The sequence below is a fragment of the Dasypus novemcinctus genome, chromosome 8 (genome assembly GCF_030445035.2).
Source record: "Dasypus novemcinctus isolate mDasNov1 chromosome 8, mDasNov1.1.hap2, whole genome shotgun sequence".
Classification (NCBI taxonomy): domain Eukaryota; kingdom Metazoa; phylum Chordata; class Mammalia; order Cingulata; family Dasypodidae; genus Dasypus; species Dasypus novemcinctus.
In genome coordinates this window covers 114,628,404-114,689,351 of record NC_080680.1, presented here as the reverse complement: position 1 = coordinate 114,689,351, position 60,948 = coordinate 114,628,404, and the positions used below count along the sequence as shown (strand labels likewise).

The 60,948-nt window shown below is 39.6% G+C and overlaps 1 pseudogene; it reads left to right on the top strand.

Moving 5' to 3' along the window:
• The first annotated feature begins 23,569 nt into the window (after nt 1–23,569).
• On the top strand, nt 23,570–26,419 carry LOC139439389 (tigger transposable element-derived protein 1-like; annotated as a pseudogene).
• The last annotated feature ends 34,529 nt before the right edge of the window (nt 26,420–60,948 follow it).

Genomic DNA, 60,948 nt, shown 5'->3' with positions numbered 1-60,948 from the left:
CCTGCTGCCGGCCCAGGCCGAGCCGGGGCAGCCATTACCCACAGCAGCTCATCGCACTCCTGGTAGACATTTCAATTAAGAGGCCTTACCCTTCCTTCTTGCCTTGCTCTGTGGAGGCAGCTGCCAGCCCTGGGTTTTAGTCCCATTTCTGTCACTTAGCAAGCAACCTTGAGGGAGTCATTTAACCCCTCTAAACCTTAATCTCTTCACTTAAATATGAGGGTATTAATGATACCTGTATTATTTGCATGCAGGAATATTTCAAGGATTGTGTTAGATCAGGCAAGGAAAGGCGATTTTAAACTGCTAAGTATTATAAAAGTGTTTTGTAATTTTTGTTTTATGCCTGTCCATTCACACTTTAAATTAATTCTTCTAAGTTAATATTTTCATTGAAAATTTTGAGTAGCATGTTTGCCTTTCCTAAGTCTCCTATGACTATCTGAAATATGGAGTCAGCACTCTTACAAGATTTTTTTTCCTCTCCCCGCTGAGATGGCTCCTTCATTTGTCTGTTCGTTGTCCCCGCTCATTGTCTGCTTGCTCTGTCTGCTTGTAGTGTCTGCTCATTGTATCTGTTCGTTGTGCCTGCTCTCTGTGTCTGCTTTTTGTGTCCGTTCATTGTATCTACTTGTTGTCTGCATGTCTTCTTTTGTTTTTTTAGGGGGCACCAGGAACTGAATCTGGGACCTCCCATGTGGGAGGTGAGTTCCCAACCACTTGAGCCACACCCACTTCCTGCTCATTATGTCTGCTCATTGCGTCAGCTTGTCTTCTTTAGGAAGCCCTGGAAACCAAACTGAGGACCTCCCATGTGGGAGGTGGGCACCCAAATGCTTGAGCCACATCCACCCCCTTACAAAACTTTTAAGAAGTCTAATAAACATAAAATAATGTACATCCTCTATTTGAAGTGTTAAATCTGCAGATTCTAATAGACAAAATCGTGTACAAACTTATTAGGTAAAACCTATTTCCCTTCCCTACAACCCTTTTCCTGATATTCATGTGAGCCTTGGAGAAACTCATTCTTATCTACATGTAGTCTCCCAGCTTTCCAGGATTGCCCTGGATAAGTCTTGAAAATGTCTGGGAATTCTCTTCAAGTTCTGTCTCGTCTCCTGGCTGTGTTAACATAGCCTCTTTCTCCTCAATAGTGTGTCCAGTATGCTTCAGAACTGTTTCTCTTTGCAGCCCATTCATTCTGCCAATGGAAGAGAGCTCAATTTCTCCATCAATGGTTGCATTTTTGTTTCTCCTCTTTTCTGTCCCGTACTGTTAATATTGAAAAGGCATTTCTTCCATTGGTAGGGTCCTCCAAGAACCTCTGTGTCCACAGCATTCTCAGCACTCCTCTTCACGTTTTTAACAATAAAATAGTTATGCTAGAAATATGATTGGTAAGTTCTCTTCTCCTTGTCTTCTCAATATCTGCATGCTCCTGAACCTTGTCCTAGATGATCTCATCCTGTCCAAAGGCTTACTTATCATTCATAACTGAGAGAAGGGAATTCTGGGAATACAGTGACCTGGGCATAACTTTCTTCCCCTCCACTCCAATTCCAAGCAAATTTGCTTCTTCTGAGCCAAGTGGATGCCAAGATTGCCCAGTGACTGGGTCTGGATGAGGCCTCAGCCTCTGTGAGGTACCTGAGAGAGACTTGGGTGGAACTTCCTCTCTCGAGACTGGGTGATAACCCAGAGAGCAGCATCTGAGCACAAGGATGAGGAAAGGAGGTTATTGGGTCTGGGAAGAGATAGAGATCTTTGCACCTTGGGAGAAGCCAAGACCTACCTTTGAGACTGTGCCCATTTCTTAAAATACAAAGGGCCAGGAGAAGCCTCACCCTAGTCAAGGTGGCAGAGTGAGAAGCTTCAGGGCTCTGTCCCCTGACAAAAAACTTTGAACACTAAGAAGATCTGGCAGAAAAGTCTTTCTTAAAATTCCAGGAAACAGTTAAAGGATTGCTGTAGCAAGACATGGACCAGATCAAGAGAAAAGCAACTTGAAAGTGGTAGGATCTAGTGGTGCCCTGGCTGTCCCCCCCCCCATCACTTCACTGGCTCGGTCTGGAACCATCCCATGGTCCCAGTATAGGTCCTTGTCTTGGTTGTGGAGGGAGCAGAGTAATTTTTGTGCACATACTGGGAGCATATATGTCTGCCCAGTCTGTCTGGTGGTGGCCTGAGGGACTGAGCCAGGACATTCTTTGCAGGCTTTCCACCCCAGAAGTTGCCCTGCACATAGAAGACAGCTCACAGAGCTCTCCTGCAGAATATTATGGTAAGAGCAGTCAAGTCATGGCTACCTGGGACAAGGGACAGCTGACTGTAGGACATACAATGCAGTACCCCAGACCATGAGGAAACTGTTTCTTAGGGAAAAGGGGCCATTTATATCAGTGTAAATGGGGGAATTCCTAAGGCCATCTACACATGCCCATGACAAGATGCATGTGCAAAAAGGATCAAATAAACCCCTACACTTTGGCATTGAGCTATTCTCCAAATTCATTGTGTGGATAAGCTCTGAAGGAGAGCACTCACACAGATCAATCTATTTTTTTCCCTCTTTTTTTCTTTTTGGCTATCTCATAGCATTCAAGGAAAGTTCCATCATAATACTAACTGTATACAAATTTAAAGAAGAGATGCCTCAGAGTCTAAATGCCAACAATAACACATTAAAATATCAAAATATCCAGGTTTCAACAAAAGATTAAAAAACATACAAGGAAACAAGAAACAATGGCCTAGGCAAAGGAGAAGATTAAAGCATTAGAAACCATCAATGAGGAAGACAAGACCTGGGATATACCACAAAAAGGTTTTTAAAAAATGATCTTAAACATGCACAAAGAGCAAAAGAAGACATGGACAAAGAACTAAAGGAAATCAGGAAAATGTAGATGAACACAAATATCAATAGAGAGGTTGGAATTATGAAAAAGAACCCAAGAGAGCTGAAAACCACAGTAACAGAAAATAATTCCCTAGAGGGATTGAACAGCAGATTGGAGCTGACTGAAGAAACAATCAGATAAGACAAGATAAGACTATTGAAACCATCCAATCTGAGGAGTAGAAAGAAGAAAGAGTGAAGAAAATGAACAAAGCCTGAGGAATCTGTGAGACACCACCAACCACACCAATATATAGAATGTAGAAGTCCTGGGATAAGAAAGAGAGAATCAAAGAGAATATTCAAAGAAGTAATGGACAAAAACTTCCCAAATTTAATGAAAGACATGAGTACACACCTCCAAGACACTCAACAAACTCCAAATAGTATAAATCCAATAATAAACCCACACTGCAACTTATGGTATTCAACCTGAAAGTCACAAGAGAGAAGCTCTTTTGTCATGTACAAGGAAGCCTCAATAAGATTAAGTACCGATTTCTCATTGGAAACCATAAAGGCAAGAAAGCAGTGAGATGACATATTTAAAGTGCTGAAATTTTAAAAAGTTCCAACTAAGAATTCTCCCTCCAGCAAAACTGTCTTTCAGAAACGAGGGAGAGATTAAGACATTCCCAGACAAACAAGAGCGGAGGGAGCTCATCACCACCAACTCCAAACTATCATTATCTTTCACCTGGGTTAAAGCAATAGCTTTCATGGTCTCCCCATTTTCTTTTTCCCACATAATCTGTTCTTTATATGACATCGAAAGTAGTTTTTAAAGATATATATATATCAAGTGATTTTTGCTACTCCTCGGCCTCAAATTCTCCAATGAGTTTCCATGATATTTAGAAAAATATTCACATTCCTTTTTGTGTTGGTCAGTGTAATGTGTCAACTTAGCCCATTTTTAACCAAACACTGATCTAGATGTTGCTGTGAAGGTACTTTGTAGATGCAGTTAGCATCTACTATCAGTTGACTTTTGGTAATGTGAGTGGGACTCATCCAATTCACTGATAGCCTTAAGAGCAAAAACTAAGGAATCCCAGAGAAGAAGAAATTCTGCCTCAAGAATGCAATATCAAACCTTGCCTGAGCTTCTAGTTTGCCAGACTGTTGTATAGATTTCAGACTTGCCAATCCCCACAATCTTGTGAGCCAATTCTTTAAAGTAAATCTCTTTACCTCTCTCCATCCCCCCCACATTGGTTCATTTTCTCTGGATCACCCTGACTGATACACTTACTCTGACCCCTCAAAGCCCTACATGGTCTGCGCCTTCTTTTCCACCACTCTACTCTACCCACATCGATCTTTTAATTGTTTCTCAAATGCTTCAGTCTGATCCCACTCAGGGCCTTTACATTCACTGTTTCCTCTACCTTGAACTCACTTTCACTAGATTTTTAGGGTTATCTGGTATAATTTATTTCCTAACTGGTGTAATTGGTTTTCTAAACCTGGATAAGGCAGAGCATAACATGAATTGTCATTAATAATTATGTGAAGAAAATATATTTAAACTGAAATAAAACCTGGACATTAATGGTTGTCCTGAGATATTTGCATGGCCTAGTTTGTTATTTCTTTCAGGTCTCAGTTCAAATATCCTCTTAGAAAGGCCTTCATTTAACACCTTATTTAAAGTAGACATCCAGTCTATATCCCAATATCCCCTGACTGCTTTTTTCCTTCATAGCACCCAATATTTTCTGAAATTATATAAATGTGCTTTTTGTTTAATTATTCATTGTCTGTCCTTCTTTTTATAATTCCAAGGCAGGATCTTATCTGTCTTGTTCACCACCATATCTCTGATGTCTAGAGGATATAGTAGATGATCAATACATTTTTGTTGAATACGTGAGTATTAATTCTGGACAAAACCCTTGCATAGGTCAAGCCATGGAAACTCTTTTGGGATATTCAGTTTGTCTAAGTGAATCCTAAGGCCACTCCTCTTCCTGCCTCATCTTAGATGAACTCAGCAGCCTGGGTCTTATAGTCATGTCAATCAGAGAGGTGAAGGGGCCATCGAGGCTGAGCTCAGTATCCTAGGACTCCAATGGGGAGGGTGGGACAGCAGGAGTCTCCAGGATATGGTCAAATTATGTGACATTATTATGATTCTGCATGGTCTTTTTAGTCTGGAATAGGAGACAGCAGTGGTTGGTGGCCCAGAAGGCAGATTCCAGCTGCCTTTAAGAGAGGAGTTAAACTTGACAGAGTAATGCATGGTTTTAAGCCCCAGACTTTCTGGTTGAGGGTCAGGGATGGCTTCCACATCCAGTGTTGGGGGACCTGGATTGTAAGCCAGGAAGTCTCTGGTGAAGCAGGGTTTGCTAGATTAGTGTGATCCTAGGGACGATTGATTTTCAAGCTAGCATGTATTTTTTTTTTTTTATAAAGCTAAGGCTACGGGAAGGCCACGTCATAAGAGATGAATAAAGTAGTCAAACTAAAAAATAGCTTCAGTCAAGAAATTGGAAACTAGAAATAATTCCTAGTGGCCTGAAAATCAGAAAGTTTATGTTCTATGCCAGTCTGACACTAACTCTTTGGTCATTTCAGGGTATCATTTTCCTCATCAATGAAATGAGGGGGGTGGACATGGTAATCTTAAAGGATCCTATCAATTGTGAAAAAAAAATCCAGTCATTATTTAATGTTTCTTTTCAATCAGGTGTTGTGGACAGTGCTAGGTGCTGGATAAGCAGAGGTAAAAGAATTTAGACTCTGTCCTCAGGAAGCTTTTGGTCTAAGGAAGGCAGGCAGGTAAACCGGCAAGTAACCAGCATCTAAACATCTTGCTAAGGGTTCTTAGAAGGCATTATGGAAGCATAGCTGAAGGAGCAAGTTATTTTGCATATTAGAGCCAGGGAAAAATATGGGAAAAGGTGATATTTAAATTGAGATTTTTTTTTTTTTTTTTTTGTATCAAACACTTTTATTTTTTTTATTTTTATTTTTTGGGTCTTTTTTTTTTTATTGACTTTGTAATAATATTACATTAAAAATATATATGTGAGGTCCCATTCAACCCCCCCCACCCCCCCTCTCCCCCTCCAACAACACTCGTTCCCATCATCATGACACATCCATTGGATTTGGTAAGTACATCTTTGGGCACCTCTGCACCTCATAGACAATGGTCCACATCATGGCCCATACTCTCCTCCATTCCATCCAGTGGGCCCTGTGAGGATTTACAATGTCCGGTGATTACCTCTGAAGCACCATCCAAGGCAGCTCCATGTCCCAAAGACGCCTCCACCTCTCATCTCTTCCTGCCTTTCCCCATACCCATCGTCCACCATGTCCACTTTTCCCAATCCAATGCCACCTCTTCTATGTGGACATTGGATTGGTTGTGTCCATTGCACCTCTATGTCAAGAGGAGGCTCAGATTCCACCTGGATGCTGGATGCAATCCTCCCATTTTCAGTTGTAATCACTCTAGGCTCCATGGTGTGGTGGTTGTCCTTCTTCAACTCCATCTTATCTGAGTGTGGTAAGTCCAATAGATCAGATTGTAGGTGCTGGAGTCTGTTGAGGCTCAGGACCTGGCTATCACATTGTCAGTCCAGAGATTCAAATCCCCTAAATATATCTTAAACCCCAACATTAACTGCACCTCCAGCACATTAGCATGAAAGTCTTATGAAGGGAGATCCCATCTGAGTCCAGATTCATCACACATAAACACCATTTCCAAAGAGGGGCCATCTGCCCTGGTAGTTAACCCCATCGGCCATGACCATAACTCCCATGGGTCTCTTTAGCCCTCAAAGGAACCAATATCTGGGGGTTGTATCTGCTTTATCTGTCTCTCTGACTCTGCTCAGTTGTGCATGAGGGCAATCCTTCTGCCAGCCTCCAGACTCTTTTTTAGAAACTCGTAGCCATATAAACTCATTTCTCCTTTCCATTTCCCCCTTACTTTAGGTCAAACAGCATTTTAAAGTCATGTTATTTTATGTAGACATGGATATTCTGCTGATCCGCATTGAACCTTCCGTATAAGGTCATTTTCCAGTTGCATCATCAGTTGGTAGTTGATAGTGGTCCCTCGTTGCCAGGGAGGCTCATCCCCGGGTGTCATGTCCCACGCTGGGGGGAAGGCATTGCATTTACATGCTGAGTTTGGCTTCGAGACTGGCCACATTTGAGTAACATGAAGGCTGACAGGAGGAAATTCCCAGGCACAATGTTGCTCTAGGCCTTGTTCTTATTTTAGGTTTATCAGCTCACAAGCATAGTCATTAGCATCAGGGGCTCACTGTTGAACCCTCACTCCCTCCCGGTCCCCGCCGCTGTACCTGGGAGACTGTCGCTGCTCCCCTAGGGACCACGACAGAGCACCACTGGCCAGGAACCCAGTACCCCCCCTGCTGTGGTTTTTAATTGTTGCCACTATGAGTATATCCAAACATTACCATGCACCCTGGACATATGTTCTGTACAGCTCCCTGTCAGCCATATATCACCTGTCATTGGTATCCCATACCAGTATCCCTCCATTGCCATTGTTGAAACACTCTGTGATCCAGAACTCCCCGAAATTTGAAGCCCAATATAATGTCATGGTCCCTTACTAGGGAATGGCATATAGCGATGGGTTTAAAGGATAGATAAAGAACTTGGATAAAGTTAGATAAAGAACTTAGATAAAGAATGTTGACTTGAAAAAATTCCACATCCTATCTTTTCCTTTTTTTTTCTTTTTTTTTTTTTCCCCCCCCCCTAATTATTCAGCTTTTCTACACAGGAGTCCTAGACCACAGCAATGTATATATATAATATACAGCACTCCCACACATCCACCAGAAAACCTTTTCCCTTCCACAGTGATACTCTTACGCCCTATTCATATCATATTTACTTAAAGTGATGTACAGAGTCTGAGACATTAGCTTTCTAACAAGGTGACATCTGTGCTTACATTATGGTGCATACTTTAGGATACACAGTTCTTTACATTTTTAGTTATCCTATGTTTTACATTATGGTTTACATTATCAGTCTGTCATCTCCTATATGTTATGGTGTAATATTACATGTTTTATATCCATCCTTGTGTACTCTCAAGAAACTCCTCTCTTACCCCCCATTTACTTTGGTTCCACACATTTAACGTCCATTTTCCCTTCCACCTTGGTGCCCACAGTGACAGCCAACCTCCGTTTCCTGAGGAGCCACTTCCAGAGATAGATGGAATAGTGTTCAGGGCCTAACGTGCTCAACTGCCCCAATGCCCTGGGAGCCACCCTTTTATCTCGAGGGATACAGTTCCCTCTATTTGATGGCATTAGTCCTCCCCAGGATGTGGGTCCACCCCCACTCTCACTACTTGGGTTTCTACCCCATGGTGTCACCCACTCTGGCAGAATGAGCATTTAGACATTCCCCAGGAGCCCGTCCTGCATCAGACCCTCCCCTCCGAGCATTCTAAACAGGTAACCCTCTTTATTATATTTTGATATGATTTTCTCGGCATTTTACTCTCCACCAACACCTGACCCTCTCCTGTGTTCGTATGCTACCCCTCCCTCCCCCCACTTTTGGGCAACGTTACCCATCCGTCCCTCCCCAGCCACCCTCAAACCCTCAAAGCCCCAACTAAAGGCAACCCCTTGCCCCCCTTTTATCTCTTCTTTGTGTTCATACTTACCACCATCTCGTCTTAAATTCCACCCCTGCAGACATTGGCTCATATCCTTCCTCCACCCTCCGATTTCCTGTAAGCCTATCGTTCAGTCTCTTGCTATCTAGGGCAGCTTGTTTATTTCATATTATTGAGGTCATGTAGTATTTGTCCTTCAATGTCTGGGTTGCTTCACTCAACATAAGGTTCTCAAGATTCATCCATGTTATCACATGTGTTTGTAGTGTGTTTGTTCTTACAGCTGAGTAGTATTCCATTGTGTGTATATACCACATTTTATTGATCCACTCATTTGTTGATGGGCATTTGGGTTGATTCCAACTTTTGGCAATAGTGAACAATGCTGCTATGAACATTGGTGTACATATATCGGTTTGTGTCCTTGTTTTCAGTTCTGCTGGGTATATACCCAGCAGTGGTATTGCTGGGTCATATGGCAAATCTATGGCTAGTTTTTTGAGAAACCGCCATACTGTCCTCCAGAATGGTTGGATCCTTCTGTATTCCCACCAGCAGTGGATGAGTGTTCCCCTTCCTTCACATCCTCTCCAGCACTTGTATTCTTCTGTTTTTTTCATAGCTGCCAATCTTATGGGTGTAAGATGGTATCTCATTGTAGTTTTGATTTGCATTTCCCTGATAGCTAGAGTAAATTGAGATCTTTAAGGATAACTTCATTGAAGACAGGAGGAAGAACAATGCTGGCAAAGGATGAACACATGCAGTATCAATGAAACATGTTAGTCTATGGTGAATCCCAAAGCAAATTTTATTTCAGCTTGTGGTAAGGATATTTGAAATGAAGATAGTGGTTGAAGGTGAACCTGTAAGGTAGATTGAAATAACATCAATAAAGTCCTTCAAAGCCCCCCCTTTTCTTCTTTTTTTCTTTTTACTTTAGGCATTGTGTAGTTATCAATCAGGAATGCTTTAGACTGCAAGTAACAGACTATCCAGCTCATAATGGCTAAGCAATAAAGACATTTAATTTTCCCATGGGGCAAGATGTCTGGTAATAGCTCATTCCAGGTTTGGTACAGTATTTCAACAATGACATATATGATTCAGGATGTTTCTATTCTTTGTTTTGCATCCTCATCATGCCAATTTTTCGTTCTTAGGATTTTTGCCGTATGGTCATTATAGTCAAGGTAATGTTGGCTGAAGTATAGATAAGTCCCCCACTTCTAAGTTGGTTAACACAACAAATATTTATATCTTCCTTTTATAAAATCCCAAACTGATTTCTTGATAAACAGGTGACTCTTACTCAAGTGGTCTTTATCTTGGTCTTCACCAGCTTCAGCATATATCTTCTAAGAATAATTGTACTGATTTTCATTAAACTGAGAGGGGGAAACTGTAGAGAACTTTGCATCAGAATTTTTTTATATGCTAGCCTTGGAAGTGTTATGCAGTACTTTGTTCTATAGTCAACTGACTAGGATTGAATTATGCCCACCTTCAAGGGAAGATGGGATATCACCAACTCTAGAAAGAAGAGGAGATAGGTTTGCTGATCAACTAACCATCTCTGCCACATATGGGTAATGAAGATTTAAATATCACCTCCTACAAAACCACTTTTGAAGTAAGAAGAAAGGGGAAGGGGTAGTTCCAGCAATCTCTCCTCTTGAGTTTGTACCAATTTTCCTTGAAATTTTCTAAAAAGATTTCCCTTTATCTCTCCCTAACCAGAGTTGTGCCACATGCCCACACCTAGCTGTCTGCAGAGAGGATATAAAAGCAAGCATCTTAATGGGAATGATTGGCGTAGGGTATCTTGACACATATCCTGGGGTTTGGGAGGAATCTGCTTTTCCTGAAGCATCATTGTATGAGCAGTGCTTGAACAAAATCAGGGTCCTATTAGGCAGGAAGAAGGGGAAAAGAGTGGTAGTTAAGCAGACAACCAAAAGTGCCCAATAAAGAAGCCAAGAAAGATTTTAAGCAGAGGAGTGACATGGGTTAGCATGATCTTACTGGAAAATAGATTGTGGAGCCTTTCTTTTCTAAGGCATGGGCACCAATTTGTCTCTGGGGGTGTTAAATTCTTGTAAGGTCAGAGAAACTCTTACAGAGCCCTCAACAAAGTAGTTGTCTCAACACTTTTTACCTTGGGAAGAAAGATACACATCTTTAATTCCAGAAATAAAATTTCTTTTTGAATAATTAAAGCCTATGTCATTGTGATTGATGGACCAAGAAAATGTTTAATTTTTTTAAAACATGAAATAAATGTCTCCTTTCCTTAGAAATCTTGGATATTTTTATATCTCACACATACTGAGGTCTTTAGCTATGAATACTTTTCAGTCCATGAATGAATGGTACCATATTTAGATCATAATATGGCTTCCTTTGAGCTCATAAGAATGGTTTCTAACAATTGCATGTCTGAGTTTGGGTAAGAATGACATAACCTGTAGAGATGACTAGCATTTTGGTTTTCTGAAGAGTAGAGATTAGTGAAATAGAAAGAAGGTAATCCACATCAAAGAGAATTTGAGATATAAATAAGTTTAGAACATGGAAAATAATTTGGGTTAAAGTCATTTATTCCCTTATGATCTTGGATACATTGCTTAAAATCCCAGAACTTTAATGATGCTCCAAGGATTATACAGGATAACCGTGTCCTCCTATACATTCCTCCCACCCCCTGGCAGTTAGATTCTGATCACATGATGGATTCTGACCAATGAAATGTGAGAAGCAATGCTGGATCCTTTGGGTCAAAGCCATTATGAACCAATATACATCCTCTATCTTTGCTTTCCCTTGCTCTCCTGACCTTGGAGGCCACATGTTCCAGATGATATAATTACAAGATGGAGGAGAGATAATGACCAACTTTGTGTGAATGAGAAATAATCCTAAACAGATAAACCAGGCAAGAAAATGGTTTTTAAATGGTAGTTACTACTGTTGGTGTCATTGTGATTATAAAAACGGGATATTTTCACTGCTACCTCAGCTCATAAAAGTTATAATGTTTTGGTTAGGTTCCACTTTGTAAGGGAGTAAGGCTTTCCTTTCAAGCCCCCGCTCCTGCAAAAGATGTCCAAGGCCTCTAGCATCTATTTGGGGAGACTACAAGTTTCTTAAGTAATGGGCACTGGAGTTGTCTGCACTGGGAAACAAGTTGGTGCTGAGTCCTACCTGGCCCTCAAGAGGAGAGTTCCTCCTTTTCCCTGACACTTAGCTCCCTCCATTTCTTCTTTTCCAATCTCAGCCTCTCCTCTGGTTTTTCATTTCTCTTTCTCTAACTGCAGGTAAATGTAGTCTTTAGAAAATTAAATAAACACTCTGAAAGCATGCAAACTAATATTTTTGTCTTGGATTTAGATTAGTTGTTTCTTTGAGCCTTTATTTAGCCTTTATTTTTTATTTTGGGCAGGATAAGGTGGCAATGACACACAGCTAAAATGAGGGAGCAGAAGAATAGAGAAATACATCAAAACACATAGATGATTGAGTTATAGCTTATGTTATTTTTGTTGGCATGATTATTAATAATGAATTGATAAAAGGTGAACTGCTTAGACATGATGATCAAGTATCCAGAGGGGAATTCACAAAAAATATTCTTTGAGAAATTCATTACAGGACTTGCAATGATCCTGAACTTCCAAAACACTTTTTATCTACTTCTATCAGTAATAAACCATAAGCTATATTTGGGTGCACATCAGTGCTAATGCAAATGAAGAAGGAGAGCAAACAACAGTTTCTAGAAAGGATTTCTCAAGCTACCTATACTTTATTGCCTTCTTTCAACTTCATTTTTGGTTCGTTGTCCAATTATCCTTGCCTCCTAGTATCCTTGCCCTTGTGTAATCCCCTCTCCTTGAGTGTGGGCTAGTCCTGGTGACTTCCATCTAACCAACAGAATATGATAAAAATGATAGCATATCACTTACAACATTTGGTTATAAAAGTCTGAGACTTATGACTTGTCAACACTGTTAACTGGCCCTCTCTTTTGCCTTTTCTGATGAAGCCAAGTGCTATATGGTAAGGCCCATATGGCAAACCTCCTGTCAACAGCCCACACAGAATTGAATATTTCCTCCAACCACATGAGTAAGCTTGGAAGCAGATGTTTCCCCAGTCAAGCCTTCAGATGAGATCACAGACCCAGCTGACAGATCAGTTTAGCTCCCTGATCAACTTCAATGTGCCACCTGTGTTGGTGTTGTGAGTTGCATTTAATCAGATGTGCCACATGCTCCAGCAGTGCTCATAATGTTTTGGTCCAGAAGGTACAGGCCTTCATTTCTTAAAGCTGAGAAAGACCAGAAAAGGCAGTGTGGCAGTTTGACGCTGAATTCCTGTGGCTGTAAACCTATTGTGAGTATTTTGGTTAGGTTATTTCAGTTAGGGTGTGGACCAGGGTGGTCTGAATCCTCTTATTGGAGCCCTTTATAAATGGGATGAATGTGGGGGGTGGGGGAGAGAGAGAGAGCAAGAGAGAGAGAGAGAAAGGGAGAGATCAGCAGACCACCCTGTGGTCTTGCCATGTGACAGAGGAGTCCAGGATTGCCAACAGCCAGTCTATAGGGAGAAAGCATCACCTGATGATGCCTTGATTTGGACATTTTTCTCTGTCTCAGAACCATAAGCTTGTAAGTCAATAAATCCCCGTAGTAAAAGCCAACCCATTTTTGGTATATTGCTTTTGGCAGCTTAGCAGACTAAAACAGACACACAGGAGAGAGGGGACTGAACCAACACCAAATAAAAGGATTCTGGGTAATGGGGAAGGTTCTTCCAGACAATACTCATACTCTTCCCAAAGGCTGATAAATATAAAAATCCTGTGTTGTTGTTGCAGATAGAAGGCATTTAAAAAAACTTTCTGTAGAAGGCATTTTTGCATCAACAGAAACGATTTTCATCAGAAAAGTTACACCTATAATATTGTGAAAATTTTCCCGGATTGTGTAATGTAATTTAATTCAACATACCTGTTGTAAATTGTCCACTATGTACCTAACCCTTGTACTAGGTACTGTAAACACAGATAGGGTGCTTTTGGAGAATTCACATTCTGCAGAAACAATATAATGCATATTTTAATAGAGGCAAGTACAAAGGGCTATAGCAACACAGATGAAGCAATGAATAATGTCAATCCACTTGGAACAAATGGTGAACATTTTGTGAAGATGTAATGTAGGGCAAGGTAGACTGCATATACTGTAAAGATGGGAGTATTGTGAGGGTGCAGATTGAGAAATTGAGACCTATAAGTAATATATCAGCTCTGGTCAAAGGAAGTGACCAGCTGGACAGAACCAGCATGGTTCTTCTTGGGAAAGGCAAGTGACTCCCAGGATGACAGCAGAAGAAGAGGTCTGAGTGAGACCCAGCAAGGAACCCTGATCTAATGTCCTCTTGGCTGAGAATTTCTTCAATGGCTATTAAGTATTGTTTGGAATTTAATGACAGGCTCTTCTGTTGGAATTCCTGCATGTTATTTCCTGTTACCATATATTTTACAGCTTAATTCTCATCAAACGATGTTTATGAAGTCCTATTACCTCCTTTTAAACTTTTTACTAAAGGAAAACATAGAGGAAAGTTTGCAAATCATCTGGGAACAGCTTGAATTTGCACAAAGTGACCACACTCACGTTTCCAGCATCTAAAAAAAATAGACTATTACCAGCAGATAATAAAATAGAATATCACCAGCACTCCAGAAGTCATCCTCATACTCCCTTGCAGTTCTTTATAACTTCTTTAAAATTTTTTTGGAAATAATTTTAGATTTATAGAAGACTTACAAAAATAGTAGAGAGTTCCTATGTACCCTTCACTCCATTTCCTAATTTTAGTACAATTTTCAAAATGACACATGAGCCAACTTGAACTAGCTCCCAAAGGCCAAATCCAGGATGATTTGAGAGACAGAAGAAATAAATAGTTAAAGGATTTTAACTCATATAATAGACTAAATATCTGTGAGTCTACATTGCTATAAATAATTGAATAAATAAATAGGGGAGAAAGGCCAGCTCTTCCTTAAAGTAGGATTAGAATTCCAATAAATAAATGTAGTAGGAAGGATGGAAACAGAAAATCACTAATAGGCAAATGCCACAGCAATAACGGTGGAAGGCAAGAATCACCAGTGGATGCTAAAAGTAGTGGGCAAAAGCATGATGAGAAATAGGACATTTGCATAGTCTCAAAATCTTTCCCTACAAGATATTACTAGTTACAAAGGGAAAATAGTAGCTTTCCAAATGGAGAAGCCTGGAAGACACCATCTAAACTTAGTGATAAAAATTATTATCACCAATATTAAGATATCTGGAAGTCACATACCTCCCAATATGACTTACTGAGATGGACACAGCACCACTTCTAAGACATATAACCTTAATGCAAACACCAGAAAATATTGATCAAAAAAAAATTAAGGGACCGTCTAGAAAATAATTGGCCAAGGCTTTGAACAGCAAAGATTGAGGAACTGCCCCAGATTGGAGGAGGCTAAGGAGACAGGATGATTTATTGCAATGTGGGATCCTGGATTGGATCCTAGACCAGAAAAAAAGGAAGGTAGGGGGAAAACCCATGAAATTCAAATAAGGTCTGTAGATTAGTCAAAAGTATCATATTGATGTAAGTTTCCATTTTAATTTTTAAAAAATAAAATAATAACAGCTACTACATATATACTGCTTACTTTTTACCAGGTCCTCCAGTAAGTGCTTTGCATATATTCATCATCTTTCCATTGTACAGATGAAGAAACTGAGGCACAGGCAGATTAAGCTGTGTTCAGCTTGGCTGCACAGCTAGCAAGTAGCAGAGTGGGATCCAAACCACACTGTCTGGCTCCCAGAGTGCACATTTAACCTTCACACTTTCCTGAAAAAGCTCTAGCTTCTTCAGAGATTGCCAAGAGCACAGTTCTAGTCCCTGTAGCCTTCAGAGGGCAAACCAAAACAAGCAGCATTTCCCTACTGTCTTCAGCGTGGGTCCTGAGCCAGGGCTTTCCTTCCTGGCTAGGATGCCCCCTACAAAAGCATCTTTGCTGAGATCCTAAAATAAAAGCTCAGGGCTCTGTCTTCCCACAGAAAATATCGACGTCTATATTTATCCGTCTCCCAGAAGCTGAGGAGACACAGTTCATCCTAATTGCAGTTTACCAAACATGCTGATTCTTAACCCCACGAATATATATATATATATATATATACATTTTTGCCATTGAAAATGCCTGCAACTTGTGAAAATGAACAAATGGCAAACTGCTCTGTTCTTTTCGTTTCCCACACACGATTATATTTTGTTGCCTATTAACTCTGCGACTGCACTGTGGGCCACACAGAGGGCGACCTGGGATCCCAGCAGTCCCCTACTCTATAGTATGTGCTTTTCTACAAACTTCAGGCTTGAGCAAAGCAGACCAGACACTGCTGGAAATGAAGTGCACTGGTGGTTCTTAGGTCGCTAAGTCAGGGTTTAATCATTTACCATTGTTATAATTTTAAAACTTTATTTTTGAAACTTTTCATAATTACAAAGAGCAGAAGGAATAGAACAATGAAAACACATATACCCATCTCCTGGATCCAACAATTGTTGACATTTGACCAATATGTGTCACACATGCTCTCCTCATACACCATACACACACTATTTGTTTGCAGTACTATTTTGAAGGAGACTACAGATTCCTTCCCTTGATCTTCCCGGCCTCTCCCATTTTTGCCATCACTTTCCTCCTCTCTTCATGTACCAAAATATTACCCAGTATTCAAGACTTGCCCCAATGGCACCTTCTTCAAGAAGGTACCTTCCTGCTAGTATGACATATGTCTCCCCTCCTCCATTATATGGAAATATTATTCCCCTGCTCTAAATCCCCGTTCATTTTTTCTGGAGGGCTTTTTTTGGCCTTTTCCACTCTCGGTTGGGAGTAGCATTTCTTCCCATCTAGATCATAAGCTTCTTGAGAGTAGCAGCCATATCTTATTTATGTATAGATCTCTCCAAGTGTCTTGTCCCTACCAGGTATTTAATTAATGCTGGCTTCACGAATGCCTGAAGGCCCCATGATGATTGCCCAGCTGATTAATGCTCAGGAATCAGCGTGGTCCTTTGGGACAGGTTCACAGGTTACCACTGACCCTATCGCTGCGGAGGTCCTTGTGATGCTACTATTTGGTCCACTGAAGCAAGGATGAGAATATCAGCAGGCTTCTCTGAGGACCTGGAACGACTTGTGGTCCTCTCTGATAGGTTGGATTATCAATTCTATTGGAAATAAAAAAAGATCCAAGAAACCAGTTCATGAATACTTTATTCAGATGACACATTTTATACACTTTATGAGGCTAATGTCCCTTGCTCCTGATTACAAAAATCTGATTGGCATATTAATCAGGTTATAAAACTGAGAGAAGGAAGAACTGCAAAAGAGGCAGCAGCTGCTCCTTCACCACTGATTCCATTCAGAATATAAAATTTTTGCTGAGATATTTATTATAAACTAGCTTTTTTCCCTCTTGATTTTATTTTTAGCCAATATTACCCTGGCATCTGTTCCACCTCGTGTGAGAAATATGTTGGAATGGGAGGTGAGAGGAATGCACTTATAAAAATTGGGAAGGCTTCTGCAGAGAGTGGTAAGAGAGGCAGTGTATACTCCTCTCTAATCAAAGACCGAGACTCCGGGGAGGAGCTTGTTTCCCTCCTTGACACCTGAGAAAGATGCATATTTTGTCAGCAACATCCCCACCAAAAGTTGGCCGACTTTTGCTTGAGTACTTCCCATAGTGGGGAGCTCATTACCTTCCACCTCAGCTTAAAAGAGGGGGGGAAAGTAGAGTGGTTTCTGGGATTTTGTTGCAAAGAACAAAAAGCCTGCCTGGAAGCCAGTCTGTGTCCTGGGGAGTAGCAATTCACAGGCTTGAGGGGTTCTGTGACGCTTGTCTATGAGCAGATTCTTCCTTGTTCCTATATGAAGCTTCACTCACTTTTCCTCCTTTGGGCCATTGTGATCATGTATAACAAACTGATTACATCTTAAAACATTTAAAGACTGGAGTTTTTCTTCTGTGTCTTCTCTTCTCCAGGCTAAATGTCTCCTGCTGTTTCATTAGTTCCTTCTAAGGCATGATTTTAAGGATCTTGCCATCCCTCTGATTATCTGTGTCTACTCAAGGAATGAATTAACTGCTCTACCTGAGGCAATACCTTCTTCACAGGTGTAGGAATGGAAAGAGTTGCTGCTCTCCTGTTTGCCATGACCTCTCACCCTAAGTCAGCACATCATACATTGACAACCTGGGCACAGGTTTGCAGGTTTTCAAAATGTGTTACTAAGCTGAATTAATTTTTTTTTTTCACAATGAAAAACTGCATACATATATTAGGGTTCCCTAAGGAAACAGAACCAACAGGAGATATATGTATGCGTATATATCATATAAATATGAGATTTTAAAAATAGTAATTGGCTCACGTGACTGTGGGGATGGGCAAATCCAAATTCTGCATTAAGGTTTTCGATGAATTCCCCAGGAAAAGCTGGCTGGCTAGAATAGAGATGCAAATTCTCCCTTTTGACTGCCGAAATCATCACTTCTCCTTTTAAGGCCTTCAACTGATTGGATGAGACATTTCACATTGTTGAAGGCAATCTCCTCAGTTGATTGCTGATGTAATCAGCGATAGATGCAATCAACTTACTGATGATTTAAATCCATGAAATATCCTCACAGTAACAATTAGGTCAGTGCTTGCTTGACTGAACAACTGGGCACCCTCACCTGGCAAAGTTGACATGAACTTAGCTATCACAATACTACCTAGGGGAGAGAATTTCAGGGCTTAGATCAAACATTAACTTATTAGATGTGAATTCTGGCTCCTCTGCAAAATAAGTTATTAAACCAAATAAAAAAGGACAGTCCAGAAGAAAAAAAAAGAAACAATTTAAAAAGAATGAAGACATCTGGGAATGAATTAATGGAAGTGAATATTAGGTACAGTTCAAGCAGGGAGTTGTGTGGTTTTCCTCTGGTTGAAGAAAATGTGTCTATTTAGTGGACACATTTTGTTTACAAAGAATTTATCATATAAGCCACTAATTTATTCATCTTCTACCTCATTCCCATTGAAAGTAAGCTTGGTGGGGCCAGGGGCCATGCTTCTTCGTGCACTCTCCTGGTCCTCTTGCTGAATATAGCATTGGCATTATAGACTCTCAAGGTGATTTTTGACTGAATTCTACCAAAAATTTGAGTCAGTTGATTATAAGGTCACTTGCCATAGAACGTCAGAAAGTAGAAATGAATCAAAATGAAGAGAATGGAAAAGTGAAATAAAAAGAAGTAGGATATGAAGTTCGTTGACAGAAAGAGCACAAACTGAATTACAGTGAGAGTTGAAGGATTTTGACCATAGGTGAACTTTATATTGACACATGGCTTGTGGTGGCAAGAGTGAACAAAAAGACATAATCAACATCACGCCTCTTATGACCCGAAAAGAAAAGAATGTCAATCAGTTACAGCAAGCCAAACTTCCCAACACTGTGCTGGGGGACATTTCTCATGTAGAATCCTCTGTGACAGGCACCGAGGGGATGGTGGACAATGCTTTTTAGCAACATTGCTGTTGTAGACACTGTTAATGACTGTCCCCTGTAGAATTCTGAGATGATAGTGGAGAGATCATTGTGACATACGAAGGTAAAGAAGTGCATCCTACGGGTCCTCGCAGAGGGACCCTGGAGCTTGGCTTTTGCCGGTTCTTCCACCTGGTCAATCTGACTTTAAAAACAAAGTCCAGCTTGGCCCCTGGAAGATGGAAGGAGCACCACTAGATTTACCAGAGACCACTCTTGGGCCACTCATCCTCCTGAACTGAATTCTGTCATGCAGGTGAACTTGTTTTGATGGATCCTGAAGGGCCCACCAACATGAGTTAACTGTACATTACGTCCCCAGAGAATTGAATGAGTCACCTTGATAGGTATCGTCTTAGTTTGGGCTCCCCTGAAAACAGGCACTGAGACAAGCTCCTGAGTGCAGGTAGTTTATTTGGGAGGCAATAGTAGGAAACTCAAATGAGGGAAGGGACAAAGTGAGATGGGGAGGAGGGAAAACCAAGAAATGATGGTTAATGATTGGTTTACCACTGTGGGTAACTGGGTTCCATCTGCTGGGAACCTCTGAGGAACCACATGGAATACTCCTCAGAAAGGTTGCAGTGAGGAACAGGGACACTCGGGTATCTAGGTGCTGGCGCCCATCCCTCATTGAATGAGCATAATTGCACAGCCTGGGCTGTGTGAACTTCTGTGGTGCAGAGGGGGCAGGGGCGGTCCTCGGGCAAAGAAGCAGAGAGAGGCAGGTGCCTCAGGTGGGGACAGTCAGCATATAGGTGAGCTCAGAAGTGGGCTGAGGAGGGAAGCGGACTTGGCCCAGTGGTTAGGGCGTCCGTCTACCACATGGGAGGTCAGCAGTTCAAACCTCAGGCCTCCTTGACCAGTGTGGAGCTGGCCCATGTGCAGTGCTGATGTGCGCAAGGAGTGCCCAGTGGAAAGAAAGTGCAGCCTGCCCAGGAATGGTGCCACACACACAGAAAGCTGACACAACAAGATGATGCAACAAAAAGAAACACAGATTCCCGTGCCGCTGACAACAACAGAAGCAGACAAATAACACCCAGCAAAATAGACACAGAGAACAGATAACTGGGGCGGGGGGAGCGGACGGGGAAGGGGAGAAAAATAAATAAAAATAAAATCTTAAAAAAAAAAAAGAAGTGGGCTGAGATGTCGGCTGACCAACCATCCCACACTGCCACTGTCTGAGGGGGCCTCACTGGCCGTGAGACTTTCAGTGCTAAACTGGGGAAAGTCTCAAGCATAATGGGGCAGTTGACCTTCCTAGTGACAGAACAGGCAAACACGGAATGAATAGGGTTCATAGAACATTAGGAAAACAGGTAGATGGTCAGGACAATTGTACTTCCTGATAGTGTGTGATGTGTTTGTGCTTGGGCAAGTTTTCCTATGTACCTATGTTATCTCATTCCTTGTTCACAACACTGGGAGCAGTATTACCATCACCATTTTATGAATTCACCTGAGCAAACTCAGAGAGAGTAAATGACTTTCCCCAGGACACACAGCTAGTGAGTAGCCGGCTTGGGTCTCCGAGCCAGGCTGTCTTAACCCAGGCTGTGCTTCCTTTACTATGCTGTGGACCACTCTTGTATCTAAAAAACAGATCTGATCCCCTCACTCTCTTGAAAGAAAAACTCTCTAAAGTCTCTCGCACTGGTGTATGAATGAAGTCCCTAATCTGGAGTGCCATCACCCTGGCACTTGCTAAAATTCAGTTCCACATCCTGCTACTTTCTTGCTGAGTCCTAAGCTGTAGCCACACCCACTCTGCATTCACCTACTTTGCTTCCAGACTCTGCCATACTTTTTTATGCCACTTTTCTTGGGCTCATGCCATCCCCTCAGTCTGCAATGCACTCTTCTCCCCTATGCTCTGTCTGGAAATATCTACTACATTTTTTAACTCTTTCCAAAGTTTCCTTTGATTCTCCAGCCAATCATGCTCTTGCCGTCGCTTTGGTCCCCTTGCATTGTGTACACGCAACTGACATTCAGCACCCATCACATCACGTGGTATCTTGGCATGAGTAATGCATTTGTCTCTTCTACTGGACTGTGAGTTCCTTGAGAAAAGGAGTGACATTATTTTGATGTCCTTGGTTTAGCATGTAATAAGCATTCAAAAATGTTGGTTGATTGTATTAATGTAGAACGCTCACAGTCAAGCGGAGCAATCACGTCTTTGAGAATCCATTGCACAATTCTGTTCCGTGTGGCTAGACCTGTCCTGAGGAAACACATTCTTTGATAAAGGGTCAGCAGGAATGTCTTTCTTCTTTTGTAAGTAATACCACCAGAGGTGATTTTAGATTTTTGTTGCTATAGAAACCTCCAAATGTGCATTAACTTCAATGCAAAGGCATCTTATTCCTTAAAAATTTCATGTTTGAATGATTTCAATACAGATCCCAGCTGGGTGATTAAATGTGCTTCACATGCAGGAGGTGGTACATGTAGTGGTTAAACGTGGAGGCTTGTGATTCAGATTGTGAGGGTTCAACTCCAGGCCCCATCTAATACCTATGTGACCTTGAACAGGCATGATGAAGAAACTGAGCCATAGAGATATTATATATCTTTTCCAGGGAGTCACAGATTCACAACCCATAACTTTTTATGGTAATTAATATTCACTTTAGAAACTTGTTCAGGGTCACACTATTAGTAAATGGAGTCAGAATTTGAACCAGGAATCAGAAAGTAACTTCTCTTTCTTTTCCTTTCTCTTCTTTTCCTTAACTATCTTTTCTGTTCCTTTTCCTTGTCTCTTATCACTCTTTTAGGAGAGAAAAGTTCATTTTAACCCTTGCTGAAATGGATTTTAATTGCATTACCATCTGAACAAATAAACACTATATTTTTATTTAAGTACTACTGTAGCACCACCATAGCAGCAGGCAATAGCTTGTGATATCACTATCCTTTACAAATATTTTAATCCATCTTAAATGCAAATGTGTTGTTTATTTTAATAGCCACCATTTTACCTACATGGTTTCAAGCCACAAGATAATTTTTCAAGGTACATTTATTTATTTATAATTTATTTCTCTCCCATTCCTCATCCCTCTCCCCCCCCTCAGTTGTCTGCTCTCTGTGTGCATTCACTGTGTGTTCTTCTGTGTCTGCTTGTATCAGCGGCACCCAGAATCTGTGTCTCTTTTTGTTGCATCATCTTGCCGTGTCAGCTCTCCGTGTGTGCAGTGCCATTCCTGGGCAAGCTGCACTTTTTTCACGTGGGGCACTTCTCCTTTGGGGTGTACTCCTTGCATGTGTGGCTCCCTTATGTGGGGGAAACTCCTTGTGGCATGGCACTCCTTGTGTGCATTAGCACTGCGCGTGGGCCAGCTCGTCACATGGGTCAGGAGGCCCTGAGTTTGAACCTTGGACCTCTTATGTGGTAGGCAGATGCCCTATTCATTGGGTCAAATCCACTTCCCAACTAGTCACATTTTAATGATGAGGAAACAGAGGTTCAGAGGAGTGCACTGACTTGCCCCAAATCCCTTGTGTGTAAAATGTTGGCTCTGCCATTAGAATTCAGGTTGGTCTGACTCTAAAATCCTCCCTTCCCTCCTCAACCTAGGGAACAATGAGGACGTCTGGGTGAACTGGAACTAGTCTTAGGTTGTAAGTGATGTGAGGGCATGTGCTATTGGAAATGCTAGGGAGTTAGGAAAAAACTGTTCTGAGTAGTGCAGAAAGTCTGTTATCTACTCGCTGCTGGTTTTTACTTTAATAAAACTTTTACTGAAAGTAGTGATTTTACAAGAGGAGGGTTTGGTGCCAGCTTATGGAATTGCCTAAGCTGGGAGCTCAAGCTCTAGTGTGTGTGACTCTGTTTCAGGGTAATTTGGATCCCTCGAGCAATCAGTGCCTATGACACAAAGAATGTAGAGCAACAAGGTTTGGATAGAATTTTCTTATTTGGTACTTCTGAGCTCTACCCTGATCGATGAACCCAGCATTGCTTTTAGTTAAGGTAAAATAAACCGTATTTCATAGACAGGGTAACAGGAATATGGACTAGTGAAGTAAACACAGCTGAAGGCTCCCAGTCCCCATATCCGGCATCTGAAGCACTGTTTTGCAAGTTTCCTGCCTCTGGTCCCCCAGGATTCCATAAGCAGCATTGGCTTCTCTGCCTCACTGCCGGGACCAACAGGCCTGGGACAAAAGAAGAAGCTAAAAGAAGACTCATCCTAAGAAATTAGAGTACCCAGCCTTACACAGAGGAGAACTGAACACACACTCCATGGAGGAAGAGTAAGCAACTGGGATCCAGGTTGCAATCAGAGCACCCAGAGACAATGAATGAGGATAGCGGCGAACCATGGGTATAGAGAAGTATGCACAGTCCACTTTCTGCTTCTCTCATCTTGAAACAAAATACTTCAGTGTGACTTCTCTTCCCATCACCTTGTACTCTGACCTGGAGAATAACTTCAAGTTCTAATGAGTCTGATGTCAGAATATTGGGGTTGCTGTTTTGAACATGGCCCACCCATCAGCAGTAAGCCTTACGTGGGCCCCATGACTCACAGAGAGATTCTTAGCTTTGCATCCAGCTTTGCATCCTCTTTGGCTACTGTGTGGGAGCATGATTTAATGGAAAGAGTTCAAGTACAGCAGTCATTAGGTCTAGGTTTGAATGTTAGAACTACTTAAGGTTTATTTGCTCTGTTTTCTCAATATATTCATATCTGAAACACGTACATAAAATACCTATCCCACGGTGCAGAAGAAATGTTAAATTAGGGATAAGAAGAGAATCTATGCCATAGATAGCTCTTAAGAGGATTGTATACATTAACCATGAAAACTCTGTCTGGCATGCTCTAAGCACTCAATAACTACTAACTCTTCTTATTGTTATTGTTGTGGTTATCATTATTAAAAGAGGTCAGGTATACAAAATATCTGACATATTGTGAATGTGGGCTGCCGATTTGATCACTACCAATATGTTGTGAATTCAACAGAATACATACTCTTTAACAGTGCCCATATAAGTTCTTTTTTACAAGCGTACCTCATTTCTCATTGAGTTTTGCCTTATTGCATTTTGCAGATAGTGTGTGTTTTTTTGTTTGTTTGTTATTTTTACAAATTGATCCCCGCTTGTGGTAACTTTGTGTCAAGCAAGTTCATTGGTCCATTTTTCCAACAACATGTGTTCATTTAGTGTCTCTGTGTCACATTTTGGTATTTCTTACAATATTTCAAACTTTTTCATATTATTATATCTGTTGTGGTGGTCTGTGTTTAGTGATCTTTGATGTTACTATTGTAATTATTTTGGGGCACTACAACCTCACCCATCTGAGACAGCAAACTTAATCCTTAAATGTGTGTGTTCTGACTGCTCTACCAACTGGCTGTTCCCTGTCTCTCTCCCTCTCCTCAGGCTTCCCTATCCCCTGAGACACAACACTATTGAAATTAGGCCAATTTGTAACCCAGCAATGCCTCTAAGTGTTCAAGTGAAAGGAAGAGTCGCACATCTCACACTTTAAAGCAAAAGGTAGACTTGATTAAACTTAGTGAGGAAGGCATGTTGAAAGCCAATAGATTGAAATCTTGTCCTCTTGTATCAAGCAGTTAGCTGGGTTGTGAGTGCAAAGGAAAAGTTCTTTAAGGAAATTAAAAGTTCTACTACATGGAACACATGAATGACAAGAAAGCAAAACAATTACTGCAATCTGGAGAAGGTTCTGGTGGTCTGGACAGGAGATCAAACTAGCCAAAACATTCCCTTAAGACAAAACCTAACCCAGAGCAAGGTCCTAACTCTCTTCAATTCTTTGAAGGCTAAGATTGGTGAGGAAATGGTTGAAGAAAAGTTGGAAGCTAGCAGAGTTTGTTTCATGAGATTTAAAGAGAGAAGTCACCTTTACAACTTCACAAAAGTACAAGGTGAAGCAGAAAGTGCTGATGCAGAAGCTATAGTAAGTTATCCAGAAGACTTGGCTAAGATAGTTAATGAAAGTGCCACACTAAACAATAGATTTTCAATGTAGATGAAGCAACTTTCTATTAGAAGAAGATGCGATCTAGGACTTAGATAGTTAGAGAGGAGAAGTCAATACCTGACTTTAAAGCCTCAAAGGCCAGGTTGACTCTCTTGTTAGGGTCCAGTGCAGTTGGTGACTCTAAGTTGAAGCCAATGCTAGAAACAAAAATCCTAGGGCTCTTAGGAATTATGTTGAATCTACTCTGCCTGTGCTCTATAAATGGATCAAGAAAGCCTGGATGACAGCACATCTGTTTACAACATAGTTTATTGAATATTTTAAGCCCACTTCTCAGACAAAAAGATTCCTTTCAAAATATTACTGCTCATTGACAATTCATCTGGTCATTAAGAGCTCTGAGGGAGATGTAGAATGAGATGAATGTTGTTTTCGTGCACGCTAACACAACTTCCATTCTGCTGGCTTGGATCAAGGAGTCATTTCAACTTTCAAGTCTTATTTTCAGAAAAAACATTTCATAAGACTATAGCTGCCATAGATTGCAATTCCTCTGATGGATCTGGGCAAAGCAAGTTGAAAACATTCTGGAAAGGTTATGCCATTCTAGATGCCATTAAGCATATTTGTGATTGAGGGGAGGAGGTCAAAATATCAACACTAACTAAAGTTTGGAAGAAGTTGATTCTAACCCTCATGGATGACTTTGAGGGGTTCAAGACTTCAGTGGAGGAAGTAAGTACAGGTATGGTAGAAATAACAAGAGAACTGGAATTAGAAGTCAAGTCTGAAGATGTGACCAAAGTAGTGCCTTCTTGTGATAAAACTTTAATGGATGAGAATTTCCTTCTGATGGATGAGCAGAGAAAGCGGTTTCTTGAGCTGGAAACTACTCCTGGTGAAGATGCTGTGAACATTGTTGAAATGACAACAAAGGATTTAGAATATTACATAACTCAATTGATAAAGCATTGGCAGGATTTGAGAGGATTGACTTCAATTTTGAAAGGAGTTCTACTGTGCTACCAAACAGCATTGCATGTTTCACAGAAATCTTTCATAAAAGGAAAGGTGAATAGATAAGGCAAACTTCACTGTTGTCTTATTTTAAGAAATTGCCACAGCCACTCCAGTCTTCAGCAACCGCCGTCCTTACCAGTCAGCAGCCATTAACATCGAGGCAATACCCTCCACCAGAAGTAAGATTATGACATGTTGAAGGCTCTGATGATGATTAACATTTTTTTAAAGTAATAAAGTATTCTAAATTAAGGTATACACATTGTTTTTTAGATATAATGCTATTGCACACTTAATAGGCTATAGTACAGTGCAGACATAACTTTTATATGCACTGGAAACAACAAAAAAATTTGTTGATGTGCTATATTGCAATATTAGGTTTATGGCAGTGGTTCTGGACCTGAACCTACAATATGTCTGAGGTAGGCATGTATATAGGAATTTATGAATACAAGAGGAAGCTTGTTGCAGAAGACAGAAGTCATCCTTCTTAGTGATGGGTAATAATGTGCAGACTTCCCCATAGGGTGGTCTGGAGCTAACTCGCAATCCCTCCTCTTTATAATGGTGATGACTGTCCTACTCAGGTGTGGCTTTGATGTTGTCTATTCTAGTTATGGCCTAAATCATTGTTCCCCAAACTTTAATGAGCTCACCAATCACTAGGGAATTTTACCAAAATGCGAATTCAGATTCCTGGGTCTGGAGTGGAGCCTGAGGTTCTCCATTTCTAACAAGCTCCCAGGTGATGTCAATGCTGTTTGTAAGGGACCACTCTAGAGTAGCATAGCTCTGGATGCTCTTTTCATTGTACTCAATTGTTCTGTTGCATCTGCAGATCCTCTTCTGTGTGGGCCCCTGCCCCATGACTCTTGTCAGTTCACATCAGACTGATCTCTTTCTTGGCTCATTCATTCTTTCATTGAGCCATTACTATATGCCAGGCATTGTATTAAGCATTAAATGTCACAGGTGATATTCTTCATTAGATTTTAAGAATGCATTTCAATGTCTTTGAAATGGGTTCCTGCACTTTCCAGGTTTATGGTGTCTTCCTTCTGGTATCATCTTTCCACCTATCACAAATAGCATGGGATGGGTCAGGAACAAGGGACGGGGAGAGAAACAATTCTTTTCAAATGTAAGCCAGATGACCCTAGTCTTTAGCATTTGCATAGCCTGACTCTTTTTCAGCTCTATTCTCATTTTGACACAATATAGTACTCCATTTTCAGATTCAACTTGAAACAGAATCACACTGAACTTATCAAGAACACTAGATCACACTGAATAGTGCTCGGCAGGAGATTCAGTAAAGTCTCAGAAATATGTCTATTGTCCCAAGTCTCTCCATACTTATTATCAAAGAGGCCTCTTCCAGTCCACCCTTTCCTCAATCTCACTGGCTCCTTTATTCCCTTTCCCAGATTTCTCTTATCCTCAAATCTCTTATACTAAGCAATTTGGTTCTGTCCTAGATCTTTGATGTTTGGAAACCAGTTTTGTCAAAAAAAAGACTACACTCTTTAAGTGATAGTAGAATATTAAAAATAACAAACATTTCTTCCTTATAAAATGTCAAATCCCAGAAATAACCAATAAAAAAACTTAGTAACATCTAGCATCCTATAGAAAGAGAGAATCATTCTAAAGGAAATGACATAAATTATGAGGCAGAATGATACATCACCAATGCTTGCCACACTCATGCTATAGTTGGCCTAACCAATCTTACTATTGCATCAGTTTTTATCTGTTTTCTCTTGCAATGGAGAAACAGAAGCTGCTTGGCAGATTTTCAATACTGATTTCACAGTTTTTTAATCTTTATGAATGAAATTGCTTAAGTTCAATCTATATAGTAAAGATCTCTTCATGTATTTCTATTTCTCCAATGATTTCTGTTCTTATTTGGTATTGCACAAAATGAAAATGCCAGAGGCAGAATATTCTTTCAGGAAAACTTGCTTTGTAAAATTCTTATTACAAAATGTCTCTTTCTTTGCACTGTTGTGATGGGAGAGTCTTTATAGCTCTCCCTGGCTTTCGGCAGATGAAACAATTTCTAGATTGAGTGTTACCTAAAAGAATTTTTCCTTCACATTTCTTAAAAATCATTTACTCTGTGATTGCTTCACATGTCCCACTATCAAGTGTGCTTTCTTCAAGCACTCTCCTACCCACTATCCCTGCCTATAGTAGCTGGGGTTAAAAAACATGTACTTGCTTTATCATCTGGTTTTGTGCTTAACTGATTCATGTCCCCTTATGTGTGGGCCCATAGTCAAGGAAGGAAATCATTTCTCTGTTCTACATATTTACTGAGCTTTGTGTCTTTTTTTATTTGACCCAAACTCTGGATTGCTGGTGTGTGAGCTTGTTTACTCTGGGTAAAACACAACTTCCAATTTGAAAGTGATATGGCTTAACAAGTCTCATAAAAAGAACTGGAAAGATCTCCAGACATCAAAGAGCTCTTATATGCCAACATTTTGTAGAACGTAAAAGAATCTGGAACATATGGATCAAATTCCTCTTAAACTATACACATTCCTCCTTAAAAACTGCTTGAGGCAAGCTACAGTTTGGATTTCATCAGCCCTTCTTTTCTCTCCTCTTCTGCTTAATATGCTCTTCCACTTTTGGAACTCTATTTGAGAGGCCAAAGACAATGTCTTGATGAGCCTGTCATTATCCACCCTAAAGAGGTTTAATATACCCATTTTAAAATTTTCAATCATTTTCAGCCCTTCTGATGGACAGTTCTAATATTCCAAGTGGGCTGCTTCAGAGACATACTTTGGCATCATTACATCTTGGACATGTATGGTTTTATTTTTCTGAGTTCTTGGTAAGAAGGATGGGCTGTAACTTGATATGGTTGGCAACCAATTCCTTTTTGAAAGTTCTTTCTTGAATTCCTATAACAATTTATTAAATAATCCATCTTTTCCCATCAATTTGAAATGCCTTCTTTATCATAAATTAAGTTCCCATTTATATATCGAGGTCTATTTCATGAGGTTTCTATTTTGTTCTTTTGGTCTTTCTGTGAATTAGAATCAAATGGTAGGATGTGTGTGTACATATATATGCATGTAAATATATTCCAAATAAATGTCTGTTTGTTTAAATTTTTTTTTTGTACAACTGAGACATGAACACATATAAAATCCAAAGCACTAAAGGCTAATAATGAAAAAGAAGAGTCCTCCATGTACCCTCCTCGTTCTATGTCCCCACCCACCCAATTCTACTCCATTCCTCAGAGGTCACCACTCAGCTCCTTATTTCCAAATGAAATGATGTGCTCACACTACTACCTCTTTAGTCAGACATTTGGATGTTCTGCTGATTTAAAATTGTGGAAGACAAAGAGCGCGATTAAAACCTCTTCTCTTCTTCCCTTAATTCTGTCAATATAATCACATCCTGTGAGCAGCAGGAGGACTGGGACTTAGCTTACTGCAGTGTTTCCAGGATCCTGAACAGTGCCTGGCACATACTAATAGTTAACGCTCAAATTTATTTATTGACTGACTGCTTGAATCTTTTGAATGGAATTATGCTCAAAGGTTTCATCCTTGAGTCCTTTCTCTACTCTGACTTCCCCTCAAATCTCAGCCACTCTTGCTCTCTCAGTTGATCCCAGTTATTCATCTATCTTCCTACTTCCTATGCCATAACTCTAATTACTTGAGAATATTCCCATCATCTTAGGAAAAAGGAATAATTGAAATACAAGTCAATCTTTACTCCAGCCTTGGAGTTGCTCTTTGTTTCTTCTTTCACTTCTCTCCCACATTTTCTAGACATTTATAAATATGCTTTCCATTCACCCTTTTTAATTTTTCTGTTATTTCTGTTTCTACTACCAATTACTTAATCCTTGTCACAGCACAACATTTTCTTTAAGCAGATATACCTGCCTTCTTATTTATCTTTACACTGACATTAGATTTATATTTTCAAATCTCGCTAAGGATATATCATTTTTGTGCTCAACAACTTTTAATGCAATGGGACCATAAAGAATGGGAAGAGAATTTCTCAGCTGAATTCTTAAGTTCCTTCCCACTTTGCCCCAGTCTATCTTCCCAACTTTGCCAGTTAATAAAATGGTGTTTATTTGGATGAGTTTACATATTTAGAAGCAATGTGTAGAATGACATGGTGAGTAGAGGGCATGTGTGGCTTCAATTTAGGACAACTATCAAAGAGACCAATCTCAGAAATGAAGCACATATTTCTTCAAATGAAATATATGGGCTGGAGGCAAAGAGATAAGAGCAGAAGGTCTTCGAATGCTCTTTGTTCATGTTTTGGAACCAAATCATACATATCTACACAGAACTCCTTGAGCCAGAAACTATATGTCGTCAAGATAGAAGACATTCTTTTTTTTAAAAAGATCACTTCGTTTTTAGATTTCTTTTTTTTTAAAGATACATAGATCACACAAAATGTTACATTAAAAAATATAAGAGGTTCCCATATACCCACTCCCCAACCAACCCCCATTCCTCCCACATCAACAACTTCTTTCATTAGCGTGGTATATTCACTGCATTTGATGAGTACATTTTGGAGCACTGCTACACAGCATGGATTAGAGTTTATGTTGTAGTTTATACTCTCTCCCAGCCCTTTCAGTGGGTTATGGCAGGATATACAGTGTTCTACATCTGTCCCTGCATTATCATTCAGGACAACTCCAGGTCCCCATAATGCCCCGATATCACACCTCTTTTTCCTTCTTCCTGTCCCCAGCAACTCCAGGGGCTGCTGTCTCCATGTCAATGACATAATTTCTTCCATTGCTAGAGTCACAATAATTCCACAGCAGAATACCGGTAAATCCACTCTAATCCATATTTTATTCCTCCATCCTGTGGACCCTGAGATGGCGATGTCCACTCCACCTCTAAATCAAGAGGGGGCTTAGATCCCACAGGGCTGATGGATGGAATTCTCCTCCTTACAGCTGTAGACTTTCTTAGTTCCCTGTGTGGTGGTTGACCATCCTCACCTCCCTGTTAGCTGACCTGGGTTAAGTCCAATGAACTGGAGAGTAGGTTTTGCAATGCTGCTGAGGCTTAAAATTGGTGATATAGTAACATATACTGAAATCAGCCAGACTTGGATTCAGATCTTGACTTCCAGTTCCTAACTTGCAATTTCTCCAGAACTTGTTTTCTTCATCTGTAAATTGGAGATAAAATATCTACCATGCAGAATAACTGCATAATTTAAGTGAAGTAATTAATGCACTATGCTAGATATAGTCCTCATACATCAGTTATGCAGTAAATGGTAGATATTATTATTATTATTGCTATTCTTCTTTTATACTCTGCAGGCATTTTTTTGGTTTAGAAAATCTAATTAAATTTAACATCTTTTTATCTCTTTCACCCATCATAGAGATGAGTATTTTAGACTCTGAGTATGTATTTTTTAAAAATGTTGATACAATGATACTGACATTTATTAAAATGGCTATATTCCTTTCTGGAATATTTTACTATTATTTGAAAATATTTAAACCCCAAAAATCTATAGCATCTGACATCATTAGTACCTTCTGATTTTCATAGTTCTATCATTCAAAACTTCCTATGTAGACAATATGACCCTCCAAATATAAACTGAGACTAATACTTATCTACTAGGTGCTTGGTGTTTACTAGGTGCCTGGTCTCCCCCAGGTGCCAAAGTTACTGATCCAAGTCCTGCTTTGGAAAGCACCTATTCTAGAGACATGCCACCAGGTATAAAGTGTTAGGAGAATGACTGAATCTGCTTGGAAAGTTATAAGAGCCTTCTTAGAGGAGATGACAATTGATTTGAGTCTAGAAATGATAAATGGGGGAAAACATTCCAGAGAAAGGAAATCCCTAGGACAACTGATAGGGAGATCTGAAAGGAAATGACTTGTTATGAGTGGGCAGGCAATTAAGGATAGTGACCTCAGAATTTCCATATAGAAGAGGTTGGGGGACAGTGATTTGGTTGGAAGAAAGAGCTAAGAAACTTGCATTGAAGCTAAATTTACAGATCACCTTGATGTAAAATTGATAAACTATTTATTGTCCATATTAAAATGGGAGGTATCAAGGTCATTAGAGGGGATGGGTTAATCTCTCTCAAACCACCTACTTGCTCTGTAACCAAAATAGGCTTGCAGAGGAGCAGTCATAGAAGAAGGTGAAGCTAAATAATGAAAAGTTTTATAAAACCATGTTAAAGATCTATTGCATGTTTTTAAGATGATCAGCTGATGCATTAGAAAGTTGACTAGCAAGAGTACGGAGATTGCATTGGAGAATGCAATGGAGAATGGAGGCAGAGCAGTAAGATAGATTCAAACAATGAATATTTGAGTACATTCTTCACTACAACCTTTTTTTTTTTCTAAGAAAAATTAATTTATAAGATAGTCTCACTAAAATATTAGTAAACTGAGGCACAGGCAGGTTAAGTAACTTGCACAAGTTCACACAGTTACCAAGAATTAGAATTGGGATTTGAACCTCCACAGCCTGATTCCAGAACTATAGCTCTTAATCAGTTATACTTTATATTCATGACAACAATGATTTCATATACTATAAAAATTATTTAGATGAGTGTGTTGTTAGATCTATTTCAGTGTCTTGTACATGCTTAATTCGTGTTTGTTGAGTCATAAGTAAACTTTAATAATCATCATCATTCTCATTTATTGAGAAGTTGTCCTAGTCCCTGTGCTGTGTTTTACATAAATTATTTATTCCATTAAAATATTAATATTTAACATTTATACAATCAATTCAGCTTACAAAACAGGTTTTACATAGGCCATCTCTCTTGATCAACATAAAAATCATACAAGGTGGATAATATTTTGACTCCTCCTTTAAGGTTAAAATATTGACCCCAGGTCATACAGCTTAAATTGGGAAACTGATACTTGAACCCAAGTCTTCTGGTTCCAAATATTGTTAACTTTCCACCATACTACACTGCGTTTCAGAGATCTTTACGTACTCTGATTTATTATTCACTTGTAAGGGTTAAAATAACCAGAGAAGGTCATACAGAAATGGAGGTTTTGAGATTTCCCTGAAAGGCAGGAGCACAGATGTGGTGAGAGAATGTTCCAGATAATAGGAATGGTTGTCAGAGAAGAAAAGGAGGTTGGAAAGTGTGAGGCAGTTTTGATGATTAACAGTTCAGGTGTGTGAAATGTGCTTAGCAAACTGTAAAGGCATTATGTAAACATTACTAGTTATTATTATAGAGTTCATGATTATTTTCTATTGAAGTGTGCCAGTTTGGAGTCTCAACACATGTTGTACTTTATTTGGAGGAAAGGAGAAATCCCAAACCATTCGAGCAACTGGAACACACATTGCACACACGTATACATTTTGAAGACTGGACCCCTGCCATTCCTATTTTTATATGTTGAAATCTCTAACTGTCTAATCGTGGTGGTACAAAGTTCACTCCCTCAGCAGCCAAGATTGATTTTTCTTTTGAGTAGACATGCTTCACAGAAGTACCCTTTCCCGTTACGTTTTGAAAGTCATCAGACATGCTGTTATAAATGATCACGGAAGATTACTGGAGATGCTGCAAAATAATAGTGAACGAAGTAGCATCTGTAATTTCCAAGGATGGCTCGCAATCATCACTCAAAATGAACCCTCTGAGTGCAGGGCTGAACTTTTTCTTTTCCTCCCTCACTCTTCCTTTTACTACTTTATAACATAGCTGAAATGGATACTGCACCTCATGAATTTTTATGCAAAATATTAAGTTGCAAGCCACTGCTGTGCAGACAAACTCTCCTTGCAAAGATCAGAGTTAGCCTGCACAGTGCAATGCCTGACATCCTTAGATACAAAGACTCTATGTCTTTATATCTAGCTAACCAAGAGCAAAGTCCATGCTGGTTGCTGACCCAAAAGGGTTTGGGATGCCACCCGGCCCAGACTCTCACATAGGATGAAAGAAAGTGGTTGCATATTTGTTGACAGAATTGCCATCTGCTCAAGATATGTTTTCTTAAGGCCTTTTACGTATTTCAACCTCACATACAGATGAACCATGAGAAGATAAAGTTCCCTAAGCTGAACTACCCTTGCCAGTCCCTTCTTCCCATGGTTCAGATGCAACTTGTCCCCAAGGTCTATTGATCTTATTTCATTAATATCTCTGAAATCTACAGCATGTCTCTCTATCCACACTGCCACAGCCCAGCTCAGGCCCTCCTCTTCTCTGTCATACCATTGTGGCTGCCATTGACTTCATCCCCTTGCCTGCTGTCTCTTTCCTTTCTTCCATTTCCTTTTCAGCTGCCAGAGTGATTTCTCTACCTCCAGACTTTTTACAGTACATTCTCTGGTGGCTTCCACAGTGTCTTTGGGAGAAAATCCAAGCATCTTGACATGACGCTGATGGCCTTTCATAACCTCACCATAGCCAGACTTTACTGCTTAAGCTTCTAGTTATTTCAATGCCGAGCTGCTCCCTGAACTCCTAGTTTTTCCCCAAATATGGCAGGTAATTTTCTGTTTCTGTGCCTTTCTTTATCCACTCTCTGTAGCTTTTCCTGACTTCAATGCCACTTCCTTTCCCAGGAAAAAACAGTTTTTCCTTCTTCTGTGTCCCCAGAGTCCGAGAAATGCTTCCTTGAAAAAAATCTAATCCAGCAAAAAAATCCTGGGGGCCTAATGTGTACTAGACTCTGCATTATACTGGAGACTAAGATACATCATACTCCTAGCCCTCAGATATTACAAGTCTATTGGGGGTAGAGGTGGGGGAATGACTATTAACAGATAATCATAACCTAATGACTTAAAGATTATATGAGAGAAGCACTCAAATAAAGGCCAGAGGGAAGCCTTTTTTGGACAAACTAAAGTTACCCACCTCTGCACACAGTTTTGCATAACATTTATTATCTAAGCTTATCTTACTCATTTTGTTGTCTCCTTTTTTATTTTGTTCTCCCTCCTGGAATGTAAGCTCTGTAAGGGTAGATCCCTTGTGTCTTTCATTCACTGTTTAACCTACTGTCTACAAGAGTGCTTGGAATATTGTAGGTGCTTAATAAGTACTGATGACTGAAAACACGGGGTTGGAGAAGTCTTCTTGTGCCCTTTTCCCTATCCTTTTTTTTTTCCTCTAAGATTGGTGAAGAATGACCTAACCTCATTCTTACTGCTGCCTTTGAGTCATTATAATTGTGATGTGCTTGATGTGAAGTGTTATTTTATTTCACTTTTGGAGGGACTTTCTGACCATCTGTTACTCATATTTGTCTATTCATTTGTATGTCTCTACATCACCCAGTCCACAAATGTGCTAACCACCATGCTAGACATAGGGAAAGAAAGATGAATAAGATGAGGTCCTTAAGGAATGCATTGCACCAGATTAAACAGATATTCAGTGTACATTGAGATAAATGTTTTTAATTGCAATAAACAAAAATGTATACCATCTTTAGCCATTAGATAACTTTTTAAAGAATATATTCTTATCACAGAAGTTGTAAACTTAGAAAACAATCATGCACATGTGTAGAATTCCCATACAACCACCGTTCACCAACACACCACACCATGTGGAACAATTGTTATAGATTATGAGATAATATCAACAGCATAATACCACTAACTGTGGTGCATAGTATGCATTTGTATGAAATCTTTATACAGAGTGAAAATCAAACCTTTATCAGATATATGGTTTACAAATATTTTCTCCCATTGAGTGGGCTACCTTTTCACCTTCTTCATGAAGTTCTTTGAATCACAAAAGTGTTTAAGTTTGAGGAGGTTCCATTTATTTCATGTTTTCTTTCATTGTTTTGTGCTTTCCATGTAAGGTTTAAGAATTACCACCTACCACCAGGTCTTGAAGAGGTTTTCTTATATTTTCTCCTAGGAGCTTTATCGTTCTAGCTTTTATATTTAGGTCTTTGATCCATTTTGAGTTAATTTTTGTATAAGGTATGAGATAGCAATCCTCTTTCTTTCTTTTGGCCATGGATATCCAGTTCTCTCAGCACCATTTGTTGAATAGATTTCTTACCCAGCTGGGTGGGTTTGACAGGCTTCTCAAAAATCACTTGACCATAGATGTGAGGATATATTCTGAACTATCAATTTGGTTCCATTGGTTTTTGTGTCTATCTTTATCATGCTGTTTTTAACACTATCACTAGGTAATGTAGTTTAAAGTCCAGAAATGAGAGTCTTCAGATTCCACTTTTCTTTTTTAGGAGGTTTCTGGCTATTTGAGGTCCTTTACCCTTCCAAATAAATTTGATAGTTGTGAATTTTTATCGGATTTTCATTGAATCTGTATATCAGTTTGGGTAGAATTGACATCTTAATGATATTTAGTCACCCAATCCAATGAACATGGAATGTTCTTTTAGTTATTTAGTTCTTTCAAAAGTTTCCTTTAGCAATCCATTGTAGTTTTCTCAATACAATCGCCTTATATCCTTGGTTAAGTTTATTCTTATTTGATTCTTTTAGTCACTATTTTAAATGGGATTTTTTTTTCATGACTTCCTCCTCAAATTGCACATTACTAGTGTATAGGAACAGCACTGGTATTTACATATCAATCTTATGTCCTGACACTCTACTGAAATTGTTTATAAGTCCTAGCAGCTTTGTTGTAGTTTTTTGGGACTTTCTATGTATAGAATCATATCTGCAAATAGCGAAAGTTTTACTTCTTCCTTTCCAATTTCTTTTTCTTGCCTGATTGTTCTAGCTAGGACCTCTAGCACTATGTTGAACATCAGTGATGATAATGTGCATCCTTGTCTTGTCCCTGACCTCAATGGGGAGGCTTAGAGGAATTCACCACTGAGTACAATGTTAGCTGTGAGTTTTTCATATATGGCCTTTATCATGTTGAGAAAATTTCCTTCAAATTCGCTCTTTTGTAGTATTTTCATCTAAAAAGGATGCTGTATTTTGTCAAATGCCTTTTCTGCATCAATCAATAGGATCATGTGATTTTCTTCTTTGATTTATTAATATGAATTATGCTAATGGATTTTATTGTGTTGAACCACCCTTTCATGCCTGTTTAAAACCCACTTGATCATTACGAATAATTCTTTTAATGTGCTGCTGGATTCAATTAGCAAGTATTTTGTTGAGGATTTTTGCATCCATATTCATTAGGGAAATGGGTCTGTAATTTTCTTTTTTTGTATTATTTTTTACCTGACTTTGATATTAGGGTGATATTAGTTTCATAGAATGAATTTGGTAGTATTCCTTCTTGTTGAATTTTTTTTGAATAGTTTGATAAGATTGGTATTAAATCTTCTATGAATGCTTGATAGAACTCACTTGTGAAAACTTCTGGCCCTGGGCTTTTCATTTTGGGGAGTATTTCATGTCTGTTTCAATCTCTTTACTTGTGATTGGTTTGTTGAGGTATTATATTTCTTCTAGGGTCAGTGTAGGTTGTTCATACATTCCTAGGAAATTTTCCATTTCATCTACATTGTTTAGTTTGTTGGTGTACAGCTGTTCATAGTATCTTCTTATGGTCTTTTATTTCTGTGGGGTCAGTAATAATGTCCCCATTCTAATTTTTTATTTTATTTATTTCCATCTTCTCTCTCTTTTTTCTATGTCAGTCTAGCTAAGGTTTTGTCGGTTTTCTTAATCTTCTTGAAGAACCAACTTTTCTCTCTATTGTTTTTGTTCTCAAAACAATTTATTTCTGCTCTGATCTTTGTTATCTCATTCTTTCTACTTGCTTTGGGATTAGTTTGCTGTTCTTTTTCTAGTTCTTCCAGCTGTGTAGTTAGGTCATTGATTTTTGCTCTTTCTTCTTTTTATTTTATTTTATTTTTTTTATGACATTTTTCATTTTTATTTTATTTTATTTTTTTTATTATTTTTTTATTTTTTATTTTTTATTAATTTTTTTATTTTTTATTGACTTTGTAATAATATTACATTAAAATATATATGTGAGGTCCCATTCAACCCCACCCCCCCACCCCCCCCCTCTCCCCCCCCCCCCCAACAACACTCGTTCCCATCATCATGACACATCCATTGGATTTGGTAAGTACATCTTTGGGCACCTCTGCACCTCATATACATTGGTTCACATCATGGCCCATACTCTCCTCTATTCCATCAAGTGGGCCCTGTGAGGATTTACAATGTCCGGTGATTACCTCTGAAGCACCATCCAGGGCAGCTCCATGTCCCGAAGACGCCTCCACCTCTCATCTCTTCCTGCCTTTCCCCATACCCTTTGTCCATTATGTCCACTTTTCCCACTCCAATGCCACCTCTTCTATGTGGACATTGGATTGGTTGTGTCCATTGCACCTCTATGTCAAGAGGAGGCTCAGATTCCACCTGGATGCTGGATGCAATCCTCCCATTTTCAGTTGTAATCACTCTAGGCTCCATGGTGTGGTGGTTGTCCTTCTTCAACTCCATCTTAGCTGAGTGTGGTAAGTCCAATAAATCAGATTGTAGGTGCTGGAGTCTGTTGAGGCTCAGGATCTGGCTATCATATTGTCCGTCCAGAGATTCAAATCCCCTAAATATATCTTAAACCCCAACATTAACTGCACCTCCAGCACATTAGCATGAAAGTCTTATGAAGGGAGATCCCATCTGAGTCCAGATTCATCACACATAAACACCATTTCCAAAGAGGGGCTATCTGCCCTGGTAGTTAACCCCATCGGCCATGACCATAACTCCCATGGGTCTCTTTAGCCCTCAAAGGAACCAATATCTGGGGGTTGTATCTGCTTTATCTGTCTCTCTGACTCTGCTCAGTTGTGCATGAGGGCAAACCTTCTGCCAGCCTCCAGACTCTTTTTTAGAAACTCGTAGCCATATAAACTCATTTCTCCTTTCCATTTCCCCCTTACTTTAGGTCAAACAGCATTTTAAAGTCATGGTATTTTATGTAGACATGGATATTCTGCTGATCCGCATTGAACCTTCCGTATAAGGTCATTTTCCAGTTGCATCATCAGTTGGTAGTTGATAGTGGTCCCTCGTTGCAAGGGAGGCTCATCCCCGGGTGTCATGTCCCGCGCTGGGAGGAAGGCATTGCATTTACATGCTGAGTTTGGCTTCGAGACTGGCCACATTTGAGTAACATGAAGGCTGACAGAAGGAAATTCCCAGGCACAAAGTTGCTCTAGGCCTTGTTCTTATTTTGGGTTTATCAGCTCACAAGCATAGTCATTAGCATCTGGGGCTCACTGTTGAACCCTCACTCCCTCCCGGTCCCCACCACTGTACCTGGGAGACTGTCGCTGCTCCCCTAGGGACCACGACAGAGCACCACTGGCCAGGAACCCAGTACCCCCCCTACTGTGGTTTTTAATTGTTGCCACTATGAGTATATCCAAACATTACCATGCACCCTGGACATATGTTCTGTACAGCTCCCTGTCAGTCATATATCACCTGTCATTGGTATCCCATACCAGTATCCCTCCATTGCCATTATTGAAACACTCTGTGATCCAGAACTCCCCGAAATTTGAAGCCCAATATAATGTCATGATCCCTTACTAGGGAATGGCATATAGCGATGAGTTTAAAGGATAGATAAAGAACTTGGATAAAGTTAGATAAAGAACTTAGATAAAGAATGTTGACTTGAAAAAATTCCACATCCTATTTTTTTCTTTCCCCCCCCCCCCCCCCTAATTATTCAGCTTTTCTTCACAGGAGTCCTAGACCACAGCAATGTATATATATAATATACAGCACTCCCACACATCCACCAGAAAACCTTTTCCCTTCCACAGTGATACTCTTACGCCCTATTCATATCATATTTACTTAAAGTGATGTACAGAGTCTGAGACATTAGCTTTCTAACAAGGTGACATCTGTGCTTACATTATGGTGCATACTTTAGGATACACAGTTCTTTACATTTTTAGTTATCCTATGTTTTACATTATGGTTTACATTATCAGTCTGTCATCTCCTATATGTTATGGTGTAATATTACATGTTTTATATCCATCTTTGTGTACTCTCAAGAAACTCCTCTCTTACCCCCCATTTACTTTGGTTCCACACATTTAACGTCCATTTTCCCTTCCACCTTGGTGCCCTCAGTGATAGCCAACCTCCGTTTCCTGAGGAGCCACTTCCAGAGATAGATGGAATAGTGTTCAGGGCCTAACTTGCTCAACTGCCCCAATGCCCTGGGAGCCACCCTTTCTCTCGAGGGATACAGTTCCCTCTATTGGATTCTTTCTTCTTTTTAAATGTAAGCCTTGAGGCTATAAATTTCCCTCTTGGCACTGCCTTTGCTGCATCCCATAGGTTCTGATATGTTGTGTGTTTATTTTCATTCATCTTGAGCTATTTATTAAATTCTCTCACAATTTCTTTTTTGATCCACTGATCATTTAAGTGTGTTGTTTAATTTCCGTGTATTTCTGAATTTTCCCTTTTTCTGCTTCTTGTTGATTTCCAACTTTGTGCCATTATGATCAGAGAATGTGTTTTGTAATTTTGACCTTGTTGAATTTATTGAGATCTGCTTTGTGACCCAACATATGGTTTGTCCTGTAGAAAGATCCATGAGCACTTGAGAAAAATGTATATCCTGCTATTTTGGGGTGCAATGTTGTGTATATGTCTATTAGGCTTAGCCCATTTATCATATTATTCAAGCTCTCAGTTTCTTTATTGACCCTCTGCCCAGATGGTCTATCCAATGCTGAGAGTAATGTATTGAAGCCTCCAACATTATTGTAGAGATAGATGTTTCTCCCTTAAGTTTTGCCAGTGTTTGTCTCATGTAATTTTGGGAATCCTCATTAAGTATATATACATTTATGATTATTTCTTCCTGGTGAATTGCCTGTTTTATTAATATATAATGTCCTTCCTTGTCTTTAAAAACAGTTTTGCTTCTAAAATTAATTTCATCTTATATAAGTTTAGCTACTCCAGCTTTTTCTTGGTTACTTCATGTGTGGAATATCTTTTTCCAGCCTTTTGTTTTCAGTCATTGCTACCCTCAGGTCTAAGGTGAGTCTCTTGTAGATAGCATATATATAGATGGCTCATATTTTCTTATCCATTCCAACAATTTGTATCTTGATTGGACAGTTTAATCCATTAACATTGAATGTTTTACTGCAAAGCAGTTTTTATTTCACCTATTTTGACCTCTGGGTTTTATCTGTCATATTTTATTTACACCACTTTTTTTGCACTTTTAGTTACTTTTACAGTTGTAATCTTCATTTCTAGACTCTTTTCTAAGCCTCTCCTGTCTTTTTTTTTTTTTTTTTTAAGCTATATGTCTCCTTTTAGTATTTCCCACAAAGCTGGTCTTTTAGTTACAAACTCTCTCAGTTTCTGTTTATCTGTGAATATTCTAAACTCACTCTCATTTTTGGAAAATAATCTAGCCAGATATGATTCTTGGTTGGAAGTTTTTCTCTTGCAGTTTCTTAAATATATCATACCACTGCCTTCCTGCTTCCATGGTTTCTGATGAGAAATTGGCAATTAATCTTATTGGGTGTCCCTTATATGTTATGCATTGCTTATCTTTTTTCTTTTTTAAAGATTTTATTTATTTATTCCCCTCCCCCCCAAGTTGTCTGCTCTCTGTGTCCATTCACTGTGTGTTCTTCTGTGACTTCTTCTGTCTTTATCAGCGGCACTGGGAATCTGTGTTTCTTTTTTGTTGCATCATCTTGTTGTTGTGTCATCTCTCCACATGTGTGGTGTCATTCTTGGGCAGGCTGCACTTTCTTTCACCTTGGGTGGCTCTCCTTATGGGGCAGGGTGCACTCCTTTCACGTGGGGTTCCCCTATGTGGGGGACACCCTGCGTGGCATGATACTCCTTGTGCGCATCAGCACTGCACAGGGGCCAGCTCCACATGGGTCAAGCAGGAAGACACCCTGCCTATTGGGCCAAGTCTACTTCCCTGCATTGCTTTTCTATTGTTGCTTTCAGAGTTCTCTTTGTCTTTGGAAGTTGACATTCTGATTAATATGTGTCTTTGTGTTGATCTATTCAGATTTGTTCAGGTTGGAATATATTGTGCTTCTTGAATATGGATTTCTATGTCCTTAAATGGGGTTGGAAAATTTTATACCATTATTTCTTTAAATATTCTTTCTGCCCCTTTTCCTTTCTCTTCTTCTTCTGGAACACCCATGACATGTATGTTTGCTCATCTCTTGCTGTCATTTAGTTCTCTGAGACCATATCTTCCTGTTTCTTGGTATGGATTGTAATTTTTTCCATTCTTTTCTTCATCTGTTCTTATTTATGTTTACCTTCAGAGGCCATGTCTTCAAGGCCACTGATCCTTTCTTCTGCCTTCTTAAATCTGCTGTTATATGCCTCCAGTATATTTTATTTTTTTAAAAAATTTTTTCTTCTTTATTTTCTTTTAAATGTTACATTAAAAAAATATGAGGTCCCCATGTACCCCCCACCCCTCAACCCCACTCCTCCCACATTCACAACCTCTTCCATCATTGTGGCACATTCACTACACCTGGTGAATACATTTTGGAGCACTGCTGCACCACATGGACAGTGGTCTACATTGTAGTCTACACTCTTCCCCATTCCACCCAGTGGGCCATGACAGGACACACAATGTCCAGCATCTGTCCCTACAGCACCACCCAGGACAACTCTAAATCCTGAAAATGCACCCACATCATATCTCTTCTTCCCTCTCCCTACCCTCAATAGCTACCATGGCCACTTTCTCCACATCAATATTACAATTTCTTCCCTTACTAATCACAATACGTTCCCCAGCAGAACATCAGTAAGTCCACTCTAATCTACTCTATTCCTCCATCCTGTGGACCCTGAGATGGTTAAGTCCAGTCCCCCTCTACATCAAGACGGGGCTTAGATGCCACATGAATTATGGGTGCAATTCTCCTGCTTGCAGTTGTAGGCACTTTTGGCTCCCTGGTGTGGTGGTTGATCTTCTTTGCCTCCCTGTTAGCTGGCCAGGGTAAGTTGCCTCCTGTATATTTTAAATTTCATTCCCATAAGGTCTGCTATTTTTCTATGTATTCTTACCATGTCTTCTTAATATCCTTAATCTCTTTAGCCATTCCATTGAATTTATTAAGGACATTTGTTTGAATACCTATGATTAGTTGTTTCAACTCCTTTATGTCATCTGGAGGCTTATCTTGTTCCTTTGACTGGGCCATATCTTCCTGTTTCTTGGTATGGATTGTAATTTTTTGTTAGTGTCTTGGCATCTGTCTTACTAGATGTATTTATTCTGGGTGCAGTTTCTCTCTTTAGTGTAGGGCTTTCTTGTCCTTTCTCCCTTGCTGGTTGTGTAGTCAGAGGTGAGGATGTAGTTGGAACTGTAAGCTGTGGAGGCTGAAGCTGCCTGTATTTCCCCAGGGACCAATGAAACTTCTCTCACTTTTTCCTTTTGCCAGGGGTAAAGGCAGAGCCACAGCCATGTGTAATAACCCAAGTTGTGCAGGTCAAGACTGTCTGGAGTTGCCTGGATAGATTGATGAACTTTCAATCCCCTTCTTCTCCTACCTGGGGCAGGGATAGAAAGATGCAGGTGTGGGCAACAATCTATGCTATATGGGTCCAAAAGGACTGCACTTGCCCAGGTAGACTGATGTAGCACTGGCTCTCCTTCTCTTTGTTGGACCCTCTGGAGTATCCAACAGTCTAATCCATGTGGGTCACATATGCCTGCAGTTGCTCTGGGAGGCTGAGGGAATACTGTCCCTTCTGCCCTTTAGGAGGTAGGGAAGGATCTGCAGGTTCCAAACAGTTCAGTCTGTGTAGGCCTAAAGTGCCTGCCATTGACTAGAAAGGCTGAGGAAACACAGCTCCCTTCCTATTCTACTTGGGGGCAGAGATGGAGCTACAGGTGTCTGACTATTCAGTCTGTGTGGGCCAAAACCACCCACAGTTACCTGGAGAGGTTGGGGAAACACTGTGCCCTTCTTGTCCTATCAGGGTGCAGGTGGAGCCACAGGCACCCAACAGTTGAGTTTGTGAAGACCAAAAGCACCTGTAGTTACTCAGATATGTTGAGGAAACCCAGCCCCATCCATCCTAAGGTGAGGGGGGGAGGAGGGAAGGAGTGGAGATGGAATGGACGGTACTCAACAAATCAGTGCATGTGGGTTGAAAGTCCCTATAATTTCCCAGAGTGGTTGAGGAAACACAGTTCCCCTCCTATCTGATTGGGGGGCTGGGATGGAGCTAGAGGTGTCTGAGTATCCGTTCTGTATGGGTTGAAAGTGCCTGCAGTTGCCCAAAGAGGCTAAAGAAACACCAACTCCCTCCTATCCAATGGGGGGGCGGGGGAGGAAGCAGAGGTGGAGATGGAATCGAAGGCACCCAACAAACCAGTTTGTATAGTCTGAAACCTCCAATAGTTGCCCAGAAAGGCCAAGGAAACACAGCTCCACTCCTATCCTTTTGGGGTATGGAGATAGAGCCCCAGCTATCTGACTATTCAATCTGTCTTGGCTAAAAACACCCATAGTTGCCTGGAGAGGTTGGTGCAGATCTTGCCAGCTTCCTCCCTGCCAGAGGTGTGGTGGATACTAGGCTAGGGTTGCAGTCCAATTTGGATGGATAGAAGCTGGTCCCTACTGTGACTGTGATGTTCAGTCAGCCCTGCTTCCCCTCATGCTAGAGACAGTTAAAATGGCAGCTACTGGCCTCTTTCTTACTTGGCCGAGTTCAAACTTCAGCTGTTATTAGGATTATACTTTAGCCAGACAAATTTACACATCAGCAGCTGAAGTCTGTCTCTTCCTCCATTGTTTTTGGGAAATGGAGCTTCCAACACCCAGAATGGAATAGCTCCAGAGGTGGCTTGTGATACCAGTGAAGGATGGGCACCAGGATCTGTGCATGGCCTGCAGTTTCCTGGAGAAGTTGGTGCAGGTCCCTCCAGCTTCCTCTCTGCTGGAGGTGGGGCTGGGACTAAGGCGAGAGCTGAAATCCTGTCTTGGTGGAAGGAAGTCAGTTGCTACCAGTACTGTGATTTTCTATTGGTCCCCTTTCCCCTCCTGCCAGGGGAGAAGTTAAAATGGTGGCTACTAGCCTCTTTTCAATTTGGAGAGGTTCAAACTTTAGCTGTTCTTAGGATTATACTTTAGTGAGCAGAATTTGCTAATCAGTAGCTGAAGTCAGTGGCCAATTGTCTCTTCTTCCCTTGTTTTTGGGAAATGAAGCTTCCAACTCCAGCCACAGTTACAGAATAGCTCTCCAGGTGGCTTCTGCCTCCAGTGGAAGATGAGCACCAGCCTCCGCAGAGAGAAATGCCTACTCATGCACCTTCACTGCAGATAGGCAGTCTCCTCCTTCAAGGATGCTGCAGGATGTGCTTCTGGTCTCCTGGATCCCCAAAGAGGTGCTTTCAATAGCTCTGGGTGATAACTAACTGCCCTGTAGGATGAGCTGACTCTTGGGCCTCCTTACTCAGCTGCTGTTTTACCCCAGTACCCAAAGGTATATCATTTCATGGAGGGCACAAATTTCTTACACTGTGTCTCAGATAATATTAATACTAGTCATGTTCCAGGCTCTATTCTCTTCAGTTCTCCCCAAAAAGCAAATTAATAAATGTTTATGAACAGTTACTTTGTGTTTCAGACATTTAGATACAGGGGTACAAATGGAATGACAGGCACCATGGTTTTAAGAACCTGATAGTCCAGTAGACTGTCCAAAAATGAATTTGAAGCATTCTACAATGGGATTACAAAATCCTTCTATAAAGGAAGTGAAGCACATAAGTTAACAATGGACAATAAAAGATACACCCTCATCATATTTGGATATGAGATTCCTTTCAGCCAGAGAAAAATGGGAGCTAGACTAAATTGCATAGCTTTACATTGTGAGAAAGTAGTGATTTTCAGTGGATACTCCATTTACTTTAGATTAACTTCTTAAGAAAAGTTTTCATGGAGGACCCAATATCAGAGATATGAAATGAGTTATTGCACAGTGTCCTAAACAAGAATCTTTATAATCATAATTAAATCTAGTAACTTGCCTTCATTAATCCAGAAGCTGCTGTAAATATATATAAATGTACATTAAATGAGATGAAGTAGATGTTATTATTATCCTCATTTGAAAGATGGAGAAAGTGAAGCCTAAGAGGTTAAATAATTTATCAAGGATGCACAACCAGTAAATGGTATGGACAATGATCATGTGCAGGCAGAATGACTACAAAGCCTGTGCCCTAGACTGCCAATCTGATAAAGATACAGGATGTGAACTGGATCTTCTTGATCTGAATTCTGTACAAAATCCCTGGTTATGTCATTAAATGGAAACTCAGGACAAACCTGGATTGTCCTAATGTGGAAACTTCTGGTGGTTCTTGACCTGGTAAAATGCCCAAATGAATGATTTGGTGATATGAATATCTTCCTTAAATGCTCAGGGGCTTCTGACATGACCCAGACTGCAGACAAGTAGAAGGCTGAAACTGCCTGACAAGGCTCTGCATTTTTGGCTAAGGACAGAACTTTATATTTTGAAAGGCAGAGGAGCAGGTGGTAGGGTAGATGTTCCACATAAAGCTCAGAACCAACAAATGTCATCCTCCGATGACAAGCCACCTCAGATCCACATGGAGTTGAGCTATAGGGAGACCTGCAGGCAAAACCAGGATTTCCTGGAATCAGCTATTGATCAATTCTAGTACTTGCATTCAAGTTTTGACTAGCTAACAACCCTGAAGAGATTTCTGTCACTGCCTTTTGGAAGAAGAAAAATGTCAAAGAGGCACCCCTTGATTTTGTCTACCAAATTAAAGGGAGGGTGGCTGAAAGAATATACTGAAAAAAATTCATAGGAAAAAAGCTACACACTCTGGACTCCATTTTGTATAAAATGGAGTCAGGCTTTTAAAAAATACTGAAGGTGAACTTTACGATGAATGCTCTGAACTAACAAGTCCTTTAAATGACTATAATGAGAAAACTCTTTTGTATGAATTTATGAAGTTCACTGTCAATTCAGATCAATAAATCCTGCACCAGTTGATTTTTTTAATGCTATTTATTGAAGGAGGGGGTTGAGACTGTATGGATTGAATTGCTTGTTCCAGCTTTGAAAGATAAAGAGCAGATTCAATGGCAATGAGACTAAATTCTCTCTCCACACTGCCTTGTCTCTCCTGCCCACCCCAATGCCCACTCTGGTTTTCCTGTTTTTGTGCCCTATTTGCCATCATCCTGCCTGGATCTACTCTAGATTCATCAGAAGTGGTGCTTTGAAAAATTCACAGGAAGGGCATGATACTGCTTGGAGGGTGGACTATGAATTCCAGGAGCTCAGTTTGTGAATTTCTTTCATTCTTTCTTGTATGCCCATAACCATTGTCTGCCTCTGCCATTCTCAGTGCTATAGGTCCCACCCTTACTTCTAGGGTCCTCTACTTTCAAGGTAGAACTGGTAATATTTTGGGATACTTTTTTGGTTAGGAATTTGTCTCTTTCCATGAAATTAAGTAGTGGTTGAGAGCACTGACATTAGAACTTGACTGTCTGGTTTCAAATCCTACTTATATCACTTAGACCTTGAAGAAATTCCATAAGCTTTCTAAATGTCAGTTTTCTTCATCTGTAAAATAGGAATAATGATATTGTCTACCCTATAGGGTTGCTTAAGATGTAAAGTGTTCATGTAAATTATAGTGCTTTTCTCACACCAATTACTCAATTAATATTTCTTGAAAATACATATATTTATGTGTGTGTGTGTGTGTGAGAGAGAGAGAGAGAAAGCAACAGAGAGAGAGGAGAAGAGATAGATAGATAGACATAGAGAGAGAAAGAGAAAGAGAGACTCTCTTCAGCATAAGAATTTTATCTTTTCCAGACATAGGCATTTCAGATCATGTTTAACTGATGGGCAGAAAATAAGAGCTGTGGAGTATAGGCCTTGTAAGGGGCTGGACTCCAACTACCTGCCCAAAGACTCAAGGAAAAATAGTCATATTGTAGTCATTAAAACAACAGCAGAAGATTCCTGTGTCTTTGACTTCACCAACAGTCTGTACTAGGAAAATAATGCTGATATAGAGAAAGGTGCACTGTCTAAGTAAAAAGTGATTTTCACATGAGAAACTTGTGGGAAAAACTCTTACAGCAGTTTCATGACTTGTCGAAAGTCACACTGCTTGTAGGAGAAGGTAGTTGAGATTCAAATGCACGTCTTTTAATTGTGTCCTTCTCAAAACTGAATTGAAGGAAGCCTGAATACTGTTAAATTTACATACAATCTAGTAATCTTTTATCATACACTGAGACATTGTTTGATGATATAAAAGAAAATAAACACTTTTACATTTTCTCATTCTATCATTTTCTAACAATCCCTCCTCCCAACCTCTCTCCCTCCCCCAGAGGGAGTCTTATTCTGGCTCTTTTCCAATTACAGGATTATGCTTAGAGAATCATGTTATCCTAGGAGAGAGGAATGCAATGTTCTTACCTCCTGCTTGAGTTTTTTCTTCTCTAACAAGGAGAATACACTCTGGAATACTACAGATGGGATGAACAAGCACTATTCAGGGGAACTGAAGTCCAAAGAAGTGAGAAGATGGTACAGAAGCCCTGGCTTTGCAAAGTGAATCCCAAGCTTTAGACCAACAAAATATATTCTAAAGCTCTGAGAGAATGACTGTATGAGTTTGTCAAACAGTCTTATAGAGAATGGAAAATATATTAATCACCAAATCCTATTAATGCTAGTTCCCAAGTGTCTCTAAATTCTACCCACCTTTCTCTATATTATTATTTTGCCAGTATTTTGTTGGTGAAGTCAAAGACATACTCAGTGACCATCTCCCAGTCCTCATCTATCCTGTCCTTTTCCTCTCTTGCTTGTTTGTGTGCAAGTGTTTGTTATGTTTCCCCTTTTGCTTGTTTGCATGCAGGTGTTTGGCATGTTTCCATTTTGCAAGAGACAACAGGTAGCGAGGGGAGATGTTAAATTTTAACCAGTCCCAACTGCATGCCAGGGCACAAAGTTGTTTATTGGCAACACTTCCTCCTCTGTAGTATAGAAAAGCTCAGCACTCAGTCAGGGCAGGCATCCCCCATCTCTGATTCAAAGAGGTATGTAGAGCTGCTGAGCAGTTTAGCTTTCCAAAGGAACCAGCCACTATTGGTACTCCATCTCAGATGAGAAGAGAGACAAGAGGAGCTGCCATTCTGAGCAGTTGACCTCATTGGGGACTGGCCACGGTGAAATCTTTTCTCCTGCTCATTTGGATGTTTTGTGTTGTGCAAGCAATAGAATGTTCATTTTCTGGGAGCCTCTGTTGAGTCTGAGCCTGTGTTGCCATGACGAATTGTATAGCAACTCATTCCATACAGGCCACCATCATCTTAATAGTCAATTACTGCAAAAGGTTCCTAAAAGATCTCCCCCAATTCTTCTTGTCCTCTCTCCATATACAATCCATTCTCTATGACATAGACAAGATGGTCTTCCCAAAATGTCTATCAAGTCCCTCCCTTGCTTGGAGGAGCTCAGTGTTCTTTGACACACTTAGAATAAAATTCAAATTCCTTAAGAGTACCTATGAGTGCCTTCCTAATACTACTTCTCTAAGCTCCTTTATTTTACTTCCCTTTCTTTCTCAAGCCATTCCAGAACCAGTTTTCTTGCCACATTACATTTTTCAGCCCTTTGGACTTACTGTGTTGTTTCTTGTTTCTGGATGGAAGTATGAGCTGATGCTTTTGCTTCCTTCAAGGCCTCTCCCTTCTTTGCATGACTTATTACTGCCTATTTTTAAAAAAATCTGCTTAGATGTATATTTCTCTAGGAAAATGACCTTGACTCCTCTAGCCCTCCAAATAAATATCCCACAGGGAAGGATTAGACTGATTGGGGTATGTAGCAGTTTGATATTGTTTATGAATTCCAAAAATAGATATTGAATTAAGTTTATAAACTGCTCTGTACCTCTGGGCATATTAGATTGGATTGGATTCAGAGGTTTCACTTTTACTTGATTGAATAATGATTGAGGCTTTGATTGGGCCACATCAGTAGGATGTTGAGTCCCTGCCCCTTCAGTTGGTGGGACACATAGAGAAACCACTCTGCAGAGAAGGGAGGTTGGAGTTTTGAGCTGGAGCCCAGGAAGTGAACACATGGGAGAGAACAGGGCAGCTGAACCTGGAGAGAGTTGAGCCCTGGGAGAGAGATGAGCCTTATCCCAGCCTACAGCTGATTTTGGAAGAAGCTGGGACCATGGAGCCTTAAGAGGAAAAGGAAGGCTGAACGTTGGCAGCCATCTTGCTCCAACATGTGGTGACAGACTTCGTTGAGGGAAGTAACTTACTTTTTATGGCCTGGTAACTGTAAGCTTCTACCCCAAATAAATGTCCTTTATAAAAGCCATTTCTGGTATTTTGTATCAGCATCTCTTTAGCTGACTAATACAGGGTGTCAGTGATTAGAGCTAGGAGCAATATATGAAAAGCTATGGAAAAGACCATTAAATTCAAGGAAGAAATTCCAACAGTTATGACTATCCAGAGATTGGGTGGAATATCAAGTTCCTTCTCCTTGGGGGCATGTCAAACAGAAGGACAGTCCATTGGAGGGAAGAGTTGAGAGCATTTTGAACAGTTTGTGGAGAGCATTTTGAACACTGAGGCAGGGGGTTTGTGGGAAAAGAGAAGAGGAAAAATGATGAGTTTTCATTATCTTTCCTGAGGCTTTATGAGTTAGATCTCTATAATCACATTAAATAAACAAGCAATTCTCTCTTTGGTCATGGTTTGGGATTAACCAAAATGAATGTGTGTGTTTGTTTGTTTTTCTGTTTTGCTTGGAATCCAAACAACTTCTTTGAGAACTACTAGCCTTATGAGGAACAGAGAACTTGATATTCAGCAGCGTAACTAATAAAAATAGGCCCTAAGCAAATGTAACATGCCTTCTGCCCCTTTGTGATTTTTGCATACCTCTATCTATAAGAACAAAAGTCCCATGCTTTCTCCTTCAAGCAGTGAAGTTGGATTGGCTAAGCAAAAATGAAATTCTTGGGTAGGAGGATGCTTATGACTCTAAGAAGTACATCTTCTGCTGTTCATGTGGGTCAGAATGGGGAAAGACACCTTTTCTTGCCTCCCCTCTGCAAGGGTGAACATATCCTAACATTTCACTCTGTCAACATTTAGTGTCAGGAAGGAAGGAGAGGATGGAAGGATGGGTGATTCTTCGAGAGAGAAGCTGTTGGGTTAACAATCTCTACAAGCTCTTCCCCTTGAGAGAGATATTACATTTCCAGAATAACTATATGCAGATTGACACAGTCAACACTAGCTATCCAAGAGTATGGAGTTTCATTAGTGATTTCTGTGCATATCACCACAAACTGGGTGGCTTAAGAAAACAGAAATTTATTGTCTCACAGTTCTGGAGACCAGAAGTCAGATATCAAAGTGTTGACAGGTTTATACTTCTTTTGAAAAGGAAAAATCTACTCCATGCCTCTCTCCTTGCTTATTGCCCATCCATGATATTCTCTGCCTCAGTTATCACATTTCCAAATTTCCTCTTCTTATAAGAGCACCAGTCATATTGGACTAAGGGCATACCTTACTCCAGTACAACCTCATTTCAACCTGCCTAGATCCATTTGTAAGAACCCTATTTCCAAATCTGTTTACATTCTGAGGTACTGGGGAGAAGAACATCATCATATCTTTTGGGGGACACAATTCAATTCATAACAAACACCTTCAGGTACTATTCTAATTAATAGTGATATAGGGAACAAGATGGACAAAGTCTTTATTCTCATGGTGTTCACATTCCGGTGGGGAATATTGAACCAGTAATCAAATGAATGCATGTTATACTTTCAGCTGATAATGAATGTTGTGGAGGGTAAAGGACTCAGTTATGCTGCAGTAATAAATAAGCCCCAAATCTCACTGGCTTACAATAACCAAGCTTACTCCTTGCTCCCACTACATGTTCACCACAAGTCAACTGCAGCCCTTCCCTAGGTTTTTACTTCAGGATCCAGGCTGATGGAGCACTCTCAATCCAGTCAGGGTGGCAAAGGGAAAAGATATGTAACGAATCCACAGGTTGGCTTTTCAAGCTTCTGCCTGGAGGCAGTACGTATCACATCTGCCATATTTCATTAGTTAAAGAAAGTTAAATAACTGCTCCTGACTTGTATAATCCTCCCACCCAGTGGAAAGGATAAGGAGTATTTGATGATTAGTGATATAATTTACCACATATTTGATAGGGATTTCTGGAATATCTCTGAATGAAATGAGGAAATAACCAAGATTAATCAATATTATAGAGATATAAGCAAATCTTATTCCAGGCAAAGGGAAAAGCCAGCACAGTGAATCTGAGGGAGGAATGAAGTTGGTACATTTAAAGAACAACAAGAAAGCAACTGTGGCTAGAGCACAGAGAACAGAGAAAAATGAGAGGGGATGAGGTCAGGGAAGGAGAGAGTGGCACAGCCTCCAGGGCATTGTAGAGTTGTTGTCATCACCCAGTGGGTATTTGTTGAGTGCTCATTACAGGCCAAACATTCATCTAGACTCTCAGGACCTATCAGTGAGTAAAACAGAAAACATTCTTATGGAACTTTACATTTTAGTGGAAGAAAAGGATCATAAACATAAACAATATGCATATTATATAGCATGTTAGATGTTGATAAATGCCATGAAGAAAATAGCTCAGGATTAGTGAAATTAGGAGTAGGGGGAGGGGGCTACAATTTTAAATGGAGTAGTCAAGATAAACGTCATTAAAAAGAGTTATTTGAAGAAAAACCTAAAGGTGATGAGAGTGTTAATCATGCATATGTCATGATTAAGATTTTTCAAAATTTGGAGTTTACTGTATATGTGATGGGGAGCCTTTGGAGGGCTTCGATCAAGGGAATGTCCTGATGGGACTTATGTTTGAAAATCATCTCTCTGGCTGGATGTGGAAATAATTGGTGAGTATAGCAAGGGCGGGGGCAAAACAAGTTGGCAGTGGAAGGGCAGTCAAGAGGTAAATGCCATCTAGTAGCTCATGTAAGAGATAAAGACTTGAACTAGGGTAGTAGGTGTAGATGTGGAGGTGATGAGAAGTAGTCAGAGTCTGTATACTTTTAAAAGAGGAGTAAATATGATTTGACATATGTATTAGATGGCTTCTAAGGTTTTGGCCTGAGCAGAGGCCCCTTTTACAGAGTTAGGAAAGACTGAAGAGGAAGAGGTATGGGGTGGTGCAGGATGCAGGACACAGGGGGTGAGATGGGATTCAAAAGCTCTGTTTTGGACATATTAATTTTGATCAGCCCATTAGTTATCCAGGCAGGGATTTTGAGAAGCTTTTTAGACAACTCAGTGGAACTACTGGAGAGGTTGGCACTGGAGATTCACATTTAAGCATCTTGACAGGGTAGATAATATTTACTTAGGAAACTGATGATCATGATTTTGGCCTGCACATAAAAGGAGAAGACATGAGAACTGAAGACTGAGCCCGTGGGCTTGCTAATATTTAGAAATTAAAATGAGGAGGTACCAGCAAAGAAGTCTGAGAAGGAATAACCAGTGAAATAGGAAGGAAAATCTAATGAACAACTGAGCAAGCAAGGAAATGAAACCAAAGCAAGGAAGGAGGCTGCTCCAGAGGACAAGAAAGGCAAGTGTTTTAAGAGGGAGCAGGCAATTAACTATGGCAATGTTACAGAGATGTTGAGTATGTTTAAGACAAAAAGCTTTCTATTGTTTTCATCAAGGTGGTAGGAATTGGTAGTCTTTCTATGGATAGTTTGGATGGAGTGGTGGGATGAAAGTTTGCTGAGAGTATTTTTATTAGAGAATAGAAGGTAAGAAAGTAAAGAGTGAGAATATTCAATTCTTCTCAGTAGAATAATGTGGCAATGATTGAAAGGAGAAGTTTTCTTTCCTTTTTGTCTGTTTTGTTTTCACCTGGTTTTTAGGTTTGTTACTTTAAATAGGAGATATTACATTGTTGCTATGTGCTGAAGAGAATGTCTGCTTTCAAGTCATGGATTTGTTGCACAGGCCAGAGCTATGTGGCTTTATGCATTGACTGCCATTTTGGCTTGATTTTGTTCCTCTCTCAAAGCCAACAGGTCATGTAAGAAGAGAGGCAGAGTGGAATTCAGAGTTCATTTCTCTCACGTCATTCCGGTTCTTGTGAACTTATCTGGTTAACACTAGCATTGTGAGAACACCTGTGCAAAGTTACTTGGCACCCCTCAGTCTTGTTGTGCTTGCCATTGCCAATTGTTTGCCTATATCTTGAGCAGTAATAGCAATGTGTCAAATGCTTGGTATAAATAATAGCTTTAAAAGTTAATATTACCATTAATATGGATAACTTTGATGTAATTCTAATTCCTTCCTGATTTATTTTTCTTTATCAGTTTATTTGGGTCTGTAGACCCTTCTACTAGGAATCTACATTAGTTCTTAGGGACCAATGGTCTTTGCATCAGACCTGTTATAAGATTGTTTTTTAGGGCTGTAAAGCTATCCATTCCTTTAAGGAGGACAAACAATTTGCAAGAATGGTTTTGACAGAAGAACTAAAGATGTTTCCATTTTAGGTTCTACAATTTTTCTTTATTTGCCCTGGTCCCTCCCAGTATAGTGTCACCCACAGATATGAAATGCATCCCTAGGTCTGCAAAATTGGCATCCAAGCCCAACCCACAACCAATTAGCCAGCATGAGCCCCGCATTTATTTCTCTGATTACTCTGCCAATTAGGTCTACTTTCCCACCTTATCAGTGAAATCTATGGATTCCTGGTGGTCTGTATCTGAAAATCAATTTTCACTCTAACTTTTTAGTATTTCAGTGTTGGTCTCCCTGAGCCAAGGCAGCAATTTTTATTAGCTCCTTAGAAGAGAGGGAATTGTATTTCTTCTTGGGCCTGTTGTGAGGACTTTGGTAACAGTTCAGAGCATTCTAGCTTCCTGCATTTGGGAGGACTGCTTTTACTGAAAGCCTCCATGGACCTCTGGCTTATCTCCAGAATCTGCACAGCCCTCAGAGTTCCTGTGGTCTTTCTTGGGGAAATGATCAAGGCTTTGTTTCCTGTTATTCTAAACAAAATGCTAGTTCAAACTGCCAAGATAATGCACTAGTTGAGGGTGTGATATTTCTTAACCTAGCAGAAGTTCTTGCCCTTTAGGGAGACCATGATAATTTTATTGGAACATGAAGGAAGAAAGAGGGAATAATAGAATTCAAAGTCTTCTGAAATCTTCTTTTGTAGGCTGTTCCAAGAATGTACCACTCTTCCTTTCTCTGTCTCTGAAGAACATAATTAGGATGACGTGAAAACAGCCTAAGATTTATAGTCAACATTCAGGTCTACAGCACTATTTATTGACTTTGACCACCTTTCCAGTCTTAGTTTCTTCTTCTGTATAATGGGTGTAATAAAGTATATGTCATTAAATTTTAGTGAACATTAGTAATAATGTATCAAGTGCTCCATATAAATATTAGATATAAAATTATCATTAATACAGATAATAATAACAGCATGTGTCATATAATGTGCTGGGTGATAGGTGAACAACAGTGAATAAGAAATAATCTTTTACTATCATAAATTTCCTGATCTATAGTGGGCCACATAGAGAAATAATTCTAATGGAACACAGCAAATGGAATGATAGAATAAGTACAAATATTGATTCTGGGATTTTCTAAAGAATAAAGGACATTTGGTCTTAAAGTTAAATCTCCATGCATCTGCTCCAAAAACCATACAGTCAATAAAGAGGGCAAACAAAACCACCCATAATCCATTCATACAGCACACTAAGAGAAAAAGATTACCAGAATCTCCAACTTACATGTAAGTAGGGTTTGGTAGACAGGATAATGTTCTCCCTCCCCAAAAAAGATGTCCATATCCTAATTCCTGGAAAATGTGAATATGTTAGATTATATGACAAAGGAAAATAAAGGTTGCAAATGAAATTAAGGTTGGTAATTAGCTGACCCTGAGAAGAGGAGAGTATCCTGAATTATCAGGTGGGTCTAATGTTATCAAAGTGCTCCACATAAGTGGAAGAGGGAGACAGAAGAGAGAAAACAGAGAACTGGCAGAACTAGAAAGATTCAGCATTACCATGCTGGCTATGAAGTTGGAGGAATGTGTCCATAAGCCAAGGAAGGCAGACAACCTCTAGAATCTGAAATAGGCAAGGAAACACATTCTCCCTTAGAGCCTCTAGAAGTAACAAAGCCCTGCTGACACCTTGATTTTAGCCCACTCATTTTGGACTTTTGACAGTCATTTTGGACTTTTGACAGTAATTTTGGACTTTTGACCTCCAGAATTGTAATGTAATAAAGTTGTGTTATTTCAAGCCACTTGTTTTTGATGATTTATTATAGCAACAATAGGAAATTAATACTTAGAGAAATGAACATTCCAGTGTCTGGGGACTCTCAAGTTTTTCCAGAGAGTAGTCACAAAGAGATTTCATTGAAAATAGGAGCAGTCTGGAGGGATGCTACCATTGATAGAATCAAATAAAATCATCCTCAGAAAGAAAGAGATCTATCCTAAGTGGGGAAATACTGAGAATGGGTTGGAAATACAATAAATCGGAACCCTGGTTACTAGACAATAAAAACATAGAAGATTTAAAGTACATGGGATTTGGGATTAGAGGCAGCAGTTTTGAGAAGGTATAGCTTGTGGAGAAGAGAGAACTTAGAGGGAGGAGATATATTTTGGAGACTTGGTGGGAAAGAAAAAGTAAGCTGTGCAAACCAAGCATTATACAGAAACAAAAGATAATCATAAAGTAAGAAAACACACAATCTCTTATTTCCATCCTCCAGCCAGATAAAGCATGCACTGATTAAAGGATCTGACTTCAAAATAGCAATAGAAGTAAATGATTCTTGAAGTAGGAAAACTGGTAGGCCATCCAAACCTTTCTGCCTAAATAAAGCCGTTATCACTGATCAGAAAAATATGATATTTCAAAAGGAATGGAAAATGGAATCTACCAGAAGTCAAGAACACAACAAACAAACAGAAAATTCTCCCCTAAAACCAACAATGAAGCATAGGAAAACTATGACACATAACCTTAACCTGAATTGAATATATTTAAGCAAGTAGATAAGAAAACTTTCTCAAATCAGAAATTTGAAAACTTGGAATTGAAGTGGACAAAACTCCTGAGAAGGTAAGAAATCAGTGTAGAATAAATGCTAAAAAGAATTTGAAGTCAAAGGCAAACTCATCTAAGAAATAAAGATAAAATACAAAGAAGTGTAATAAGAATAGATTCAACTGAAAATAGAGTAAGAGGAATTGGGAAATGAAAGAAAATAGCCAAGAGAATAAAAACAAATTAAGGCAAAATTGTTGAAAGGAAAAGTAATAGATGTAGAAGATAGGCAAAGAAAATCCAAAATACTTATAATTGGTGCTCATGAAAATTTAAAGCAAAACAATGAAACAGAATTAATATTTGAACCTTTAATTCAAGAAAGCATTCTGAGAAAAGTGACCTAAATCACTATTGAAAGGGTCCACTATTTACTTGGAAAATTGATGCAGAACAGTCAACTCTGAGTTATAGTTTTAACAGTAAATTTTAAAAATTTCATACAGATCTCCAGGCAAAAAGATAAAGAAAGAGGCTGGTATCAAAATTCTCTTCAGTATAACACAAAAAAAGTAAACAGTAGAACAATAGTTTCAAGAAATCAAGGAAATAAATTGTTAGGCAAGGATTTTATATTCAGTCATAGGTACCTAAAAATCAAAGTTAAAGTTGAACCATTTTAAACAGGGAATACTGCTCTCCTGAGTCCTTCCTGAGGAATCTAATGGAGGATGAATTTCATCCAACAAGTGATAACTGGGGACATTTTGGCATATTGATGAGCATATTAAATTGTAGAATTAAAACTTAAAAAAGAATGTGGCCAAGATTTAAAACCAAAGGATGTATAAAAACAGCACATTTTTAAAAAGTAGAAGCAGCATTACTGAAACATGGTATGAGAGAGAAGGGGAAAAAAGAATGTGGAAAAAGTTCAATGATTGACACATAGGTAATGCGTGAGTCAGAAGACACATTTAAAGGTGATAAAAACCAAATAGTAGAAGCCTAAAGAAACAAAGGGCTTTATAAAATAGTAGCTACTAGAAATTAAAACTGCTGAAATACCAAAAGAAACATTAGAAAGAAAACACATCAGATAAATAAAAAGTAAATCTCATACAATACAAGCCATATGCTACCTTTTAAGTAAGAAAGAAAGGAAATAAAATATATTCAAGTGTATGGGCTTGTGTGGGCATGCATGGGTGCACATGTGTATGAGCTACTGCTTGACAAAATAATGCTGCAAAACATTCCCAAAACCTCAGGTGGTACAAACAATGAAAATTTTTGGCTCATGAATCTGGGAGGTTCATCTAATCTTCACTGGGTTTTATCATGTAACTACAGTAAGCAGTAGATTGCCCAGATTCTTGGTTGCATTTGCTCATATGACTGGGGTCAACTGGTTGTTGACTGATTTGAATGTTGGCCTCTACATGGATGACTGAAGGAACTTGGCTTTGTATAATAAATACATCTTTCAAGCTCCAGCAGGCTGGTCTGGGAATTGTTTTCATGACAAAGACACAGTAGCAGAAGGAAGAACACCCAATTGCAGAACCAGTTTTCAAGCTTCTGCTTATAACACATTTGCTAATATCCTGTTGGACAAAGCAGATCATATAATCATAACTATAAGTATAATTATCGTTAATAGTAAATTGAGGTCTGGAATGACCCAGAGAATCCCCCTCAAATAAAGCAAATCATGATCATAATGTCTTAATCACATGTTCATTTTCTCATGTGGTACTCTTTAGACATTGTGTGTGTGTGTGTGCACTGTAGTGTGTGTACTTGTCAGATGACTAAAGCAGCAAAGGAGAAAAGAACAAACATAGTTCATATGACCATTTGAATGAATATTGGTTTGGATTTTCGCTTTTATAACTGGATATCAATTCTCCCAACCACCCAACTTAGCATCTAAAACAAATGGGTCTTCCTTCCATCAGCAACCCAGAAAATCCTCTGTTGTTTTCTAGATATCATAGTCAGGAATATGATATCAATTAAACCAGAATGTGAGAAGTGGTATCTGAAAAGATAGGGTTAAGGGATACACCCTCTATTCACTGCTCTAAATTTTATCTTTGGGTCAAATTAGGCCCTCCAGAATATTATGTCCTTGGGCCATGTTATCTTAGGAGCTTCCCAAGAAGATTTGTCTGAGGTACTTCCTTACTGTTATGGAGGAGAGAAAATTTTGATTTTGAGAACTGTTATTTGAAGATAACAATATTGTTATTGAGTAAAGAGGTAGTCCCATCTGCTTTTGTTTTGGAACTCTAAACTCCATGAGGTCACGAGCCCTTCTTCACCCTTGCATCCTGAGCAACTCAGCACTTCGCCTGATGCCAGGAATATGGGAGGCACACGTAATATTGTTGAATAAATGAGTGCAGTTTTTGACAACCACACTTTTCTTTAATCTCATTATCCTTCATTTAGTCTCATGTGAGGAATTTTACCTTGGAGGATTTGGGATGCTGTCTCTTTTTCTGATATTGGAATTTATGAAAATTAGCTTTCTCTTCCTTTCCATCTCTCCCCGCCCCTCTTTCTTCTTCATAACCATCTCCTTCTTTTTGGTGTCTTAGCCACTAGAATTTGAAGCCAAAACATTTGTAGCCAAATACAATGCAGTTGGAAGAGCACTATCATATCTACTTCCTACTTTTTCCAGGGCCCTCTGTAAGTCTCCAACCCTAAGTTGTTTGAAGCCTGATCTCTCTACCTAGCCTCTTTGAATCTGTTTCCTCATTTGTAAGATGGAAATAATTTAGCTATATCCCTTGGTCCCTGTGAAGATTACATAATCTAAGCCTATGTAAAATGTCTTGCTCAGAAAGTCCTTATTTCCATCTTTGTTTGCTGTTAATTATCTCAAAGTAACTTTTCTAAAAGGAAGGATTTAAATGAGTGCTAAAATAGCTGATCTTTGAGAGCTCTCAGATTACACAGCACTCTATCAGGTATGTGATGTGTGTGAAAGATGGGGACAATTATCAAAAACATGGTACCTGCCTTCACTGTACTTCCAGATTTAATCATGGAAAGAGTGAAGTGAATTTGTTTCCAATGAAATAAGATACCCTGTTCTGTGAGGCAGTGCTGGGAGAAATTGTGATTTTTTCACTGTGATCCAGAGAGCATGGAAATAAACAGAGGTTTCCTGGCTACAGGAATTTGCAAACTTTCAGAGTTCAGTTTTAGAAATGAGCAATGATTTCTCCTCTCATTTCCTGCTTATAGCTTCTACCACTTAGCAGAAATTCTCACCTTATGTTAGACCAGCATACTAAAGAGAAGACTCATCTCTGGACAGGGAACATGGACATGGTGTTTGTGTGGAAGCAGCAAGGTAGAAAGGTACATTTTGAATATCACTGAGATTAACAATGAATAGATAAACAAAAGCAGTCTAATATATGTAAGGTGATTGCGATGGTTCATTTCGTATGTCAACTTGGCTAGGTTATGGAGTCTA